This window comes from Antechinus flavipes, chromosome 3 (assembly GCF_016432865.1).
Source record: "Antechinus flavipes isolate AdamAnt ecotype Samford, QLD, Australia chromosome 3, AdamAnt_v2, whole genome shotgun sequence".
Classification (NCBI taxonomy): domain Eukaryota; kingdom Metazoa; phylum Chordata; class Mammalia; order Dasyuromorphia; family Dasyuridae; genus Antechinus; species Antechinus flavipes.
In genome coordinates this window covers 66,858,891-66,929,498 of record NC_067400.1, presented here as the reverse complement: position 1 = coordinate 66,929,498, position 70,608 = coordinate 66,858,891, and the positions used below count along the sequence as shown (strand labels likewise).

The window sequence follows — 70,608 nt, the reverse complement described above, 5'->3', positions numbered from 1 at the left end:
AAGTATCAGAGAGACAAAGAAAGAAAAAAATCACAGTCCTTGCTCAAAAGTAGAACATGTTGTAATGGGAGAGACAGCAATGCACAAAATTATACACAAAAGATAAACATGGTGTACATGGGAGGTGAGCTCAGAGAGAAGGGTATGGGTGGGGTGGAAAACTAGGAAGGTGTCCTGCAGAATGTGGGATTTGAGTTCAGAGACTGAACTCAAATCCCACATTCTGCAGGACACCTTCCTAGTTTCCTATCCAAGGAAAGTAATAAACAGAGAATAGTCTTTTAGGTTTAGGAGACAATTGATGGAAATGCATGGAGTCAGGAGAATACTAGAATTCTAATCCAGCTGTGGCCCTAGACAAATCACTTCATCCTGTTTGCCTCGGTTTCCTCATCTGTATAATGAGCTCGAGAAGGAAATGGCCAACCACTCCAGTATCTCTGCCAAGAAAGCCCCAAATGGGGTCAGGAAGAGTTGGACAAGACTGAATAGCAATAAGAAAAGAAGGCCAGTACCATTGAGTCATAGTATATGCTGAAGGATATGGATTGGAAGAAGACTGACTAAGTAGAAAGAAGAAGGTTGTGAAGACTTTAAAATGAAACAAAGGATTTTATATATGATCCTGGAGGCAATATATGTGTCTTTTCCCCTGCCTTGGCAAGGAGACCTGGGATTTCATTGGCATAGGAAAGGGAGGATGAGGAAAATCTCTCTACCAAAGTAGATCTGCAAGTGCTCTTCAATTTTATCATCTTAGAGAGTTGTTAAAGCTACTGAAAAACTAAATGATTTGTTCAGGGCCATTGTGTATCGGAGGGAAGTTTTGAACGTGGGTCTTTCTGGCTTCAAAACCAGCTATATCATCTGTACCAGGATGTCCCTTCCACATGTAAATAGAGAAATATAAATATAATAATAAAATCTGATGAGAAGGGAAGCAATACTCACCACTAAATAGGGTTCAGAAAGGTTACCTTTAGAAGGTGACTAGTGACCTCAGCCTTGAAGGAAACTAAGAACACCTAGGGATAAGGAAGGAATGCATTCCAGGCATGGAGGTAGGGAGTGAGGTATTCAGATAATGGGAAGTAGGCAGCTTTGGCCCGAACTGAGAGAACAAGAAGGGGCATGAGATAGAATCAACCAGGGAAATTCATCCAGATTTTAAATGGCGAGCTGAGTTTTAGTTTACTTTTGAACCATAGACAGCCTCAGATCCAGTCACTAGAACTTGGAGAAAACAAGGAAGGATAGCTCTTGATGAAACTTGACTTTTCTTCTTGACTGTTGAAATTTTTTTTTCCTATTGAGTTATGGAATAACTCTCTTAAATCTCTGGTTTCCTTTTTTTTCTGCCAGCTTCATGCATGCATGGGGTTACTTGGAGTTTTAATGAAGCTCAAGAGCTCTTCAAACCAGAAGTGAAGGAGACACAGCAGAGAGAACCTGATTATTAAGGCTGTGACTGTCTGATAGCAACTGCTTCCTGTCTCCAAGCAGGATGTGCATTTGGGATGATAGTGGCAGCTGTGAATACTTTCAAGGGGAAAATATTCTGTATGCTGCTGGAGAATTCCTTTGACTCAACAGCTAAAAGAACTTCTCTCTGGGGGCCAGTTTTTAATTAATTTATTTATTTTTATAAAGGGAAAGTGAATTTTGAGTGTTAAGACTCGAGGTGACTCAGCAGAGATTATACCAAGATTTTTATGGGGACGCATTATAGATAAAGTGTATACCTGACAGCTCTTTAATGGGATTCAAGATTTATCTGTGTGTAGAGAAGATAAATTGAGATTTTATGAGAGGCAGAATTCTCTGAAGACCCTTAGAACTGATTTCATCAAAGTACCATTCCTACTTCCTCCAGTCTGCTGTTTAAAGGGAATTGTTCAACTTTGACAAAATTACTCAGTATGTGGGAGAAAAATGTCTCAAGTATTGAGTGCCTCATTTTCTACCATTTTAATGCTGAAGTTCAAGAGCTCTCTCATTCTCTGTCTCAATTGTGCTCTCTCTCTCTCTCTCTCTCTCTCTCTCTCTCTCTCTCTCTCTCTCGCTTGCTCGCTCTCTTTCTTTCTGTCTCTCTGGCTCTCTCTCTTTCTCTCTTTCTGTCTCGCTTTTTCTCTCTCTCTTTCTGTCTCTCTCTCTCTTTCTCTTTCTCTCTGTCTCTGTCTCTCTCTCTCTTTTTCTGTCTCTCTGTCTCTGTCTCTGACTCTCTTTCTTTTTGTCTCTCTCACACATGCTCTTGCTGTATTTCTCTCTCTTCTGTTTCTGTCTCTCTTCTCTGTTTTTTTTTTTTCCCTCTGCTATGTGGCTCTTTTTCTCTCTGTCTCCCTTTTGCATTATCTCTTTCCTCTGTCTCTGAATCTCTGTTTTTCCTTCCTTCCTTCCTTCTTTCTTCTTTCTTTCTTCCTTTATTTTTCTTTTTCTCTCTTTTCTTCCTTTTTTCTTTTTTTCTGTTTTTCTATTTCTCTCCCTTTTTCATTCTCATTCTTTCATTTGTTCTTTCTCCAACAGTCTCCCCTGAACTGTTGCTGGGTGCTGACTTAAAGGCAGTGTGGAATAACAGAAAGAGACAAGCATAAGGGAGTTAATTCAAGTCCTCATGCTTATGTTATTTGGGCCAAATCACTTCCTTTGTCCTCAGTTTCTTTATCTATATAATTGGGATGGGGAACTCCTTCCATTTCTAAATGAATGATGAAATAAGACAGTTTCAGGGTGTGAAGATCTCTCTGTTGACTGTCTAGGCAGTACTGCTTTGGCTGGTTTCTTGAGAAACTGCAGTATGTTATAGTAGAAAGAGAACTGGTTTTAGAGTCAGAGTGGCAGGGTTCAAATGCTGCATCTGATGATCATTATCTTTGTAACCTTGGACAAGGCAGCTAGGTGGTTCAGTGGATGGAGCTCTGGACCTGGAGTGAGGAAGAGTGAATTCAAATCTGGCCTCAAACACTTACTGTGTGGCTCTGATCAAGTCATTTAACTGTTTTCTCAGTCTTCTCATCTATAAAAATGACTTGGACAAAAAAACGGTAAACCATTCCAGTGTCCTTGCTAAGAAAATCCCACATGGGATCACAAAGAATAGATTCCAACTAAATGACTGAACACAATTTCTCTGGGCTCAGTTTTCTTATCTTTAAAATGAGTGGGTTGGGGCACTTAGGTGGTTCAGTGGATAGAGTGTCAGTCCTAGAGTCAAGAGGACCTGAATTTAAATCTGGCCTTAGATTCTTAGTAACTGTGTGACCCTGGGCAAGGAAGGAAAGAAAAGAAAGAAAGAAAGAAAGAAAGAAAGAAAGAAAGAAAGAAAGAAAGAAAGAAAGAAAGAAAGAAAGAAAGAAAGAAAGAAAGAAAGAAAGAAAGAAAAGAAAAGAAAGAAAGAAAGAAAGAAGGAAGGAGGGAGGAAGGAAGGAAGGAAAGAAGGAAGGAGGGAAGGAGGGAGGAAGGAAGGAAGGAAAGAAGGAAGGAAGGAAGAGATAGAGAGAGATTGAAGAAAGGGACAGAGAAAAAGAGAAATAGTGAGTGAGTGAGGGGGAGAAAGAGAGAGAGACAGAGACAGAGAGAAGAAATACAAAAGAAAGAAAAGAAAAAAGAGAAGGGGGAGGAAGGAAGGAAAGGAAATAAAAGAAAGGGGGAAAAATTAGTAGGTTGGAGTAAATGGCCTCCGAGATCACTTCCAGCTGTAGAACTATGATCTGTGAAATCTTGCTGTCAGTAGGTGAATTGGGAGTGAGCCAGAATCATTCCCATCAAAAGATAGAGATTAAAGGGATAGAATTAGAAAGTATTTGTCCTTCTTGGCTTTTTTGTTCTTGCAGAAAGTTATTGATCACATCCAGAATTTATTTTTGTAGGGAAGAATTAAAGCCCCTGTATATCAGGGCTTTCACTTCCCAAATCTTAAAAAAAAAAAAAAAAAAATCTCTAAGGAAAGAGCATTTTCTGTCTTGCTCTTGTCCCCAAAGGAGCATGGATCCTATTGCCCCATCCATTTCTCTAATTCTTCCATCCTGCTTAGAGCAGAGACTGCCTAAATCTCATGGTGTGTAAAGTAGGCAATGGCAAATAGGATAAACACAATGGAGGTCTCATCTCATGCATCCTTCCTGGGAACAAGTGGCAAACAACAAAGGATCCTTATATCTATTTACTTGTGCTATTTTCTTAAAGTGTAAGTCTGGCTATGTAAATTCCTACTGGTTTATAAACCCAAATGGGTCCCTATTACCTCCAACATCAAATATAGAAACAAGAACAAAAAAATCCAACAATATGTTGTTTACGAGACACACTTGAAACAGAAAGATACATACAGAGTTGCAATAAAGTCTAGAGCAGAATCTATTATGCTTGAGTTGAAGTAAAAAAGGCAGGGGTAGCACCATGATCTCAGATATATCAAAGGCAAAAAGTAGACCTAATTAAAAGACATAACCAGGAAAATTGCATTATGCTTAAAGGTAATACAGACAATAAGTTATCTCCAAAAATTTACAGCAATTTTTTCTGATAAAGTCCTCACTTCTCAGATATATACTGAGTGTAGAACTGAATCAGATTTATAGAAATAAGAGTGATTCTCCAATTGATAAATAGTCAAAGGATATAAGTAGGTTGTTTTTAGAAGTCAAAGTTCTGTATAATCATATGAAAAATGCTCTAAATCACCATTAATTAGAGAAATGCAAATTAAAACAACTCTGAGGTACTGTCTTCTATCTATCAGAAATGACAAATGCTGGAGGAGATGATGAAAAAAATTGCACCCAGGGCCATCTCCAGTAATCCTAATCTATATTTGGCTACTGAACCCAAATGTCTCTGAAGGGGAAAGTGAGGCAGGTAACCTTGCCCAGCCCTTCCTACCTTAAATCCAATTCACTTGTATGTCACTGATGTCATGATCCTCTTCAAGAACAAAGGACAAATAACAACAACATTAATGAACTGCTGGTGAAATAGTGAACTGGTCCAACTTTTCAGGAGAACAATTTGTAACTATGTCCAAAAGATTACAAAACTGTACATACCCTTTGACTCATCAATACTACTACTAGGTCTGTATCCCAAAGAGATCAAAGGAAAAGGAAAAGGACTTATACATACAAAAATATTTACAGAAGTTTTATGAAATGATAGGAATATGGTTTTAAAAGCAAAGCAAAAGAAAGATGATGTGATGCTATACTTTGAGAACCCCAGAGATTCTACTAAAAAGCTATTAGAAATAATCTACAACTTTAGCAAAGTTGCAGGATACAAAATAAATCCATGTAAATCCTTAGCATTTTTATATATCACCAACAAACTCCACCAGCAAGAGATACAAAGAGAAATTCCATTTAAAATAACTGTCATTAGCATAAAATATTTGGGAATTTATCTGCCAAAGGAAAGTCAGGAATTATATGAGTAAAATTACAAAAATGACCAGCAGGATGAATACAGAGAGGCTTGGAGAGATTTACATGAACTGATACTAAGTGAAATGAGCAGAACCAGGAGATCATTATACACTTCAACAACAATACTATATGAGGACATATTCTGATGGAAGTGGATCTCTTCGACAATGAGAAGATCCAATTTAGTTCCAATTGATCAATGATGGACAGAATCAGTTACACCCAGAGAAAAACACTGAGAAATTAATGTGGACTACTTGTATTTTTGTTTTTCTTTCCAGATTATTTTTACTTTCTGAATCCGATTTTTCTTGTGCAACAAGAAAACTATACAAATCTGTACACATATATTGTATTTACGATATACTTTAACATATTTAACATGTATGAGACTGACTGACATCTAGGGGAGGGGGTGAAGGGAAGGAAGGGAAAAGTCAGAACAGAGGAGAGTGCAAGGGACAATGTTGAAAAATTACCCATGCATATGTTCTGTCAATAAAAAGCTATAATAATTAAAAAAAGAAAGAAAGAAAGAACGAAGGCTGGGAGCACATATTGAAGAATGCTAAATGACAAAATAATTAAGGTTGACTTTTTTCTATAGGAAATGATGAATCAGTAGATTTATGTTTATTGATTTATCAATAAATTTACTATTAATATAAAAAAGCAAAGCAAAACAAAATAAAACATGGCAAGACTTGTCTTCCAGTACAAAAATATTTATAGAAGTTTTATGAAATGATAGGGATATGATTTTAAAAGCAAAACAAAGCAAAACATGGCAAAACCTATATGAACTGATCCAAAGGGAAGTGAGAAGAACCAGGAGATTAATGCTGTAATGACTAATTGTGAAAGATCTGCCTATTTTGATCCAAGATAATCCAAATGACTCACAATGAAAAAGGGAGAAGCCAGGTGTTGCAGTAGACAAGAATATCAGATCTGACTCCAGAAACACCAAAGTTCAAATCTGACCTTAATAGCTGTATGACTCTGAATAAGTCACTTAACCCCTGCCTTTGTAATACTAGAGAAGGAAATGGAAAACCATTCCAGCATCTTTACCCAAAAAACTCCAATGGACAGTAAAGTCATGAAGAGTTGGAAATGAGTGAAAAACAACACTATGAAAAAATGCTAATCACCTCCAGAGAGAAAACTCACAAATTCTGAGTCCAAAAAAAAAAGTGCAATTTTCTCATTTTATTTTTCATGTTCTTTTAAAAATATGGCTAATATGGAAATGTTTGGCATGATTTCACATGTATAATTGATATCATATTGCTAGCCTTCTCAGTGGGTGGAGTGGGTGGGAGAGGATTTCAATCTCAAAATTTAAAAAAGAATGTTAAAAATAAATAATAAATTAAAATGTAAAACAACACATCAACAAAACCAAATATAAGCAGCTTTCCCCAAGCTCTTCTCCCTACCCTCAGATGCCTGTTTCTGTCCTCAAAGGCTACCTTCCATCTTGTCTAGTTATTTGTATGTATCAATTTGGGAATATGTTCTCTCCCCCATTAGAACAAAAGTTCCTTTAAAGCAAGGGTTATTCTTGTTGCTTCTTGTATCCTCAGTATTTAGCCCAGTGCCTGGCACATAGTAAACACTCAATAAAAATTTGTGGATTGATAGGTTGATTTTCCAGCCTGTTTGAAGAAACTAGGATAATTTTGGAATAAAGAAATAACTTCCTATATGCAAGTCCAGGCAAAGTACTTAGTATGTACAAAACCCTGTATTAGATGCTAGGTATGCAACATAAAAAAGTAACTTCCGTCCTTAAGGAGTTTATATCCTACTGAGTAGAATATAATATGTACGTACACATATATACAGAATACAACCCTAATGGGGAAAGGAGAGGTACAATCAAAGTTCTTCAAGCAAAGTTGAGGAAGGAGGGAACATTTGAGCTTTTTTCTTTCTCAGAAGTCTTTAGAGATGAGGTGATCTGAGTGAGCTTTGAATGGAAAAAAAGATATGAATATGCTAAAATGAGAAAAGAGCACATTAGCAAAGAACTAAAAACTAAAAGAGGTATCTATCAGTTGGAGATAGCTTAATGAATTTTGGTCTGCAAATGTAACAGAATGTTATTGTGCCATAAAAATAATGAATATGCCAGACTAAGAGAAATTTGGAGAGGCTTGTACTGATGAATTGATGTGGAGTGGAAATGAGCAAAACTGGGAGAATGGATTATATTAGAGCTTCTTAATCTTTTTTATGTTCTTTAACTCCTTTGGCCATCTGATGAAGCTTATGGAACTTTTTTCAGAATTATGTTTTTAAATGCATAGAATAAAATAGATAGAATTATAAGGGAAATCAATTTTGCTGAAATGAATATCAAAAACCACTTCACAGACCCCAGGTTAAGAACCCCTGAATTATATCATATCAAAAGATATAAGAATTCTCATAAATTTGGTGTCTACTCATGATTTCAGAAGAGTGACTCTTGGTAGAAAGATGGTAGACTAGAGATACAGAATGAAGCATACATTTTCACATGTGAACAATATATTTTGAACCATGTGCGATACCAAAGACTGGTGGTAAGATAATTTTTTTCTGGGTTTTCCATAGCTGTGGCTGCTAAAGAAGTGGTGTTCGATTGCCAGCATACCACCCATAAGAATTGCTTTTCTGGATGATGGTGTGGGAGGCTAAATTGATAGCAACATTGCTGGGAAACTTGACCAAATTGGATTAAAATGTAAATGAGAAATATTTAGTTAACTAAATAAAAATACAATAAAACATAATAATATCACATTTAAGGTTATATCAATAGGCAGCATACAGAAATTATTATGTATGGATTAGTGAACCCTGTTTCTATTTGAATTTAATACCACTGGTCTAGGGGATACTGCTATTCCCAGGGTTCTTAACTTATCTGCCCAATTGTTGCAGTTGGTCAGTAGTTGCTGTTTGTGGTAACAGGAAATTTAGGATGCTTTTCTACAACTGTGGTTCCCCTATGTGGCACAGTGAATATAGTACCAGGACTAAAGTCCACTTTTGTGAGTTCAAATCTGATTTGAGACACTTATGAGAATCCTCTTTACAATCTGTGACTAAAGGTCACACATCCAGAATTTGCTGGAGGACTTCCAAACAGGTGTTTGGAATTTACTACTTGCTCCACAGGGCAGAAGTAAAAACAATGGTAAATGAGAGATACATAGAAATGTAATAATAAAGATCAGGACTAGAGTTTAATAAATTAAAAAAGAGGGTCAGTAATCAAAGTTAAAGCTAAATTTCATTTGATCAAAAGAGAAAAATATGGAGACTTCACTCTATACCAGCCAATATTGTTTTGGACTATTTAAAATAACTAGGCAGTATAAGGTTGGAATATTACCATGGTATAGGAAATAATGAGTTGATGAATTAAAAAAAATATGGAAATACAAAAATATAGAAAAAATATGGAATTATTATGAAGGACGATGTCCACTTTCAGAGAAACAGGACAAACAAGCATAGTACAGTCCTATATAGATGCATATGAATGTATATGTGTATGATTACAGATATCTATGTATGTGTGTATCTGCACATTGTAATCTGGGGCAGGGGAGAAGAGGGGTAAAAAGTAAAAAATACATAGTAAAGCACAACAACAACAACAAAAAGTGTAAGGAAGCAAAGAAAAGATGAGCAGCTTGTAGTTTTTGTTATATAGAATTTTTGAAAATGAAATTTGTTGCTTTGTAGTTTGAAACTTCTTGTGTTCTGCTGTGCACATGACAAGATTTTTTTTCTTTTTTATTTTGTACTTAACTTTTAAATAAAAAAAAATTTAATGATCAAAGTTTCAATGAGGCAAATTTAAGCTTGACATAAGTCAAATTCTCCCTAAAAGCAAGATGAAACAGTGAATGTAGCGCTGAACCTGCATTTCAGTTATATAAACGTTCAATATTATTAATTTTTAATATGTTGACAATGATTTCAACATAATTTGTTTCTTTTGTCATTCTATTTTATTTTAAAACATATTTTATATGTTTTATTTTATTTTTTAAATTTTATCTTATTTTATTTTAAAACATCATTGGCCAGACTTCCAAAGGCATCAACATACAAAATAAGTCCTCCTGATCTATATCTGTGATCTTATAATCTGTTAAATACAGATGGACTTAGAAATCTCTTCCTCCTTTTAAATCTTAGACTCCTTTGAAATCTCTTCTAGATCTCCACTTTGAAATCCTATAGCCTATGAAATCGCTTCCAGATCTCATATTTTGTTACTGTGTAGTCTCTTATTTTTAAATGCTATATTCCCACGAAATCTCTTCCAGATCTAATATTCTGTGACTGAGTGGTCTCCTCCTATGTTTAAATCCTATATCCTTATGAAATCTCTTCCAGACTAGCATTCTGTGGCTGTATGGTCTCCTATTTTTAAGTACGATATCCTATGAAATCTTTTCTAGATCTAATATTCGGTGACTGTATTTCAAACGCTCGCAGCGTCCCGCCCAGAGGAGGGAAGAGCATCTTGGAGGACTCATCCTTAGCTTTTACAGCCCAACCATAGAGTTCTGTTGCTATCTAGCCCCACCTCTACGACCTTCATTTCCGGCCTGGGCGCAGAAAGCGCGCGTGCGCACGAGTTTCTTTCCTCTCCGAGCTCCGGCCCTACGGCTGTCGACATGGTAAGTTTCTCCTCCGCCCTAGGCCTCCCTCCATCCGCCCCAATCTACCCCACTCCTGGGCCCCTTCTGATCCAGAATATCCCCGTCCTCCTTCTCAGTCCCCTGCCTTACTAGCGTTACCCCAGCCCGGCCCTCTGCCGCCGCGGTGGCCTTTGCCCAGGGTTCGGGCCCAGGGAGCTGCGCGCGGCCTGCTCTGGCTGCGCGACTGCGCCTGCGCCCCCGGGAGGCGCCTACGCGGAGGCCCCTTCCCCGGCTGGGCTTGGGGGTTGCGGGAGGATGGGAACCGGTAACGGGCAGTGGGGAGGCCCAGGAGAGTGAAGGAGGAGGAAGGAAGCCCCGGCCTTAGTGCCCCCCCCGCTACGACCACGCTAGCCATAGGGCCGGTGTGCAGCCGGCCTGGAAGCACCCATTAGACGCCTGCTGTTTGCGAGGAGCTGAGTTAGGCGTTTCGGAGGACTGAGTGGAGTCAGGCAAGGCCTCTGACTGTCAGCCTCGGTTTCCTCATCTGGAAAGTGAGAAAGAAATGGCAAAACTGTTCCAGCTTATTTACGAAGAAAACCCTAATTGGGAACGGGAAGAGTTAGGCATGAGTGAAGGAAAAAAAGCGTGTGATAATGGCACCAACACCCCCTCCCCCCCTCCCAGTTGTTAGGATCAAATGAGATGATATTTGTAAAAAAGTTGGGCAGGGGTTGGAGGGGAAAGGGAGAAAATCCCCCTTTTCTAGGAGTTCGTGGGCTAGATCACGTGCAACCAATGTAAGGGAGATTGTATAAGTTAACTGAGTTGGTAACGGAGCGCTTAGAAAAAGTCTATTGCCAAATTCCTTCGAGTTTCGGCAGAATTCTTTTCCAGGTTCCTTTTGTACTCTGTGCTAATTTAATGTGTACAAAATGCATTGGACCCTCTGTAAGGGATGGCATTTGATTTCATCTGTATTTGTAAGTTCCTGGAGAGCAAGAACTGTTTTGTATCCTAGTACCAAGTCTAGCAGTTGGATAACAGTAATATTGATTATTGATTACATTACCTCTCTTCCTGTACAGAGTTCTGTCTTTGTAAGGGTTATCTGCGGTCATTGAGGTCGGATTAGGTCTTTACTGACTGACCCCCTCCATTCTTACTTTGGTCTGTATCATGCTTTGTTCTGTAATTGAAGTAATACCCAGCATTTATTATAATGCTTTAAAGTTTATAAAACTTACTATAAATACATTTGATTCTTAGGGCAAGGAGGTGCTATAATCTCCATTATATTGAAGAGATTGAGCCTGACAGATGAGGTGACCTGCCCAGAGTCTCTTCCATTTAAAGTGCTTGAAGCTGGCTTTGACCTCAGGGCTTCCTGACTTCAAATGCATCGTTTTATTTGCTGTGATACTTAGAAACCCTTTCCTGGTCAATTTGGTTCTCAACACCAGATGACAAGGAATTGTTGAATTTTCTTGATTTCATTTAGTTATAAACTTCTTGAAGACAGAAATGTTCATTTAAAAAGGTTCAGTGCTTAAATCTTCTTACAATTGTACCATCACAGGCTAAACGTACCAAGAAGGTCGGAATTGTTGGTAAATATGGAACACGTTACGGTGCGTCCCTCAGAAAAATGGTGAAGAAAATTGAAATTAGCCAGCATGCCAAGTATACCTGCTCCTTCTGTGGCAAGGTAAGGGATAGGGACTGATTTTAGAACTTCACTCATCACCCATAGTATTGTTTTCTGCCCTCTTGCTCCCTCCCTTTTTTTGTTTGTTTGTTTGTTTTAGTCATTAAAACTAACCTTTTAAAGTTAAATGCCTTCTTTGTGCCTCTCCTTGTACTAAGCCCTAGGGATAGAAAAAAAGACTAAACAGTCCTTGTCTTCAAGGGAGTTTGAATCCTTAAGTGGAGAAAATAAGAATTTGAGGTTCACTAATCACCTGGCTTTTTGATAAAAACCTTGATTAGAAGGGGAAGGGGAGGAGCACATAGGGCTGGAGTCCCTGAGCAAAGGTGATGAAATGGGAGATGGAACATGAAACATAAAGGGGAAAGAACAAATAGCCACTGTTGTTTTTTCCTACTATAGAACTCTTAGTTGTCAAGTGTGAAATGTGAGGCAGTTTACAAGTTTACCCTTCTAAAATTCCAGCTGTCCTTGTCTAATTGTGGCCTTAAGCAGTCTTAATAAAGATGCTCCCTGCCTAAAAGTTGTTGAAAGTGATTACATAAATATAACTGTTAGGAATGAAGCTAAATTTACAGTTATTAAAGGTTTAAGTGGAAAATGGCAAAAATTTTTGAAAGAAGTCATAATAAACTTTTGTTAACTAGAAGTTTTTAATACTTTGGGGAGAAGCATTCTAAAGGAGAGGATGTGATATTATTGCCCAGAACTGAGCATTACATCTGACAGTTTCTAGAGAGCTGAAACAATGAAGCTCCTTGTGTTCTGTAAGGATGCCTTTGGGTTAGTTCATGTGGGAAATGTCTTTTTTTATAGACCAAAATGAAGAGACGGGCCGTGGGTATCTGGCATTGTGGATCCTGTATGAAAACAGTAGCTGGTGGTGCATGGACCTACAAGTAAGTCAGTTGCCCAGGGTGGGTGGGTGCAAGGAGCAGAACTAAAAAGCTTAAGTCCAGTTCTGATGCCCACAGAAGTCATTTATGCCTACAATGTTCCATGACAGGTTATGATGCCAGCAGTCAGATAATGTTTTTCTGAGGTGGTACTCACAACTCAAAACACATACCTATACATATACAGGTATTGGTCCCTGCCAGGAAGGATGTTGCCTTTGTGAATGTAACGAGATAAATTGTGCAGAGCTATAGATGGAGAAGCTGTAGGACAATTTGCATGGGTCCGAATAGGGGGTTCCTTTGGAAATTGTTGGTATATTAAGCCTTTGTACAGGCTGTCTCTCATGTCTGCAGGGCACTTCCTCCCCCACCTCACCATGCAGGTTACATGAGACCCTTCTTGATTTCTGTACTTAGTCTGAAATTACCTTTATTTCCATAGAATATTGTTTGTATATATTTAAATGTGTACATGGTGTATTTCATGGAATATTAGCTCAACCCCAGTGAGTCAATTCTTATCACATCCAGATTTTGCTGGTGGTTTTGTTAACTTGTAAAACATTTCTGAAGATTCATCATTGATCATAATTTAATGATTTGGAGAAATTTGGAGAGGGACTCCATTTTTGAATGGAAAGGAAAAGAGGAAAGGTGCTCCCTCTACTGGTTACATTGCTTGGAAAAGAACACTAGAGATAAGTTTTATTCCTATTAAAGCAAAGTCCTAGATAAGTATGACATGTCATTTAAACTGCAAAATCTTAATTCTGACCATTTTTTAATTGGAAATAAAATTGCCAACTTATTACATACTTATGGAACGTTTGGTGGCTGAAGGAGCAGTATGACAAGTATCTTGAGGATGAGTAAATAACGAAGGTGAATTTGAGTTGTTTTAAAATATTTTCAGAAGGGCAGTTACTTAGGGTAGTGGATAGAGCACCAGCCTTGAAGTGAAGAGGACCCGAGTTCAAATCTGCCTCAGTCACTTAACACTTCCTAGGTGTGTGACCCTGGGCAAGTCTCTTAACCCCAATTGCCTCAGTGGAAAAAATATATTCAGAAACATTCGACATGTTTTTGTTTCTTTCCCAGATTAGAGTTGAAGCTGTCTAAGCTGTTAGCTGAGCCACAGTAAGGCTAATAGTGTATAAGAAATGAAGTCTTCCTTATTGAAGTGTTCAAAAAAAATTTTTTTTTCCAAATGAAAAAGTGATTGCTAATCCCATGAATAACAACTCTTGCTTCTTCCTCTTTTGTATGTAGACTTGTTTCCTGAGCTCTCTTCATTCCAATTTGCCATTCTCTATTCTGGACTAATAAATCAAGATGCCCAGGATTTTTTAAATTGTGCAGAAATTAGCAAAATTTGAGTTGCAAATGTGAAAGCTTTTTGTGACTGCTGAGCACTAGAAATTTTTTTAAACTCTGGGAATGGACCTGTCCCACTTCTGTACAATTCTCAGCATTCATATGTATTCAACACAGGAAGACATTTAGCCTTGGTCACTACAATAGGATCAAAATGCAAATGAATTGCATTTACAAGGTGCTGTTTAAAAAGTCAAAATTGGTATAATAAAGTGTTTTAAGGTAGGCTCTATCACAGTGCCATTTCATTGTTATCTCATAAAATTGGTGTGTCTCTTACTTTCTACTTTTCTACCTATTTTGCTTTTTTTTTTTTTTTTCCCTCTGCTGGCATCCAAATCATCAGAAACAGTAGTAATAGAGGCTGTATAGTCAAGCTTTTATTTTCTGCAAGATTTAAAGAAGAAGCCTCCCAGAATTGATTGTTTGTGAATGTAATTTTGCATGTCCCATTAGAAAATCCTAGAAGAAGTTTTAACATTAAGATGAAACTTAAGAAAGACAGAATTTCTTGCATTTGAAGAAATTTTTAGTTGGGATTTCATAATCTTTCTCGTGTTAAACAAGGAAAGTTGGAAAATCTTACTTTGTTGCTTTTCTTTCCAGTACCACCTCTGCAGTCACAGTCAAATCTGCCATCAGAAGATTGAAGGAATTGAAAGACCAGTAAAATCTTTATCAAATATCTGTAGCCCATACTCCAACAATAAATGGGTTAATTTATGGAATAACATTTGGTTTCTTTGATTCATAATTGGCTTGCAAACAGTTGGTCATACAGGATGTGTGTTTAAAAACTGGGCTAGAAGGTGGTGGGAATGAATGATTCTGTTTTCTCATGGAATTGGGAGGAATTGGAAAAAAAGGAAAAGTGTATACAGAGAACCATAATAAACATGCATTAGAAAGTTGGGTACTACAAAAACTACAATGATAATGTTTGTAAAGTGCTGTATAAATCTTAAGAGCTCCATTAACAGGATCTCAGTTGTAAACCCAATATTAGCATTCAATACCTAGTTTATCAGAATTCTTTGTAAGACATGAAGGAAACATTTTTCTTCAACAAATGAAAATACAGGTTTGGATCTTGAGGTCTTGCATATTCAAGGGGTCTTGATGAGCATGATTATAAAATTACAGCTTCATTTCAATATATTTGGTTTCCTTTATATAGTATGTATTTTATACTTTGAAAACCACTCCAAGGAGGAGTCTCTAGGCTTCATGCCAGTTGCCCCAAGGGGATCAAGAGGTAGTCTATGATAAAAGATTAAGAACCCCGAAAAACAAATACTTGCAATGTCATTAAGAAAATAATGAAACAAGTTTCCTGCTTTTTAGACTGTCACTTTCTAGGTGTACAAATAACAATACATTTGTAATTTTGTTTTGAATATAATTTGTGAGGCTTACTGCTGAATAGTTTTATATTCATTTGGGAAAATTAGAGGAAAAATAACGGGACATACAAATAAAAAAGATTCAGTCTTTGATGTGCCTGCTGAATTTTCACTTTGAAAAACAAGACTGCCACAGTATTGCAAATGGATGAATTCACTAAAAAGAATGTATTCAAATTCGGTTGATGTTCATTTTAATTCTGGGTAAAAACCAAATCATTTTCATAGGGATGCTTTGATAGCCTTTAGGAAGGGAATTGCGAACATTAACAGGAGCTAGCATGGATTTATCAAAAACTGGTTAAGCCACTAGACTGGCCTGATTTAACATTCTTCCTTTGGAAAGTTATAGTACACACCTAGAAAAAGGCTTTTGAGAAAGCCATGAACAAGGTGGAGATGGAGCCAGATTTTCTTAAGTTATTTGAACCTAGTAGATTGTGATTGATATGCATCAATTTATCTAGAACTTCTTAGGAGTGTTATGTCTCCAGGATCTGTCTGTCTGACCTTTTTGTGGTCAACATTTTCATTAGTGCCCAAAATTATAAAATACAGGGCTGGTAGTTTGTTGATGATCAATAACCATTGAGTATCTTCATTGCAATGTACAAATCATACTAACTCTTCCAAATTACAAATAAAACGGGTCCAGATATGACTTCCCTAAGCACCATTTATGCTGATACTCTACTCCCTTAATGAGAACCTTGCTTTCTTTTTATTTTTTATTTAGGATTTTTTTTTGAATATTTTTATTTTATTATTTTTTTAAAATAACTTTTTATTGATAGAACTCATGCCAGGGTAATTTTTTACAACATTATCCCTTGCATTCACTTCTGTTGCGATTTTTCCCCTCCCCCAGATGGCAAGCAATCCTTTACATGTTGAATAGGTTACAGTATATCCTGGATACAATATATGTGTGCAGAACAGAACAGTTTTCTTGTTGCACAGGGAGAATTGAATTCAGAAGGTATAAATCCAGGAAGAAAAACAAAAATGCAAGCAGTTTATATTCATCTCCCAGTGTTCTTTCTTTGGGTGTAGCTGCTTCTGCCCATCTTTGATCAATTGAAACTGAATTAGCTCTCTTTATAGAAGAGATCCACTTCCATCAGAATACATCCTCAAACAGTATCATTATTGAGGTATATAATGATATCCTGGTTCTGCTCATTTCACTTAGCATCAGCTCATGTAAGTCTCGCCAGTCCTCTCTGTATTCATCCTGCTGGTCATTCCTTACAGAACAATAATATTCCATAACAGAACCTTGCTTCCTTAACTGGAAAAAACCAGACCATCAAAGTGAATTCCCTGAGATTTCCGCAGTTTCCCACAATAAAACCAGTGTTCACACTCCCTATTCTGGTTGTCCATATTTTGCTGATATCGACCAATCCCTTTAATCCCAGATTGTGTTTCTTCCCTTTTGGGAGCTTGCTTTTCAATCACCTTCACATTTAGTCTCAACTATTGATGCTTACTTGCTTAGGATCCCTCCTTTGATTAGCTATCTCACTTAATTAGCAAAAAACCTCATTGCCTCCTATTTAACCCTTAAAGTCTGGATTCTATGTATAAACCCAATGTCCTCACACTTCAAGATAAGCAACTGATAAAGCAAATGGCCTTTTCTCAAACCATCATTCAGCAGCAGCTTTTGATGTCAATCCCTGTTCCTACTCTTGTACTCCATCTTCCTGGTTTCTCCTTGGTTTCTTCTTGGTTTCTTTGCACAATGCAAAGAATTCTGGACACGAGTCAGAGCATCTCAATTTGAATACTTTTAACTTTGTGATCTTGGGAAGTCATTGCTCAGCATTAGTTCTTGTAGTTGAAATAGATAAATTCTGAAGTCCTTCCAAGCTCTAAATCTTTGAGCTTATAAATGCTCTTATCTGTTTTCCTAGCTGCTCACCTGTTCCTCCATCTCTTGTGATTTATTACTCATATCACTTGTCATTGGCTTTCTACCTGTACACTTTTGGTACCTTAGTTCTCATGGGTTTAACTTGACTTTCATATGGTTATTATATATAAATCCCTTAAAATGCACAGATTACTCAAATATGCCCTTGTCTATTGTATGTTTTAAACAATGTTACGGAGATATCTTTAGTTTACAAATTCAAAACTTTCTCTCTGACCCTCTTCTCTTCCATATTCTCTATTATAGAAAGCACCACCATCTTATAGTCTTCCATTTTGTAACTTTAAGATTGTCTTCATCATCCTTCCTCCCACATGCCAAAAAATTGCCAAATGTTATTTCTACCTTCACATATCTTGAATGCAATCCCTTCCTCATTCACACAGTTATTACCTTAGTTCAGACCTTCCTCATTTCTGTTCTGGATTATTCCAATTATTTCTTAATTACTTTCCACTCTCAAGTCTCAGTCAAATTATCAACAAAGATTAAGTGCTTACTATGAACCCAGGCCTTCTTAATTCTTGAGAATACAAATAGAAATGTCCCTGCCCTCTGAGAACTAACATAATGACTCAAGGCATCATAAAAAAAAGGTGGGGAACTACATTCCCAGAGGTATGGTAGAAAAAGCCTAGAGAATCCACAGTACAATCTGAAAGGGAAGCTATATGTAGCTGGGGCATTCTCCCTAAAATGGAATTATGGAGTAAAAGCCAACTTTCATCAGCCATGTCCCGTTCATATACATGGGAATGTTCCTCAGGCTCCTTTCCTCTACACTTCTTTGGTAATCTCATTATCTTCATGGACTCAACTATCATCTCAATAAAGATGACTTCCACATTCACAAATGAAGCTCTCATCTCTGGCCTGCCAAAGGCATCTCAAACTCCATATGTAGTCATAGTTGGCATTTTACATCATTTCCAAGTTTGTAAAAAACCCCACGAGGTAGGTAGTGCTACATCAATACTGCCTTCATAGGTAGAGACCCATTGCGCCACCTAGCTGCATGAATCCAAAACAATTCATTACCTTTCTTACTAAGTGCATTTCTCTTCCCGACTTCCTTATTTCTAAGGTACTATCATTCTTCCAGTGTCATAGCTAAAGAGTCTTCTCTTCCTTCTACCTCATAGGTGCAAAATATAGTTGGTTGTGTTTCCCAGTATCTGTTATCTCCCTTCCTCTGCTTACATTACAACCATCCCAATTTAGGTTCTCCATTCTTACCTGGACTCCAGCAACCTCCCTATTGGTCTTCCTTCATCTTTGCTTCTCATGCTCCATATGTATGCTGAATTGTTATTCCTAAAGCACAATTCTGACTATCACTTAGCTGCTCAAGAAGCGTCAGTGGTTCCCTATTTGCAAAGAAGCACACATAGAGGAGTCTTGTTTGAAATTCAATCTGGTCCAGGACTGATTTCTGAGTCAAATATCAGGTATTTTCTCTGCATTGGTGTGGTGCTCCCCAGCTAGAAAAGCTGTGATGGCTCCTGGCCTTTCACAACACATGAGAAACAGTGGTCCTTGACCTGTCTGTCTGATAGTCTTCATACCTACAACATGATAAGCCACCTACTTTCACCATTATTATTGGTGCTGCATAAATATTAACAAGTAAACATATTTCTAATGATATAATAAATAAAAATATAACCAGTATTAATAAAAGTTATTGAAATTAATCTAAAATATTATATATGACACAAAGATGTTATCTTTAAAGTTCAAGAAATGTGTATGTCTTAGTTTAGGTCAAGCAATATGAGTTGAACATGACTGATAAAGCATGAACTCTGATAATGCTGTCTTGTGTAAGTCATCGGTAGCCCCTATACCTTAATAATTTTCCTCTTCTGAAAGTGCTGTGCTAGGTGCTGGGAAAAGCTGGCAAAAGATGATTCCTGCTCTCTCAGTCTAATAATGGAAGGAGAAAACAGGCAAGAATCTATGTATAAACAAAAATGAACAAGATAAAGTGGAAACAACAGAGAAAAGGCACAAGAATAAAGGGGGAATCAGGTGAGTAAATTACTGGGTCTTGAAGGAAGTTGGGAAAGTCAAGAGGTGGCGATGAGGAGGGATAAAGGACAGTCAGTGAAAAGCCCAGAGTGAGGATGTGGAATTTCTTGTTGAAAGAATACCAAGGAGCTCAGTATTACTGGATGGGAGAGTAAATGAGATGGGATTAGGGGAAAAATGAGGTATAAAAAAGAGAGGCGGGAAGGTGAGTAGGAGATAAAGGACTATGAAGACCAAAGGATTGTAGGTTTAATACATTGTGTGTGGGTGAAGAGTGGGGAGGGAGTAACACAATTCAGACCTGTGAAGTGGAAGACCACTTTGATAGCTGAATGGAGAAGGTTAGGAGAGACTTGGGCATTTATTGCAATAGTCCATATGTGCCTGGAAATTGCTTGAGGTCTCTCTAGTTTCCCTTAGAAAAAAACATAAAACCAACCCCCTGAGTAGAGACTGGAACTACAGAGTCCACAAAGAGATGGAATGAAACAATTTTCCAGCTTGAGATAGCTTGAAAAGACCTCAGGAAAGGTCAGTCTCATTGAAGTACAAGGGGGAACACAGCCCACCTCAAATAATGTCTAGGTAAGCCAGTGGAAGAATCTTAGCAATAGTGCAGATCAGCAAATGAAAAACCCTTAGTCCTAGTTCTGTTGAACAGAAGCTGAGCAGATCACTAGTGGAGCTTCCAGCCTAGGAAACCAGGCAACCACAGTCAGGATTAGTATGGGATGTTCCAGCACTGTGATCAAGTCACCAAAGACAAGAGTCCCTTGTGCTCAAAGCCAAAGCTCAAAGCAGCACAAGAATCTTGGGACAATGCCTCCCATGCCCCAGTACTCCCCCGTGGAACTAAACTAAAAGTAATGAAATTAGGGAGGAATGGGAGAGAAAGGAGCAAGAAACCAAAAAGAAAGAACCTTGACCATAGAAAGCTACTATGGTGATAGAGAAGACCAAAACACCAATTCAGAAGACAAAAAAAAGGCCTACATGTGAAATCTCAAAGGGGGATAAAAATTGATCTCAAATCCAAAGAGGCTTTTTCAAAGAGCACAGAAAGGATTTTAAAAATCAAATAAGAAATGAGAGATATGCCAGAGAAAGTCAACACCTTGGAAAAGGAAGGGAAAAAAAAATTAGCCAAATGGAAAAGAAGGTACAAAAGCTAGCTAAAGAAAATCCTACATTAAAAACGAACTAAGCAAATGGAAGCTAATGACACTGTGAGACATCAAAAATTAGTCAAACTAAAAAGAATGAAAAAAATAGAAGAAAATGTAAAACACCTCACTGGAAAAACAATCAACATGGAAAATAGATCCAGGAGATTCAATTTAAGAATTATTAGACTCTGAAAGCTACAAACAAAAAGAACATGGACAATATTTTTTCAAGAAATCATCAAAGAAAACTGCTTTAATATATCAGAACTAATCATTAAAAGAATCCATCAATTACCTCCTTGAAGAGATCCCACAAGAAAAACTCCAGGAAATATTGTAGCAAAATTACAAAACTATAAGATCAAGAAGAAAATACTACAATGTGCCAAAAAAAGAAACAAGTATCAAGGAACCACAGTCAGAATTACTCAAGATTTGGCAGCTTCTAAAATAAAAGATTAGAAGGCCTAGAATACCATATTCTGGAAAGTAAAGGAGTTTGGGTTACAACCAAGAATCAACTACCCAGCAAAACTGAGCTTAATTTTTCAGGGAAAAGATGGATCTTCAACAAAGTAGGGGACTTTCAGTTCTTTCTTTCTTTCTTTCTTTTTTAAGTTGAGGCAGTTGGGACTAAGTGACTTGCCCAGAGTCATACAGCTAGTAAGTTTTTAGTCATTTCTTATGAAAAGACCAGAACTATACAGAAAATTTGATCTTCAAACACTACTCAAGAGAAGCCCCCCCCCCCAAAAAAAAAGGAAACAGAAAAGGAAAAAAAAAACATATTGTTTGGCAATTAAATTGTTTATATCCCTACATGGTAAGATGATAGTTCTAACTCTTGAGAATTGTATCTTTTATTAGAGCAGTTAGAAGGGATATATATATATATATATATATGTAGACAGAGAGTGTAGACATAAATTGACTTTGATGCAATGATATTTTTTGGAAAGACATTAAGGAGTAGAAAAAGGATTATACTGGGAGATGAGGAAAGGGGAGGTAAAATGGAGTAAATTAAGTCATAGGAAGAGGCATACCAAAATCTATTACAATACAGGAAAAGAAGGGAGGAGGATAAGCATTGTCATCAGATTTGGCTCAAAGAGGGAATAACATTCACACCCAGTTGGGTATAGAAATGTATTTTATCCTATAGGGAAGTAAGAGGAGAAAGGGGAAGGGAGGGCAGGAACTGTAGGAGAAAAGGATAAGAAAAGGGAGAAGTGGTGATAGAAGAGAGGCAGGTTGATGAGGTAATCAAAAACAAAACTCTGGAGAGGAGGGAGAGGGTGAAAAGAGAAAAGAAGTTAAAATGGGAGAAAGTTGAACAGAGGGAAATACATAGCTGGTAATAATAACTGTGAATGTAAATGAGATGAACTCTCCCACAAAATGAAAGTGAATAATGGAATGGATTAAAAACCAGAATCCTACAATATATGGTTTACAAGAAACACATTTGAAACAGAGAGATACACACAGAGTGAGGTAAGAGGCAGCAGAATACATTGCTTTATTGCCCTTTGGGTATAGTTCCAAATGAAGCATGCTATTTTCACCTCTTTTTCTTTCTCATAGTTTTTCCTTTTTATTCTGATTTTTCTTTCCCACCATAACTCATATGGAAATATGTTAAAAATGAGTGTACCTGTGTTTTAAATAATAATCTATGTGTGAAGTGAGAAAAGCCTGTATTAAAGTGGTGACAGTGTCAGAGGAGAGAAGGAAGTATATGCAAAAGATATTATAAAGATAAAATCAACAAGCCTTGGCAACATTGGATTTGGGAACTGGGAGAAATTGAAGAGTGAAAGATGACACTTGGGAGACTGGACAGGTGATGATACAATATTAGGAAAGTTAGGAAGAGGTAAATGTTTAGAGAATTCAATTTTGAATATATCTGTGGTAATCCAGTTCAAAATATCTAATAAGCAGCTGGAGAGGAGAATCTAGAAGTCAACACAGAGATTATGACTAGGCAAGTAGACTTGAAAATCAGTATAGATATATTGGAATTCATAGGGTGATAGTGAAATAGTATAAATCAAGAAGAGAAGACTCAGAACAGAATCCTTTGGGATACTTAGACTTAGCAGATATGATGTGTATGATAGCATAGCAAAGGAAATAAAGGAGTGATTAGATAGTTATAAGGAATACTCAGAAGAGAAGAGAGTTTCAAGAAGAGTGTTATCTATAGTGTCAAAGGCTGCAAAGATGAAAAAGGATGAAATCTGAGAAAAGGCTATTAGATTTGCCTAATTAAAATATCTTTAGAAAAAGCAGTTTTGAATAATGAATTTGGAAGCCATACAGCAGAGAACAAATTGGTGGGAGAAAAGAAATAGAGGTATCTCTAATAGAAGGCTTTCTCAAGAAGTTTTATCACAGAAGGGAAGAGATATATGAGAGAATAGCTACCAGGGATAAATGGCTCAAATAAGATTATTTTGACGATGAAGAAGTTTTTGTAGGCAGGAAGGAAGCAGCTAGTGGAAGGGGAAAGTGAAGTGAGAGAGCAGGAATAATAGACAAAGGATTTGTTAGAGAATTTGGATTGTGCCTTATGGATGCGTTTTTCTTGGCAAGGTGAAAGACCATCTCTTCATGTGAGATGGGGTGACAGTAGAAATAGTAGCAAAGGCATTGGGATGATATGAAATGAGCAGAAGACCAGAAGAGGGAACTCATGGTAAATGTCTTCAACTTTTCAGTAAGGTAAGAACTGAAAGATTAGGGAGAGGGGGAACTATGGGAGGTTTGGCAACGGATGAAAAAAGTTAGAAGAATAACCATGGTGTGTGGGAGAGTGAATTGATTAGGGAGGTACAAAGTGAGAAGCCAGTAGTAGTTATGCAACATAAATTTGTAGTGGGGTCCAGTTGGCATGGTTTTATTTGTTTGATGAGTTCCCTATGTATTCATATCAATCTCTTTAGATAGTTTTTTTCCTCTTCCTCAGAACTATCTTTGTGTCCTCAGACTTTCATTCTTTAAAAAAAAACTTATTTATTTTATTCTAAATTTAATAAATAAAACAAGCATTTTCTTAATATAGAATAGGAAAAAAAGATTATTGCACATGAAACTGCAACTTGCTTTTCCTTTTAAATGTCATATGTCATATATAAATGTCATACATATACTGAAAGAATATTAAAATTAAAATAGTATTAACTATATTTATAGTTATGTTAAATGTGTATTTAAATATCCAATTAAGTTAATAGGTAACATCATTTTCTCTTTTTTTCTTTTCCTCTCCTTCTTCCCCTTAGAGAGGCTACCATTAGACACAAAAATATATATGTAAAATCATTTTATCCATACTTTTATTTACCAGTTCTTTCTCTGAATAGAGAGAGGATTTTCCTTCATATGTCTTTTGCAGTTGATTTGGGTATTTATAACAGTCAAAATGAGTTACTTGCTTAAAGTCATTCTTTTAATGGTAACATTGTATACAATGTTCTCTTGGTTCTGCTTCTTTTGCATTATTTGGTGCAAGTCTATACATATTTTTCTAATCTCATCATTTCTTATCATGCATGAAAAATTTCACTCTTGAATGGCACCTTTAGAATTTTAATGCATAGGATCCTACCTACTATTTCTCAGAATAATTTAAAAGATGCTCTCCCTAAATTGTCAATTATACTCCTTTTGATTTTACTCTCCTGTGCAGAAAGGCTTCAATAAAGATAACATAGGACTACAAAGCATGAAGAGGCCATGAACTGTACTGATGGAGAGAATATCTAAAATGACAATTTAAATCAATTATTTAATTAATTAATACAATGACTAGGTCTTCTCTAAAAAATACAAGCTAACATTTACATGATACCTCCTATGTGCCAGCACTTTACAAATATTATCTCACTTAATCCTCACAACATTCTTGAGGCAAACAGGGCTTAAAAAGCTATAAGTGTCTGAGACTGGAATTGAATTCACTTTTCCCTGATTCCAAGGTCCAGGGCTCTATTCCCTTGCTCCACCTACACAGACTACAATCCCTATGTTTAGTTATAGGGGTCCTCAAACTTTTTAAATAGGGGGCCAGTTCACTGTCCTCAGACTGTTGGAGGGCCGGACTGTAGTGAAAACAAAAACTTTGTTTTGTGGGCCTTTAAATTAAGAAACTTCAAAGCCCTGGGTGAGGGGGATAACCGACCTCAGCTGCTGCATCTGGCCCGCGGGCCGTAGTTTGAGGACCCCTAAGTAGATGGTTTTTGAAGAGTTAAAATATTAAATTTAAAATTAAATAAAAGTTAAAATACTAAGAAGAGTAGAAATATTGATTCTTCATGGTCAATGGCGAGCCTCTCAGAGCTTAACTAGGCTGATCTGGAGGCAAAAGACACACAGTTCATTGCTGGGTTTGCATGAAAACCTTTTCTAACGTTAAAGGACAACCAGTGGATATATTCTATCGTTATAGTTTTACCCATGTGCCATGTTGCTTCCAAGTAAGACTTTAATGGAGACTAAGCATATATAAGGTATTCAAAAGAGGGTTAGATACGAAAGACATGAAAACAGTCTTCATCATGTCATCATAATGGGAAATATATTGGGCAAATATACATCTTGCTGGCTTTGGCCTTCCCTAATGTTGTGTTGGAGGAGATCCAGTGCAAAGTCCAGGATTCCCTGTGGATAGACATGTCCTTCTGATACTCCTGTTTATACCTGACATCGTTCAGATTGCATCAAGCCTCCTGATATTAGATTGCATTAAGCCTTAAGATATTGCAGAGCCTCCTTCAAAGGAGCTTGTCCTGTCTTTCCATATAGGGAAGATGAAGTGTATGAAGGATATCTATTGCTGGATTTCAATAAACAATCTAAATAGACATCCCACAGAGCTTGTCCAACAGTGTGTCTATCTGGAACAGACAATACATACAAACAGTGAACTGGGTCCAGAGTTGGACAGGAAGAATAGAGTGAGCTGGACTACTTTCAGGAAATTGTAGAGCTCTTTTATTGACCCATGCTTCCCATGGAAGCAAAGGCTCATCTTTTCAACACTAACATTTTGTTATTATTGCTATATAATAGCAAGAAATAAAACATCACTATCTTCAATGAAATAAAAATGAATATCATACAGAAAGTGTAGAGAGGCGTATAGTAGTTAGGAGCAAGCTACAGTCTGTAATCAAGGAGGAAACACAGGAATAGAGGAATCATCAAGGAATTGTATGGCAGGAAGATAAGATCAGCTGGTCAAATAAAGACTTGAGATTGAAGTATGATATGTGAACTGCTAGAGTATTACTACTGGTACTCCTGAAATATTGTAAGAAAGCAAAGAGGGCATCAGGCACATTAGGTGGATCCCTTGTGGCAAATTTTTGGAAGACTATGGATGAAAGTTTCAAACATAAATCAATTGCAATTTGTATGAATAGAGAATTTCTAAAATTATGAGATCACAGATCTAATTACCTGCTTAAGTATAGAGTACAATTATCATTGTTTTTGTGGCAGAAATAATATGACATACAATAACAAAACAGAGGTGAACCAAAAGTTCTATGCTCCTAAACTGCCTATAGAATGCAGAACACTGTGATGGGGACATATCTAAAGAGGGCACCTACCTTCAAGCACCTTATAGTCTAGTAAGTAGCTAAATTAGTCAAAATTAAGCAACTACTATATTCCAGTCACTGTGATAAATACTGGGGATTTAAAAAGATACCATTCCAGGAGCTCTTCATTTAGTGGGGAAGGCAATGAGCAAACACATATATACAAATAAGCTATTTTCCTTGTGAATAAGAAATAATTGAGAGGAAATAATAAATAAGAATGTTTGAGAAAGGCTCACTGTAGAAGGTGGGAATTTGATTGAGACTTAAAAAAAGGCATGAAAGTCAGCAGGCTGGGATGAAGAAAGAGGGAATTCTAGGCACTGAGGAGCCCCAGAAATGCCCAGAGCTGAGATAGTGTCTTGTTTATGAAACAACCAGGAGACTAATATCACTGGATTAAAGAGTATGTGTGGAGGAGGAAGCTATGAAAAATTTGGAAATGTAGGAGGGGGCTATAAGTGCATTAGAGTTACAGATCAAAATACTATAGTGAAAGCTGAAGGGGAAAAGTTATCAATGAACTTGGGGTTCTGGGGGGTGGTGCGGGGAGAAGAGATAGCATTTGAGTTGAGTCTTAAAGAAAGCTTTTTCATAAGGAAAGGTAGGGAGAGGAGTAATCCCAAGATACAAAATAGCATAGAGGCACTGAAATGGGTCAGTGTTCTCATCATTGCTTTACAATCTCAAAACATGTCTGCCGAATGAATGATTTAGAATAAATGAGTTTCCTCAAGGAGACGTGGAAACAGAAGCAAATGATTTTAAAGATCATTTATTGAAAGCTCCTATGTGCAGGATATTGTATTGAACACTAGAGGGTGATGCAAAACAGGAAAAAGAAAGAAACATGACTCCGTGAATCTGGTTTACCGCGACGGAGTCTTAGTTTTAGGAAGTGACCAAAAATGCTCGCGTTGGTTCGACAAGGCCTGACGGTTAATGTTCTGATTTAATAGATGCGTACTGTATTTCTCTTATTTGATATACATTTAATAAAGGTTGTTGAGGCAAGAAAGGGCATAGTTCTGAACCGGGGGCGGAAGATAATGTTTCTGGAAAGGGGTCCAAAAAAGGGCAGAATAAAAGACAAGAGCGGGACATCAATTGGAAGGAGCGGCCAGTTAAAATATTGAACTCTGGGGTAATGCATGACTTCTGGTCACCTTAAGTCAATAATGTCATAAACAGAACCAGAGGGACCAATCCCCTTTGCTAACAGAGCACGGCCCCCTGGGGATGTGGGTGAGACGACTAATCGATTTTGGCGGGGTGCTATCGCAATGGCGCCATCCCAACCACGCTATCACTAGAAGGAACCAATGAGAAAGAAGTTGTCATCTCAGGTGAGTAGGTGGGTAAACTTTGGATTAGTCAGTTATTTATGTATAGGGGCCCCCCAAACTACAAAGTCTCTGTTAAGCCCCTAGAGATAAAGGCATGAGATCAAAGGTCATCGGTATTTCATTTAGTATGATAGGGAGAGACCTTTCACTCAATTCTAGCGGCTCTGTTAGATCATTATTAAGTTAGCAAGTGGACTTAGAAATGATATTCAGGTCTAACTGGCATGCAGATATCAGATCCAATATAATTGTGCAGATATCTTTCACATTTTAAGAACCTTTCTAATGAAAACAATGGCTGTATATGACAGCTTTCTTTTGTAATCTCTTTGCAAATCTCTCTGCAAAGAGCTATGACTAAACTGGTAATCAAGGGACGATTGATTTAGGTTTGCAAAATGCCTTGAAGTTCTATCACCCCATCATTTAAGGAAACTGAGACGCCTACGTGACTTTTTCAAGATCACGTAGGGAATGCAGAGTCAAAGTTCCCGTGCTCTTTCTGCTTCATTACATTAATTTGGGGTCTGAGGCCTCACAGCAGTTCTTGGTAGCTATAAAACTCGGGAAAAATCTTTTACTGTCTCTGAGATTCAATTTCTTTATTTTTAAAACAGAAGTGATAATGTTTATACTATCTACTTCACTGGATTGTTTCAAAGAAAGCACTTTATAAATTGCAAAGTTTAGGTCAAGGGAGCTCATTATTATTACAGCTTATTAATATCGATACAAACTGCTTTCCATTTTTCAGTGTGTTTCATGTTCAGTATTTTCTAATATGTCGATTGTGTGGAAATCAAGAACAAATACACAATAAGCTTAAGAGAGAGACGGGAATAAACCATGATTTGTGCCTTTTCAATCTAGAGATTTGAGACTATCATAGAATTTAAGGTATTTATAATGAATTTGGAAGAAAACTAAAAAGTTAATTTATGGCTTAGTGAATTAACAGATTTCTATAACTTGGAAGTTGCTAATATTTCTAATTGATTGACTTAAAGATATTTGAAAGTTGCAGAATGGAGATTCAAAATAATTAAAATTGTCATGTGTGAATTAAAACAAAACCTGTTTTGTTTTTTCTGGGTTTGTACTAAAAGAAACTTTTTTGAAAATACAAGACGATTCAGTGGATTGGAAGCTTTTAACTCAACAAACAAATATTAAGTATTTGCTACAATTTAGATGTTACACTAAGCTCTGGAGATACAAATTCAAATACTGCCCTCAGGAAGCTTCTTTCTAATTCAAGAGACAAATCTTTTCACTCTTTCAACTCCTACATCTGTTTTTGCTAAGTGTTGTTGATTCTACCTATTCAGCATATCTCCTATAGAAGAGTTAGGAATAAAGTACTGGACTTGGAGTGAGTGAAACAAGTTCAAATCTTGCATCAGACATTTAATAGGTATGTAATCTAAGTAAATTTCTGACCTCTGACCTCTGTGACTCTATTTCCTTATCTGTAAGATGATAATGATAATAATAATAATAATAATCACCTATTTTGCAGGGTTGCTGTGGGAATAATCTAGGGTCATATTTGCAAAGCACTTTGCAAAACTTATAGAAATGCTCGTTTTTCATTTTTGAAGCTGATCAATGACATTACAGAGTAATCTTGACTTATGGGTAAATTGGATTTAAGTGAGGCAGAGTTGCCCAAAATCTTCAGCTTCACTTTCAGAATCATCGAAGTCTAGCGGGAAGATAAAAAGTAAGACAAAGGGCTATGGCCCGGGATGCAATGGATAACCTTGCTGTCTTCTATGTCTGACCAAGCTCTAAGTGCTCCACCGCGCCTGCTTCAGCTACTTTCATGGCCATTGGAACAGATTGTTTCCATCTAACCAATTCCACCAGGGAAGTCTTCACATGTTTGGGGAAGAGACCCCCTTAACCCCGCGACGGGTTATCCTCCATCTGGTTTAACCCGTCTGGCGCGCCCCCATTTTTTTAACCGCGGTCCGCCGCGCTGCGTGTGTTATACCTTCTTGGAGCCACAGGTGAAAGTGGACATCAAAGGGGGCGTGATCAGCTCTGAAAAGGGCTCCACAGGCCTCCAGGGCTATCTAAACATTAGATATTTATTATATCTCAAGGCCATCTCCAATCATCCTGATTTTGAAGTCAAAGGGCCTACATGCAAGTACTACCACTTATGCTCGTGGATTTAGAGGAAGGGGATTTAACATTCTTTTTCATCTTGCACAAGTCCCCAATGTTGTAAATTCTTCAAAACAATGTTTCAGACAAATTCTTTAATCACTTACTACTTTTCCAGTCTGATATTTCTTTACACTTAAACTCCGTTATTCTGGAATATTGGCTTGGGAATTGGCGTTCCTTGAATAAGGCTCTCTTGCTGACTGTGCCTGTCTTTTCCTGTTGGTGGCCTGGGGTTTTAGCTAAAATCCATCTTCCACAAGAAGTCTTTTCCCGACTCCTTTTAAGAGCAGCATCGGAGATTAACTCTCATTTGCCTTGTAGATGTCTTTCATATACATAGTTGTGTTTTGTTTTTGTCTCCCCTATTAGAATGTGCATTCCTTGCGGACAAAGGCTGTTGTGTTTTTGTTTTTGTTTTTGCCATTCTTTGTGTCTCTAGCATTTAGCCTAGTGCCTGACACATAATAATTGCTAAGTAAATGTTTGATTTCTTGACTTTTTAACATCTAAATATAACTTAGGTTGACTCTGTCTCTACTCTTTGAACTTTAAGAATCAAGTATGTTATTTCACGGGCCTCTCTTCTCTGGCACCCTTAGGGGTATTGTTTAGAACTTTCACTGGCTACCTTCCCATTCGATTTTAGAAATCCAGTGATTAGCACCCCAATTCTATTTAACAGTTTAACAATGGATTAGCATTTGCAAAGGAACTTTTACTTCAGGAATATAACAAGAATAAGCATTTAAACATTTTCTCCAGTACCTTGGTTGTTTAATCACCCCCACACCACCTGGGTCTTTGGTAGGGAAGGAGGATTAAGCTTAATTTAATTCCTACGTAGCATTAATCTAAACAAGTTCGAATTTAAAATTCCACTGGGCTCCCTTGGGTTTCCTTTGCACTCCTCTGGTTTCTTAGGTCTGCTAGGCTCGCTTCAACAACTAGCTTGGAGTCTTTAAGGTCCCTGTGACTTCATCTTCTCGGTCAGGGGCTCCACTCTGCATCTAAAACTGAAAAGGACAAACAAAACAAGACCAAAATCCTCATTTCTTTCTTAAAAGTCACAATGCTTAAATTCAGGTCTTTCCCTGCCACTCCCACTACTGTGAAAGAATGAATCCTTCACCCTGAGATTGGAATGTAGGAGAGTAACTAAGTTGATGGAAAAACGCTGTTTCCAAACACAAGGGTACGCTAACACAAAATATACACACGTGCACACTGATTTTTCTGTCTCTCAGCAGATCCCAGTATCTCATCTGAATGCCTCCATTTTAGGTGATTTGGGCATTCACTATCCTCCTGTTACACAAATAAATAAATGTTCTATATACATACACACACATATGCACACATAGATATAAATATAGATAGATATTTAGATGTTTATATATAATTATATAAAACTATATGCAACTATATATACATGTGTGTATATATTTTTAACTAGGTGCTATGTGTGTACACATATTTACAAGTGCATATATTTATGTATGTGGTTATATATGAACATAACCTCTCTTGTTCTCTTTTACTATATTTCTGTCTCTCTTTTAAACGCACATAAAGATACTTTTTGCTGTGTTCTTTTCCTTCATCCCTGTCTCACATGATGATATGGTCTTATTCCTTCCCAACACTAACCCCTCTACTTGTTGAAGCAATTTCATTTCATCCCAGCTGCTCTAACAAATTGTTGGCTCTATCATCCCCACTCTTTCATTTATTTTCCTTTTTTTTCCCCCTGCAATTGGAGTTAAGTGACTTGCCCAGAGACACACAGATAGGAAGTATTATGTGTCAGGCCAGATTTTGTACTCAGTTCCTCCTGACTTCAGGGCTGCTCTATCCACTGCACCCAGTCTATCTATCGATCAATCTGCTCCCTTTTTCACTTATTTTCAATCTCTTCTCCCTTTTCTTAGTGCTTACTAACATACCCATGTCTCCCCCATCTTTTCATCCTTTTATTGCCATTATCATCTTAGATCTTTTCATCCACAGTGGGTGTCTACACACTTTCTCTTCACTAGTTCCTTTCTTCATTTGTTACAATCTTACTTTCATTGTTATCATTCCATTCAAACTTCTCTCTCCAATAATCCTAATGATCTCTTAGCTGCCAAATCAAATGGCTTCTTCTCAATCTTCATTCTCTTTGACTTCTCTGCAGCCTTGATCACTTTTTCCAACTTGAGACTCCCTTCTATTTAAATTTTCATGACTCCACTCTCACCTGGCTTTTTCTCCTACCTATCTGACTGTTCCTTTTCTGTCTCTTTTATTGTATCTTCCTCCATCTTCTTACTTTATTTCTCTTCTTTCACTTATTTGGTGTGTTCGGGGAAAACTAGAAACATTGTTGTGAAGGCTTTCCAAGACTTTTTCAGAGACGCTTATCCATCTTTGGTGTCCACTTTTACCCAACTCTCACCTGGGATTCTGAAAAGGTGAGGGAACTGACGTTGGTGAGTTAGGGGTATGTGTCTATATCAAGACTTCTCCTGGTGGAATGGATGAATGAGAACAATATCTTTTAACAGCCATGAAGGTGACTGAAGCAGGTGCTAGGAAGAGCTTATAACCTGATCAGACATAAAAGAAGCCAACGTCATCCACTGCAATCTCAAGCCAATGCCAGCCATCTTGCTTTTGTCCTTTCACTGGACTTTAATGGCTCTGGAAGAAAGAGTGAAGCTGATGACTTTGTATAGTTCTTATTTAAAATCGTTGGTCTTCTTTGAAAATGAAGGATGAGCAACAGCAGCAACAACAATAGAGCTCTCTATTGTACATCAACACTACCCATTATCTCAACTGTAAAATGCCTTCTAGGGAATGGAACTTTCCTGCTTCTTGACTTGTATCACTTCTTGCAGCCATCTGATTTTTTCTCACAAATAACCATGGACCTCAGAAAGTTGTTTCAATATAATGAGATTCTTATATACACTGATGCTGTGCTATCTGGAGAAAGTCCTAAGCTTTTAGCTTCATCTGTAGTTGAGCTCTGTGAATTTTCATTTAATAGCTGTGACTTAGAATTACCATGGCTTCAAGTATCATGTGGCCTTTGGAACATAACTTCTGTGTTCACATTAGTGTTCACTCCATGGTAGTATAGGCAAAATTCATTGTTGGTTAGTGTTGCCATCCACCTCTTGGCACTGGTGAAAATATGTTAGTGAATTGTTTGCAGACCATGCCGGGAACTTTGCTTCATCTTTGTTTCATCTACATAGTCTTTGAACTTTTCATTGACAAATCACTTCCGAGCCAAGAACTTCAGTTTGTGTATGAGGTGCCAGATTTCACCATCACCATTCCTCTGTTGGTAAATACCATCAGTTATATATAGTGACTTTTATTATCCTTTTGAATTTTCCAGGCTAGCATCTATATATAGAAAAAAAAAAAAAAAAAGACTTATTTGTTTTCTTGTAGGTTAGCACTGGTACGTGTTAGCTAAGAATGTGTCCCTGAGGTGTTGAGGGGAAGATTGTGTACTTTGTTAAGGCTTTATCTTTGAAATAAACATTCCTTTGTAAGAGCTAATTAATGTTAAGTAGTTAAATGGAACTGGGATTCTACTCACTAGTTAGTGCCTAAAGTGGAGTGAGAGCAGAAGCCCAACGACCTTAGAGAAGAAACAAACCACAAACCCTCAGTATATCGTAGAACCTGGAACAAAGGATGTATCTGGTCTGACTTTGGGAGAGTTGTCCAGAACGTATGCGCCATATTGCTAAGAATTCTTTTCCAAACCTCTATTTATAGTTCTTCTTGGTGATTTTTAGAATGTTGCATCAAGAGACTTCTGCTTGTATTTCCGCCCATAATATGACAACATATTGAAATCAAATCAGCTTCATTTTTTCAATAAATTAATCCATAATGATATATAAAATATCAAGTATTAGAAATGCAGTTCTATGTGATTGATAATAACAATGAATCAATGGCTGCATGCGGTTATTATATAGCAAATAGAAAATTAGCAACATTAATTAGTGACAATACAAAATGACATGCAGAGAATAATGGGAAAATAGTTGTGATTAATATATACCAATTATTAGATACCACTCATATATGTACACATTCTCATAAAAATACCTACTTAGTGCATTAATCACCAACATTAACAAGAAATAATTTATAATAAAATCAACCTATAACTACAATAGCAAAATTTTGGAAGGGGGACACACACCCGTGGAAGACTAAAATAACAACAACAACAGAATTATAATCAGATTTAAAGAAATCAGAACTGGGAAAATATAATTTCAATGAATTACAAGAAAATAAAGCTTTTTTTAATTAAGCAAATTTTAAAAATGAGAAAGATTAAAAAGAAAGCAAATTCTTCCAAAATCTGCAAGAAAACTTGGATTAAAATTAGTTCAAAATCCAAAGACAACAAAGAAAAAGAAATCATTCATGAGTGTGTCTCTGAAGCAAATCTGCTTAAAAAGCAAACTGAATGATAATAAAAGGAAGAATGTAAAATATAATTAAAAAATTTTTAAACCATGAGAATCTTTTTTTTTAAATTCTAAACATATATTCATACATGGAAGCCCCTGATGATAGGGATGGGAGGGGTGAGTGAGAGAGGTGTGCCATCCATGAAAAACAGGGGCCCTGAGGGGATGACTCCTCGATATTAAGCAATGTTAGCAACAAACTCATGGACTTTGATGTCAAAGGACCTTTAGGAAAAAAAATTCACCAATCTACCACCTTTTATGGCTCTTAACTGGTTTTCTTAAAATTTATCTAACTTGTTTGAAAAGAAAAAAAATCTGGAGTGTGACCTGAATATATACACACATATATACATACCTAATATACTTTTAATCAGCTCTACATCCATTCAAATTCTTCTCGAGGGGGAAAAAAACACCTTTTCAAAGGCTTTGGTTTCTCTTTTCTCAATCTTGCTCTGAATATGTCATAATCATCCAAATTTATGTTATATAGCCAACTATATTTCTTGCTAATAGTTTCAGTTTAGAAGCAAGATTGAACAGTTAAAGGAATAATGTTTTCAAATAACTAAACTGCTTTGGCTTCCATTGAGAGGAGGAAAATGTCTTCTCCCCACACCCATTCTCAAATTGGGTTAGAGGGGAAATAGAATAGGTAGACAAAAAAGCAGTTTCCTTGGTTCAAGAATGAAGTGAAGGAAAAAACCAATGTTTTGTAGGTTTTTGTGTCTTACCAACCATACAGTCTTCTGGTCTGTCCACTTTTACTTATTCCCATTTTTGGTCACACTGCCTCAGCTTTGCTCTGTTCTCCCTCATGCCTGGTCAGCACCTCAGGTCCAGTCCAGTTCAGTCTTCCTCATTCCTACTGTTCTCTTCTCCTTCCTGCTCCCACAAATTGGCAAGCAGGGAGAAGGCCTGGCCAACATGGATGCCAGCCAATATGGACTCTTTCTCCATTCTCAGGCTACCTACCAGTGGAAGTCCTTTCAAGGTAAAAAACCACAGAAACATGCTTGTCCAATGACAGGTAGAAACTTTTGACCCATCAAGTCTCCATGGTAAAGGTTGTGGGGTGATACTTGCCTAGACAGGGGTGAGAACTTTAAACAAATGGCAGGCGTGAGAATGGAACGAATTTTCCTCCGAGTCATTGAACTGGTGAGAAATAGGCATGACCTAATCAGTACTATTTAAAACTACTTTTTTCCTCCTAATATTTAATCCACAACAATCCGATAAACTTTTATAAAGTGTCTACTATGTGCTAAGCACTGGGGATACAAAACAAAAAGGCAAATAAAAATCTCTACCCTCAAGGAACATGCAATCTAATGGAAAGGCAACATTCAAACAAGTATATATAAAGCAAATTATACACAGGGTAAATAAGTAACAGAGGAAAGACACTGGAAATAAGGGAGAATGGGGCTTCCTTGAGGAGACGGGATTTTAGTTGGAATTTAAACAAAGTCAGAGAGGTCACTAAATGGTTCCTGTTTAGAAGAGTACATGTTGGGAATCGTCCATCAAAAAGGACGGAGGGATAGAGTAATCAATGTCTGAGCTAAATTAGGTGCCTAATGAGGAAATCTTTCCCTTTTCAGGGGCCCAAAGGACTAACACTGCTCAATCTTCCACATGCAGAGTTAGGGCCCGCGTCATAGGTGCGTGTGAAAAGCAAAGAGTAGCACATCTCTAATTAGAAAACTGATGATCACATCCTGGGCACGCTGCCCAGGCAGGTGGCGTGGATTTTCATCACTAGAAGGATTGAGGTGAGCTTTGTCAAAAGTTTCTATTTCCCTTCTTCCCAGTGTTATGCCAACGCTAAATCTACACTGAAGTAAGGCAAATGACGATTCACATAGTCATGTCTGTGCAGAGTCAGAGCAGATCCAAAAATGTAGCAGATGGGTTCTTGAAAAGTTATTTATTTATTTTTTATTTTTTTTTATTAAGCTCACCATACTGACCAAAGACAAAATGGAAAGAGAAGAACGTAATGAATGAGAATCACACCGACCTTCTCTTTCCATTAGTGTGGCTCAACTTTATCAAAATCTTATTTCCAGAAGTTAGAAGCATCTGCAAGAATTGAGGAATTCTGAAAGGTCTGTCTATTCAGTTAGTTTTGTCTTTAGCAACGTGGTGATCAGGGTAGAGAGGTTCGCTACCCCAGAGGTTCTCACAATGTGCTCCAGAGAATCCTTTAAGAGGGTTTACAAATTCAAACTTAATTTTTATTTCTAATATAACCCACATAAACAAAATCACTTTGATAGGGCCTCAATAATTAATAGTTATAAAAACACTGAGAACAAACGTTTGAGAACCACTGCTCTATTTTACCCATGCTTACTTACCACATGGTAAGCTGTAAATGCTAGTTGTTATCGCTGGATCTGTGTTAGGGACCATTACATTGGGTTGGATCTTTGATTTCTCAGAGTGAAAGTGGTCCTAGAAATAATACACCCCCCAAAATTTATATATGATTTGTGATTTACTTGGAACAGAGAATTGGATAAGGGATTGGGTTCCCTCGATCAGGCTTGGTTTATATTTTGCGATTTATATTCTTAGTTGTCTAGAATGTTGAGCTGTTAAGTTACTTGCCCAATGTCCTGCAGTAGGGCTCACGAATCCAAGGCAGTTCCTGAAGTCAGGTCTTTTTAATTCTATGGCCAGTTTTTTTTAATCCACATTACACTGCTGCTGCGTCTCAAAAGATGATTTAATTAAAAAAAAAAAAAAGCAAATAGAATTGTGTGGGATGAAAGCTTTTCCATAAATGGCTAGTACTCTGGAAACAAAAGTTTTCATTTCTAGGAAAATAAAGAAATTGACAGAGATTTTGAGAACTTCATTTAGTAGGGGACCTCAGCTACAAACAGATCCAATACAAGCATTTTGTTAGCATGAGAAAAGGAATCAGTGAGGCTACAAAACAGAAGTCGGCAAGAATAGCCCAGATGAAGACAGAAAGGCATGGAAGGATGCGTACAAAAGGCTGTGCCAGGAAATGAGGGTAGGCCTGTGTAAAGACTGCAAAGAATTCAGAAGATTTTGTTTCAAAGAGGCAGAAAGTTGGCCCCCAGGCTTCTCTTGTGTCAGCAGAAGCCCCGATGTCTGACTCTGTTGCTTGGGTATTAGAAATGCTTTGTTGTTGCCGAAAGGGCTTGGAATCAGATGTGAGATGAGGGCAACATTTGCCCAGTTGGGGCTGGGATAATTTGGGAATCGTTATATTAGTAGTGGACAACGGGGGAAAACCAGTGTCAGATTATAAACTGGGGGAGTACAGCAGCCTATTATATCCAGCTAGGATAGGAAGGAAGGTTTTACTCAGCGTTTATTTATTTATGTATTTTTTTCCTGGTAAATTTATTTATTTATTTTTTTAACACACTTGCTTTATAAATCATGTTGGGAGAGAAAAACCAGAACAAAAGGGAAAAACCATGGGAAAGAGAGAGAAAAAAAAGAAGTGAGCATAGCATGTGTTGATTTACATTTAATCTCCTTAGATTTTTTTTTTGTTGTTGTTGTTGTTTTCTAGATACAAATGACATTTTCTGTCCAAAGTCTATTACGATTGCTTTGGATCACTAAACCATTGAGAAGAAGCAAATCTTTCATACTTGATCACCACACAATCTTGCTGTTACTAGGTACAACGTATTCCTGGTTCTGCTTGTTTTGCTCAGAATCAATCCATGTAAATCTTTTCAGGCTTTTCTAAATTCAGTTGTAACAAGCATTTATTAAACACCTACTATATACCAAGCACTATCCTATTGGCTTTACAAATATTGTCTAATTTGATCTTCATAACAATCCTGAAAGGTGGGTGTCGTTATTATTCTCATTTCACAGTTGAGGAAAGTGAGACAGACTCTAACCAAGTGGCACAGTAAGTCTCTGAGGCCAAATTTGAACTCAAGTCTTGTTGACTCTCTTGCTCACTGTTTTATCCACTGCACACTGAGCTATGCTTCTACATTACCTTTATATTTTCTATTGTTATGGTGTCTTGCTCTTAAACGACTCTTTTTATGCTTGTTGCTGGAGAAGACAATGGGCAATATGGAATCAATCATGCATGGTCATTTCTGCAAATGAGAAGACAAGTCTTGGTTTGGGACACCAGAGGGAGCACTCGATGTTAAGATTTCCATTGGCAGACAAGGTGAGGAAACAAACAAACAAACCTGCTAAGTAGGTCCTCCTTCTGGGGCTCCCAACCCACTAAAGGTACTCTGTCCCTTTAGGATGGGTCTTGAGTCCCCAAGACCATTCCCCTGTTGCCTTTCTTTCTAGAGAATTTTATGCTCCATACCCTATCTGATCCTCTTTTACCAACAATGAGTGAGCCATTACCTAAGGGGAATTTCTACTAATGTGTAACTCCAAAAATAGGTCAACATTTTTGTCAATTCCCCATAAAACATTTCCATTTTAATTGGATAATCTGCCTCTAGTCTGTCTTTTTTAATCCATCTTTCACACAAGCTACCTGAGTCATCTTAATGAAAAGATTTGTTTTAATGTTTCTTTCTACCTCCAGACCTCCAATGGTCCAGGAGATTACTGGAAAAATCATGATATACTGGGGAAAATGGTAGATTTATAATCAGAGGATCTGAGATCTGAGTTCAAACCCCAACTATGTCACTTATTGTGACTTATGTCTCTCTAGGTTTCAGTTTGAGTGACAGTGTTCAACAAGAAGTCAAGAACTTATTATTGTTGCATTATTTCAGTCATTTCAGACTTTATTTGGCATTTTCTTGGCAAAAATGCTGAAACGATTAGCCATTTCCTTCTGCAACTCCTTTTACAGTTGAGGAAATTGAGGCACACAGAGTTAAGTGACTTGTCCAGAGTCACACAACTAATAAATATCTGAGGCCAGATTTGAGTTCAGGAAGATGACTTCCTAACTTTGGATCTGGACTCTACTCTATCTACTATACCAACTAAGTTTTAGTGTTGCCCCAGATACTTTATTGTGTGAGCAAGTTACTTAATCTCTGTGACTCAGTTTTCTCATCTGTCAATAGGAGAGCTGCACTTGATAACTTTCCAGCCCTAAATCTGTTTTTCCTCATTAGGAAAATGTGAGAGGTTATTTGTGATCCCAAGAACTAAGCCCAATCAACTTCCAACTGCCCTCTCAACATGTTGCCATTGCTGATATTTCCCATCCTTGGAATGAATTCCTCAGCCTATTCATTGAAATTCTTTCTGCTTAAGGTCCAAACTTGGTTGATTTTCCTGGTCTTCACTGGGTCAGTCACCTCTTTCTCTTCTTTCCCCTCCACTTCCACTTCTGACATCATGCCAGTGGCTGTCTGCCAGAGAGGAGACTGCTTTTCCAAGGTCCAACTAGAAAGTCCCCCCTCCCTCAGCCTGGACCCTAAGGTTGAGGCAGTGAGAAAAGGGGTATCATATAGCTGGGAGTTGTTAAGTTCAGATGAAAAAGGTAGGGCTTTGGAGTTTGACTTCCAAATATTGCTCACCACACAGCTGGGATACTTGTAGAAAAAAAAAAGTTTCCCTGTTTTTGTCATTGCCTAGGGCCCCCCAAGGGCATTCAGCTGCTCTTGCCTTTCTTGGGCTCTTGAAGGGCCAAAATCTAGCTAGTTTTTTCTCCTCAGCCAAAGGCAGGATAGGGAGGATGTGGATGGATGAAACCCACAGGTAAGTCTCCTTTCAGTCATACTCAGCACCTACCCCCCAGTTTCTAACAAGAAGCAAAGTGAAGGAGTTTATATTTGGCACCCTCACATTGCCCCTGCCTCATCCTTGCCTGGAGGCTCCAGACAGAAAGCATTCCTCCTCCTGTAGCCACCCTTTGTCCCTTGCTTCCTTCCCTGGGGGCCATGCAGTTGGGAAGTTTTAATATGTTAAGATGAATGAAATTCTTTGGGATGTGGGGCTGAAAAGGGCCACACAGAGCAACCTCATAACCTTGGCCTCCCAAGTCCATGGGGGACAGCAGGGGGTTTCTGTCCCCCTGACCACTGGCTCTTTGGTGAGCTTTCTTAATCCAAATACAAAAATCTGTTGGCAAGAACTCAGGAAGCTTTTTGCTTTAATGGCACATTTCTCACCCAGCGAGGGACAGCAATCTTCAAGTAATGAAGTTGGAGCTGACTTCAAGGACTTGGGGGTGGGAAGGGAGGAAGAGGGGAGGTGGGGAGCAGAATGGTCACTGTGCTAATTTAGCCTCTTTCTCTTTTCTCTTGGAAAGGAAAGCACTTCTTAAACGTGCATTATACAGGCAAGTTATTATCGCTATATATAACATGTCAACAATTTTTTTAAAAATCTGTTTTTAAGGCCCTGGGGACAAAAAGATAAAATAAAACAATCTCTGCCCTCAAGGAATTACAGACTGTTGTGATAATGGATCAAAGCCTTGGGGAAAGGGCACTGGGTTTAGAAGTCACAAGAGCTGTGGGTAAGGTTTACTCAAACTCTCAGCACTTGGGTCATTTAACTTTCTTAGCTCTCAGATTTCGAAACTGTACAAATGGGGATGGGGAATAGTTGGAAAAGTGGTTGGATCTTGAAGTGACTTGGGTGGCAGGGGGTAGAGGTAGAATTTTCCTAAATGGCACCTAAAAAGTAGAGTTTACTAATCCATGTTAGACTCATAAAGGGTTGAAGATGTGTTAGGAAGCCTGACTGTGGGTATATTTGATTGTGTCAGAACACAAGTCCCACAATTGGGTATTTAAGCAAGGGTGAGGATTCATCTGTTTTCCTATCCTCAGATAGGTGACTTCTTAGGGACGGCCCAAGATATCTTTTAAAGTGGTCTTAATTTCAGTTTATATTTGGGGAGCCACATGTTAAACATTTTCCACTTACAACCCCTTTTCTCCTGAAAAAGGTAAATAAATATATAAAATAGGTATACAAATCATTTATTGAAAATAAATCAATATTTTGCAACCTTCACATTCAGTTATAAGATCCCATATGAGGCGATGAACCACAGTTTAAGAAGCTGGGGATTACAGATGACAATTCTATAAATTTACAAGAGGGAATTATGGGCTGAGCTTTTCTAGAAGACAGAATTCAGGCTGTTTCAAAACTATAATAGTTGATATTTATAATTTACTCTACATGCTTTATCTTAAGTACTTAGTAGCTAGAGTATCAGACTTGGAGTTAGGCAGACCTGAATTCAAATCCTGCCTCAGACCTTTGCTAGGGGTGTGACTCTGAGCAAGTCATTTATCATTTATAAAATGATAAACGATGAATGATAATAGCACCTACATCAAAAGGTTATTTGTAAGGGTTCAATGAAGTGTATCAAGTATATCAAGTATTTTATAAACTTTAAAGCTCTATATAAATGTGTTTTATATATATATGTGTATATATATGTATATATATATATATAGTAAATTGTACCAATTACATATTTATATAAATATAAAATTACACAATTTGGCATTCATATAAGTGCTAATTTCTTCTTATTTGTTGTTTTCAGTCATGTCTGATGTTTATGACTTCTTTGGGGGATTTTCTTGGCAAAGATACTGGAATGGTTTGCCATTTCCTTTTCCAGCTCAATTTACAGATGAAGAAACTGAAATTGATTTGCTCAAGGTCACATAGTAAGTGTCTGAGGTCAGATTTGAACTCAGGTATTCTTGATCCCAAGGCTGGCATGCTATTGCACCTCTTAGTTCCAGTTCCTTCCTCCTTCCCCTTTCCCTTCCCTTCCATTTTTCTCTTCCCTTCTCGTTTTCTTGCTTCATTTTATTTGATTCCCAGAACAACCTTATGAACTGAGAATTATAGGTATTTTCATACACATTTTACTGATGAAGAAATTGAAGCTTAGAGAGATTAAGTAAGTGATTTACTCATGTTCACATAGCTAGAAAGTTACATAGGCAGGATTGGATCCTTGGTTTTTCTCCTCATGCTTTCTATGCTATTTTTCTCTTTCATTTCATGGCTAAGTTGATTCAATGCTTATGCAAGGAAGTAAGGCCATGGGCAAAGATATAAAAAGAAGGACCAAAGGTTTTGTGGTGATGATGATGGTGACGATAACAATAATAATGATAGCCAAGAGCAGTATGAAGACTCTGAATCAATAGGGAAATTGATAGTAAAAAATATTTACACATCTTTTGTATGTGTCAAAGGCCAAAATGCTTTTGTAACGGGGTACAAAGGTTAGAGAATATTTGTCTCTCTTCTCTAAAAGTTTTTTTTTAATTAGTCTGTTTCTAAAAGTCTAGTTTCCTGGTTGCTTAGCACCAGCAGATTTCTACTCCAAGCTCCCTTATCCAAGCTACCTTTTATTTATTAGTTCTTGAAAGAAACACAATCCAATGGCAGAAGTTGCATTGAAAAAGTCAGTGAAAGAGACTTGAGACTAAACCTAGCAAACAGTATATGAGCTTCTCAGATTCAAGAATAGACAAGTTGGTTGAACATAATGGAATTTATATGATCATAGAATCATAGATTTGGATGATTCTTTTCACAAATGAGGAAATAGAGGCCCAAAGAGGTTAAATGAATTTTCCAGGAGAACTTTGAGTCTTTCATTTCCATACCAAAAGGAATTAAATAATATTTATTATCCAAATTATTACAAAATAAAATATTATCAGCAATATTAATAATTACTTTTAATAACATCACTATTATACATAATATCATTTTGGATAATAATTACTATAATTTTGATAACTATTACTAAAATTTTATTTATATGTATATATTTATAACATTTACTATGATTATTATAATTTTTAGTTAAAACTTATAAAGTACTTTCCTCATAGCTATCCTATGAGGTAGGTTACAAATTTATTATCATCTCCATTTTACAAATAAATGTACTTCTTATCTCCATGCCTTAGAAATGGAGGGAGTGGACTAGATGGTCTAGGAACCTTCAGCTCCAACATTCTAAGATTCACTCTGGTAAAACTGGTCTTCTTGCTGTTCCTCATGAGCAACACTCCATTTTGAATCTATGCCTTTACAGTAGTGGCTCCCACTGTTGGAATCTATGCCTTCCTCACCTTTGACTCTCAAAATACCTAGTTTTCTTCAAGGCTCAGATGAAACACCACCTCCATAAAGGCTTTCCTGATATCTGTCTCTCCTCACCCAAGTACTCGTGCTTTCACCTCTAAATTACCTTGTATCCACTTCATAGCTATTTGTATGTATAGATGCTGTTTCCCTTGGCCAGACTGTGAGCTTCTCAAGGTCAAGAACTATTTTACATGTGCTTTTGTGTTTTCAAGGCACATAATTTTAGAAAAACCAAAAGCTCATTGATTTGATTGACATTCTGTGATTCCATCGTCATCAAGGGACTCTCAAGCTCAGATTTTACTAGTGGGTCACATGGTAAATTACGATAATCTCTGAACACTGCAGAAAAAAGGCTTCATATCTCTCTTTGAGATGCCCAGCCCCAAAGGAAGGTGGTGCAACTTCTTTTTTTAACTGAGGTCCAAAAGAAACAGGGTCCAAAGAGCTAAAGTGATTTTTCCCTCAAGTCCCATGAGTCCTTAGTAAGCAACTAAGACAAATAGATGAAGGAAAAGAGAGCCTTAGAATCAAGATGACTTCAGTTCAAAGTTCCCTCAGAAGATTTATGTAGCTGTGTGACCCTAAGCAAATTATTTAATTTCTCTGCCTCAGTTCACTGTTCTGTAAAATGGAGATAGTAATAACAACTACCTCAGAGAGTTGTTATAATGATTAAATGAGGTAACATATGAAATACTTTCTGGGTCTTATAAGTGATATATGGACATTATTATCAATGTTATGAATTATCCCTTGAGCCATCCAGCTACCCATCTCATAATATATGTATTTATGACATATATAATATATGCTTATATAATATATATCAATTGAATGTACTAGAGCAGTCTTATCAGTAAGTATAACTTTTAGTGAGATTCATTGTCTCAAATTATCCATATATACATATGAATATATATGTTACACCATATATATGTATATATATACATAGAGATATTTTGTATCAAGACAAAATTTGAGACAAAGGGTGCCTCAGTAACATTTCACTCACTCATAAGACTACTCTAATATGCTCTTTTGGGGATCAGTGGAGGTTTGAAGATCTACAATGGGTCTATACAGATAAATTATATTTCATCTTTAAGTCTGTAACAGTTTAGAGGGAAAAAAAAAGTTTATGAAGCAATTTCTTTCTACATAACCACCCTGTAAGACTGGTTGTATGAGTCTCGTTTTTCTTACTTTATGGGTCAGCAGACAAAGTTTCTGAAAAGGCGTGGGCAAGGCCACACAGCTTATTGATTAGGAGGAATTAGAAATCAGGTCTTCTGATTTTCGGTCCAGTGACCCTTTTATGATGCAAGACTGACCAACATTTGGGATAGGAAAGGGAATCTGCTAAAACATCACCTTATCTATTGGGAAATTTGCTGTGGCCCAGGCAAGTGGTTCACTCATGTTTCTGGTCTAACCTGTGTCTGAGAAATGCCAGGCTTTCTCTTTTTTTCTCCTACAACAACAAACGACTGCTCAACAGCTGCCCACAGTAAGGTTTACTCAATAATTCCACCCAAAAGCTTTTAAGCAGTCCTTATCTGTGTATGACATTGTGCAGAGTCAGCCCAGCAGATGTAGCCAAGACCGATAACATTGGCAGGGACAGGCATAAAAGGACCTGGAAACAACAGGACACACATTGAGCAAGTACATGAATTAATTAAATGGATAAATAAATGAATGATGTCCTGACATCATTTGCAGGCCAAGGGGTAAGTGCCTGGCTGATTAAATAGCTCCATGTCTCCTGGGCTCACTAAGACACGTGACCTTTAAGGTGGGAGGCTGACACTTGGCTTCCTATAGCTTCACATCCTGTGAAATAGCAGAATCAGACCTTTTGTCTTGCTTTTCTACACTCCCCTTGGGCCTCTAAAAAATGGCCTCTGTAGCTCTGTTGTCTTTTAAGTAGCCATCTGGCTGCAAACAGCTTTGACTTATGTTCACATATACGTGTGTTTCCCTGAATGTGACTCCTATCCATTCCCTTCACCTCTGCTCTGCTCCCCTTATCAACCTTTAAATGAAAATGATAACTAAATGAAATCCTTTGCTCTTTCCTTCAAAACAAAGGCCTATTGCAAAACCACCTAGGGCCTCCACTACCCTAGTTCACTCTCTATATTGCCTTCAATCTCTTCTTGAATGACTTTTGAAGAATCCCTCCCCATCTCTTTCGCTTAATCTAATCTGGGAGTCATTGGGCAGCCATAGAAGGCTGTTTTGTGCTGAATCTTGGCCTTCATTTTCTTAGTAATTTATGAGGTCCTTATGCAGGGCTGATTTGAGCCACTGAGGGATAGAAGGAACTGCAGCCCCTTTCATAATTGGGGGCATGCTATATCCGGGCTTCTGGACTTAGCCACAGATCAGTAACTCCCTTATCTAGTATCACTTCTATGTTTAGATTCACCAGCAGACTCCAGCAAAGATGATGGAACGTCAATACTATTGGCTCCAATGGAAGATAAAGCCATTGATCCTTCTCCAATATCCATAAAATGCTGTCAGGCAGTCTCTCCAGTCAATATGTCTACAATTGACTCTAAAACTAAATATAGAAGTAAAAACTAAACCCTGTTCAATTTCATCTTGTAGGTTTCCACCCAGCATTCTAGCCCTGTCAAAATAATTTCAAATCCTAATTCTGACAGATGCCATATTAGGTGTCCCTCCCAGCTTTGTCTCATCTGCAGATTTGATAAGCTTTATTTTCTTGTTCTTCATCTAAGTAATTAATAAAAATGTCCCTGAACAGGTTTGGGAGGGTGGAGGGTTAAGGAGAGAGTCTTTCAATATACCATTAGAGACATTTCTCCTAATTGGCCCCAAACCATTGATTAAATTCTGTGATCTGTTTACTTTTTTTCTTTGGGGAATTGATTCATTTGGTTAACCAGCCAGTTTCCTGAGGTAGAAAAGAGGTATGGAAGTCAGGGTCCCTTGGACCCATTTCCTGTGATATACTCCTGTTTGATGCTCTTTGAAGTTAGTTCCCCAAGGGCTAATTTCTTGCTCTTCACTGTCACAAAGTTTTGATTAAGAATGTGTTTGAATTGCTTCATTAGGCTCAAAGCAACAGAAACATTCAAAGTTATCCCTAGGAGGAAAAAGATAGATAGCCAATCTTGGTGCCCTTTGTTACTCTTTTAGCTTAGCTGTCCTTGCTTCAGGACAAATGTGCCCACATATATATCTCTAGGGAATTTGAGTATGATCTGTGTAAATCTTTTGGGAGTGAGAAAAATTGAGAGCTTGTGTGATGCTATGCTATGCAAAGTTCACTTTGATGCAAAGGATAGATTTGAAGAAGATTATGAAAGAAAGGTAGGAAGAAGGGGAGAAAGACAAAAAGAAGGGAAGGAGAGAGACAGAGACAGACCAGACAAATACAGAGATGCAGAGACAGAAACACAGAGAAGGAGAGAGGGAGGGAAGAAGGGAGAAGAAATGGAATTCCATGAAATAGAAACTAAGTAGGATGAAGAAAAGAATAGAGAATTTAGTAAAAAAAAAAATTATCCTTATGCTTGTTTTCTATTTGTATCTGATTCCTTAGATCTTGTTGACTGAGATCTGTTAGTCATTCCCTATCTTTTTGTAAATGGGGAAGCATTTATTCATATGGTTAGTATATGGTCCAGTGTCAGCTTTAATTTTTACTTTAAATTTTAGATCAGATAGTACATGGCATGGATATGATGTTGGAATCAATATGCTGGGGAAATGTTAGCTATAATATATTCTCTATAAAACATTAGGAGAAATTTTATTCACAGGGTCCCCCAAATTCCACTCTCCTCTATACCTTTTCTTTGCATTTATCTGGTACTACATTGTCTGCATTAGGTAGTTACCTATGGGCTCTTTTAAAGCCATTCCCTTCCTACATCATGTTTGCATATATATATATAGAGAGAGAGAGAGAGAGATAGCTAGATAGATTAATCGATAGATAAATATCAATATAGCTATCTATATATATCTTATTATTGATTACCTTAAGTTCAGAGACTCCGACCCTTGGCATCTTTTATGGTCTCATGCTTCCCAGTAAAATATCTTTTACAACGTTGAACTCAACAAAGCTTGTTGGATGAGTAATATAATGAAATCATGAATTAATAATTTGCAGAGGAAAGCTTGTTAGTTATTTTAAACACACTCACCTTTTAGATAGATAATTTCCAAAAAGTAAAATTTTTTTGAAGAACTCATACCAGCTTAAGGGAAAAGATTAGCCTTACTGTGATACTACCCCTAGAATGGCTTGGTTAAACAAAGAGATTTGATGGATGAGCAGCCCCTTCCCTCTTTCCAGCTTTGCTTGTCCTTGTCTGCAAAACTGCTTCAACATGTTTCCCAGCACTCCCTGCCCTGGGAGCCCCTGGCGGTTTCAGAACTGAACATGATAAGGCAAAAAACACATGAATTGACTGAACCTGCTAATGAAGCTAAAGTGACTTTATGTAAATCCCTTTCCGTAAATCTCTTGCTGATCTTTCTGGACTTGCTATGGCTTGTTTGCCTCCTGTTCCATTCTGTCTTTGTTGTGGGCATCAGCCCTTGGTGGTTTTGTCTTTGGAATCCCATTGGAAACCCAAAAAGTCCAAGGAGAACTGGAGGTAGAGAAAGTTAACTCCCAAAAGTGGTGACTGCTGCCAAACTCAAATTGGAAAACCCAAACTCAGCGGTCAAAACTGTATTGTTGAAGGTGATGGTTGAGATTTTTTTTTTCCTTAAAAGGAATCTAAGTTAAAGATGAGAAGAAATAAATCTTTTTTTTTTTTTTTTTACAGGTCTAGCTTCACTTTCTCTCCCCATTTGAATAACAAGAAAACTTTTGTGACCCAAAAGCTTAGTTTTCCTCTTCTCACAGTATCTTTTCCAAGACTTGAGCAGAATATTAAGGGTAATAACTTGCAAAAGCCTTCTGTACTGATAGTCTTATGACTCTGGCCTTCAAATGACTTCAACTCTCTCTTTTTTCTTTTCTTTTTTGCAGGCAATCAAGGCTAATAAGTGACTGACACTTCTGACTACTGTGCCACCTAGCTGCCCCCTCTTTTTTTGTTTCCTAAAAGAGATTGACATGGTCCAGAAGAGATCATGTATAATTGTGGAAAGAAGAAGGGATCTGAAATAAAAAAAAAATACATCCGATCCATTTACTACCTGAAAGACCTTAAACTTAAACTCACTTAAATTCTCTTGAGTCAAAGCCAAAAAAGACTTCAAATATTGGCCAGGTGAGGAATTCTGGGTTCATCACTTAGGGATCATTGATAACAAATTCTGAGAAGCTCCTCACCTGAGGTTGACCCTCAGGTAATGAATTTTGTTCACAACACCATCTACTAAAATAGTCATAAAATTTATGAAATTGCATTCTTGAGGGAGCATCAGCATTAGTAAAGCTACAAATTTTGGAACAATGAAGAGAATATGAAGTTATGTCAGGGTTTCTTAACTGTGTGTGTGTGTGTGTGTGTGTGTATGTGTACACACGCACATGTGATAGAATTTTTTCCCTTTGACAGTCTGATGAAACCTTACTCAAAAATGTTTTTAGAACTGCATAAATAAAATAAATAGAATTGAATAGGAAACAAATTATATTGAAATAGTTATCAATTTTTTTTTCTTAAGGTCTTCTTGTACTTAAGAGAGTTCTCTCTTCAGAGAAACCTTGAGCTAGGTCCTATAGGAAGATTTTTTAAAAGTTCTTATCTTGCCCTCATGAAGTTTAAAATCTAAGAGAGGCACAAAATGCATACACAGATACAACTGTAATTAAGGAATACTTTGTAACCCCTCTCCCCTTAAAATGGGCAGAGGTGGAAACCTAAAGGAAGAGAAAAAGATTAGAACTTTTGCTTTGGGGAATGAGATAAGGAATTAATAAGAACAGACAAGAATTATCAAACAGCAACAAAAGTTTGAAAGTATGAATTTATAGTGGATGAAATCAATAAGATTTCATGATTTCTTCTTGTGAAGGATTCTCCAGATTGGTTCAGGGATAGCAAGCATTTCTAAGATAATACCAGAGAATTATAAAGAGAGAGCATGAGATAAAGATGGGAGGCAAGAAAAGCCAGACCAGGGAATAGAAATTTTCAGGTACTGGAGATTACAATGAAAATGAAAATATAGTGATCATATACCCCAATGATCCATGATATAAGGGCACCAGAAACTTGCAAATCTTTTTCTTCCCCATTGTGGTAGAAAAAAGACATGGGTACATGGTGTTTTTAGTCTTCAAAACTGAAAGATGCACCTTCTAGATTGAGCAGCCATGAGAAGTTTGAAGGAGGTGAGAGGATGTGACCAGGCTGCTTTACCAACATTAAGAAGTTCCAGGGTAAAACTCGGAGATGGGAGAGTCATAACATCTTGTAGTACCAGCCAAGTGATTTAGAGCTCTAGGACTGTGGATGAGGATGAAGGGAGAGAGAGAGAGTAGAAACAAAAGGCTATGTAAGCTACAAAAGAGGAGGGCAGAGGATGCTGCAAGAGTTTCAGTGCCAGGGAGAACTGGGCAGAAGGCAGGGATTTTCAATAATTGGTGTTTTGAATTTTCAGGCACTGAATCTCCTGAGGGGAGAGACATGGAGTTCAAAGGAAGGAATATAACTTTTGTTTTATTTAAAGGATGAGAGTTATGGAATATTATTGTTCTGTAAGAAATGATCAGCAGGATGAATACAGAGAGGCTTGGAGAGACTTAAATGAACTGATGCTAAGTGAAATGAGCAGAACCAGGAGATCATTATACACTTCAACAACGATGTTGTATGAGGATGTATTCTGATGGAACTCGATTTCTTTGACAAAGAAACCTAACTGAGTTTCAATTGATAAATGATGGACAGAAGCAGCTACATCCAAAGAAAGAACACTGGGAAATGAATGTGAACTATTTGCATTTTTGTTTTTCTTCCCGGGTTATTTTTACCTTCTGAATCCAATTCTCCCTGTGCAACAAGAGAACTGTTTGGTTCTGAAAACGTATATTGTATCTAGGATATACTGCAACATATTTAACATATATAGGACTGCTTGCCATCTGGGGGAGGGGGTGGAGGGAGGAAGGGGAAAAATCGGAACAGAAGCAAGTGCAAGGGATAATGTTATAAAAAAAAAATTACCCTGGCATGGATTCTTCAATAAAAAGGTATTATAAAATAAACAAACAAATAAATAAATATTTTTTTAAATTACAAAAATAAATAAATAAAGGATGAGATATGATCACCCTTCTTTGTTTCTTACATGCCTTGTACTTGATGTTTCTGTAGTTTGAGTGCTCTTAGAAAGCTTGGAGCCCTTTGAAAGATGAGTCAACTTCTAATGTTCTCCAGGGAGACTTCTTGTTGGGTACAAAAAACAACCCAGAGAGATTATTATTTAAAAGAGGCTTCCAAGAATGAGCCTGAAGTCAGGATCTGAGTATTCTGATTACAAGAGTAAAGATCAAGTTTAGAGTGAATGAGGAATAGTGACAGGTGCAAAGATGTCAGTTATATCATTGATCTTAAAGAGGACAATTTCAAAGTCTGGTGTCTTAGAGGTGAAGCAGGTCCATGACATGATGAGGCTTAAGTGATGAATTGTGTGGCTCTGTAGCTTAAGTAGGGTGGAAAATAATATTGGAGTTGAGGAAGCTGAGGAATTATGTGGCCAAAGTCATTAAAATGAATGTTTATGTACCTGTGGATGAAGGTAGATGATAATATGAAAGGAAAGCTCTTGAGTCAGATGCCAAAACTGAGAAATGGGGAACTTGGTGATTAAGCAACAAGGAAGAGGTAGAGGTGGTACAAACTGATTGTCTTGAAGAAAAGATATTATGGATAAGTAATGGTAAAAGGAAAATAGTGGATTTAGGAAAATTCCAACTCTCCTCATGGCAGGTGTGACTTAGATATATTAGAAGAGAGGCCTCTATTGGAAAGGGTTGAAAGGAATATAGCATTCATAGATTAAAGCCAGATTTCTTCTTAATTAGGCAGCAGAATGTATGTGGATGGAAAAATTCAAGAGTAAGCAGAGTTTGTTAGAAATCGAGGGGCATGTCATAAAAGAGGGAAAAGGACCCACATGTGCAAAAATGTTTGTAGCAGCTCTTTTTGTGGAGACAAAGAATTGAAAGTGAGTAGATGCCCATCAATTGGGGAATGGTTGAACAAGTTATGGTATATGAAAGTTATGGAATATTATTATTCTATAAAATGAGGAAAAGGCTAATTTTAAAAAGACCTGGGAAGATTTACATGAACTGATGCTGAGTGAAAGAAGAAGAACCAGGAAAACATTATATACAGCAACAGCAAGTTTGTGGGATGATCAACTATGACAGACTTGGTTCTTTCATCAGTTCAGTGATCTAAGGCAATCCCAATAATCTTTAGATGGAAACCGCCATCCACATTCAGAAAGAGAATTATGGAAACTGAATATAAATCAACTAATGCTATGTTCATTTCCCCCCGCTCTTTTGTTTTTTTCCTCTCATGGTTTATCCCTTTTATTCTGATTTTCTCTCGCAACATGATTCATAAGGAACAATGTGGAAAAAATGAATGTGCATGAGTAACTAAGAAAAAAATGTTTCTAATAAAAATTATTTTGAAAAAGAAATGAGCCTCAAAAATAAAGGGTAGAGAAGGGGCAGACAGAGCTGGAGTAGGTCTGGGAGAAATTGACTTTGGTTTCAACATGGAAAAGAGAACACAGGAAGATGTAGAAAATATAAGTTGGCCACTTTCTACTTATGCATCATCAGGAAAATCAGTTAGACTTTCTAGACCTCTGTTTCTTCGTCTGCAAAATGAGGCTATTAGATTGGAATACTTCTACCCTTTACCAATCTCAATTTATGATAGGAAGCATTACTGAATAATCAAGACTGTTTTATCACAATAATTGTAGGTGACTTGGAGTGGCAATTTAGTAGTGGGTGAGTTGATCAGTAGGTAGGAAGCTCTCTAGTTTTATTGTATGAAGTGGGGAAACTGAGGCATAGAGAGGTGAAGCAATTTGTTCTGTTCTGCAAAACTAACTAAGATATGACCTTGAAATAAGAACTCCCAACCTCCAAGGTAGTCTTCCCCTTAATCTGACTCACTTCTCCTTGTATCTCACAATGATAAATAGAATGCAGAGGCTAAGACAGAAAGGCAAGGATGAAAGAATGGAAAGGGTTAGGGAAATCACAATGCTTGCTTTTATCCTCCATCTTATGCGGTTCTAGCTTGCCCACTTGAGGTATTTTATTTTCTTTACTTAAAGTGCTTTCTCTTTTCCAAGAATGCTGCCATATTTTACTTTACACTGAATGTCTTGTCTGCTCCTGATAATCATTTGTTATGACACAGGAGAAATGTCATTTAGAAGCAATGCACAGAAGCTTGGTAAGGTAGAAAAATGAGCATTTCATAGCTGGTCTTAGCGTTGCTCCTCCATTTGACTGAGTGAGGGAAATTTGCAGTTTGAAAGCAATCAAGCCTTTAATATTAATGTAAGTGAAGATGCATATGTCTCAAAGGGTGTGCCAGGTGTAGCATATTGACTTATGGCATTGTAATGTAATTTCCTCTTGGTTTTTATTTCCTCTGACTAACATTTTGCAGATGGTATACCCTGTTTATTGGAAAAAAAGGTACGGAAACAATAAAAAAAAGAAATACAAGTTTGGATATCAGCTGAGTTGAAACCCTATACTTGAGATCTGATGGGAAAAGCAGGCTGCCTCATTTGTTACAGTCAGCCCTCCTTCTATGTTCATGCAAAAGCTACCTTCTCAGCTCCTGTCCTCCCAGTGGCTCCTGAATTTCCCTCTCTCCAAAGCCTGGTTCCATGCAACATTCACACCATCACCCTGTCCTCCTTTCATCATTGGCCCTGTTGCCTGTCTAACTGGAACAATCATTTCCTTCATCTTCCTCTGTACTCCTCCATCCCCATTCACTGGGTCTCCAAAGGCTCTTTACTATCCCATTGGCCCAACATTTGATGTAATTCAGTCTTTATAATCTTGTCTCTGCTGTCCCTACTCCTTCTGTCCTAGCCAGTTTTGCCCATTCTACACCCACTGAGATCTCTTTGGCTGCCCTTTCCACCAGGCAAATCAACTCTGCTTTCCTACTGAATGGGACCCATATTTCTCCTCCTTTGTGTTCTAGGACCCATATTTACCACCTCTACACAGAGACAGCTAAGTGGTACTGTGGATAGGATGTTAGAAGATCTGAATTCACATCCAGACTTAGACTCTAGGCAAATCACTTAATCTTTTCCTACCTCAGTTTTCTCATTTGTAAAATGGGAATGATAATAGCACCTACCTCTTAAAGTTGTTGTGTGGATCAGAGATACTGTGCTTAGCACAGGGCCTGACATATAGGCAATATATAAATGCTGGATATTGTTATTATCATCTATTTCAGCATTGTTATAAGGTTAAAATGAGATAATATTTGTAAAGTTTTTTTTTAGAAATCCCAAAGTGCTATATAAATATTAGCTATTATTAATAATAATAATAAAAACTCACATTTAATACACATAGTACTTTAAAGTGTGTGTTGTATGTGTATATGGGTGTGTATGTGTATGTACACACATATATATATAAAAGCCTTCCTTAGAACTTGTAGGAGTGCAAGTAGATCTATAAAATTTCATTTATATAAAGAACTCAAGTTTGAGGCTCTTCTTTGACCAATGCAGGTCAGCATCTTTTCTGTCGCCTCAGAGAGCTGCCTAGAACCCTGAGGAATCCTATGTCAGAGAGATTCTATATGAACTCAAGACCTTTTGGTTTCTGGGAATTTATTATTCCAACTCCAAGACCAAAACCTTTTCCGATTAAATGGGTTGGAATCTTTGAAAGTGAGATCTTGCATTTTCCAAATTCTAGAACCCACTCTCCTATGTTCTAGAATTGTGACTCTTAATTATTAATCACGGATGGTTCTGAGGCAAGTCAAGGAGACTCCTCACTCCGAACACAAGTTAAAAATGAAGCTTTTTGTGTCTAAACTCATTGAACAGACTACTTAATCTAACCCAATCAAGTGTTCCCCCTCCCTCTTCTTTTGCTAATGATTAATTCCCTTGGACTCTTTAGACAGCTGGGATCCACGAGGCGCCCAAGAGCCTAGAAGGGAGTGATTGACCTGGTTACTGACCCATCAAAATGCTTTGTATCATCAGAGGTTCCTCCTCAGGGCTCAGCTCCATTTCATGTGAGAAAGTGAATTCCTCTGGCCATCACTGTTGACTCTCAAGCCAGGTGGAAAAATTGGTTTGGACACTGATATCTCCTTTTACAGAAGACTGGAGTAGAAATACTCTATGGACTGGAAAAGATTCTAATCATGATGAGTTTTTGTTTGTTTTTATAAAAAATTCCTGCTGGTGATCTTTCACAGCCATGAGCTCCTTAGGGCAGAGCTTCAGGAAAGTCTGTTACTGTCATGGTTGGGGGAGGTGTCAGAATTCCAACTCTCAAGCAGGCTGCTCCTCAGTCTGAGGGAGTTGGTTTAAGTAGTCCAGAAAGACTGGGGCATTTTACATGGAAAAGGACAAAATTCCATCCCATTATGCAGGGCACCTTTCCTTTCCAAATTACACCATGGTTGATATCTTTCCCATTCTTCCTTCCCCAACAATGAAGAGTCTATTGATCCCTACTATATTGATTGAGGGTTTATTAGGCATCGGCTGGGGGTCATATGTCCAGACAGATACAGTGCTATAAAGTATATACAGATACAGATAGAGTGCTAAGGTTGGAGTCAGGAAAACCTGAGACCAAAGCTGTGAGACCCTGGACAAGTCACTAACAATGCAGTTTGTCTCAGTTTTTTCATTTGTAAAATGAGTTGAAGACAGAAATAGCAAATCATTCCAATATCTTTGCAAAAAAAAAATCCAAAGTGGGTCACAAAGAATCAGACTACTGAATATTACCGAACAACAATAATGGGTTAAATACTTTACTAGACCCTGGAGGTACAAAGGCAAAAGGAGACAGTACCTGCTCTCAAGCAGTGTCTGTTCTACACTCTTTGTAGGGGGAAAGAAAATAGAGGCCATGGAAAAACAAGTGCACTAATGCACTTTGAATTGGTTCAGCTATTCTGGAAAACAATTTGGAACTACCTTCCCTTTGCTCCTCACCCCACTCCACCAATCCAATTATGAAATGTACTTATCCTTTGAGCCAGTGTTGCCATGGCTTTGAAAGACTTGAGAAAACTGATTGATGCAATAACCTACTCCCATTCTTGAGCATAGATATAAGCCTTTGTTTTTGCAAAAGAAGAAAAAGATGCTTTCAGAGACTTGAAGGAAATTTGTAACCTTATGTCTTTTTTTCTCTAAATTGGAAACCAGAAGACCGAGCTCTCTTCTAAGCTCTCATCAAACTCTTATCTCTCATCCAGGAGAAGAGCATTAAGTAATCAAGTTCCACTAATGAGGAGAACCTATCAAATGGTCTCTTAGCCTTAGGTTACAATTATATAATTTAATAATATATTATATTAATAATGAACAATAATTAAATAATAATATGGCAAACTATAAATAAGAGGAACATGCAGTTTAATGGACAATCAATCCTCTTTTATTTTGTTCCATTATGTCTTTGGAAATGGCCATATGATTTGATGTTGCTAAATTCAGAATATAAATAGATGAATTTTTAAAACTTGTATTGTTGTACCTCTAAGATATCTCCCACCTCTATCTATGATCTATGATTTTAATACAAATAAACTTTGGCTAGGGAGACATAACAAATGGAGGGATTAGAAAAGACCTCTTGAGATTTTTTTTTTGAAAGGAACCAGCAATTCCAAGATTTGGAGGTGAGGAAAGAAAGCATTCTAGGACAGAGGACATCATGTGCAAAGTCATGCAGACTAGAGATATCTGCGGAAAAGCAAGCAGTCCAGTTTGGATAGAGTATAGAGTACATGAGGAGGAGTAATATGCAATCATCCCAGAAAAGTAAGTTGGAGCCAGGTTGGGAAAGACTTTAAATGTCAACCTGGATTCTTGTCAGAGAAGGGATGGACTAGAGGTGCAGAATGAGATATATATTTTCAGGCATGACCAACTGTTCATTTATTTTGCTTCATCATAATTGTACTAAGGGAAGGCCCTGGTTTTTTGATGAGGAGTTGATTGTAGATAATGATAGAGATGAGGGGGGAAATTCAGAATAAATAAAATATTAAAAATATAGTTAAAAATAGAATTAGAAGGAAACATAATGAAAGCAATCTTATTATTACTGTGTTAAATTAAAAATGCACTTCAAAAATTCCAAACTGAACATAATGAATTCATGGTTTCAAATATACTTCTCTGCTTTGTTCTTTGTATATTGAAATGTATTACTTGTGGGTGATGGGTTAAATGAATAATAATGAAAAAGAACACTTTTAACACAGTTTAAAGCCGACTAATTTGGCAATAGGGAGCAGTCAAAGCTTCTTGAGGAGAGAAACAGCATGGTCAGACCTGAATTTTAGGAATGTTAATTTGATGGCTATTTGAAGGATAGGCTAAAAAGATGAAAGGCTGGATCTAGGGAAAAGTCATCACAGCTATTCTCCATCTTCTACTAAGGGCATCATCAAAAACACAAATATTATTCTTTTTTTTACTATATTACATTTCCCTAAATCTAGAATAATATGCAGTTCAGATTGTAAGGTATTTTAGATGAAAACAGGCTTAGAGAGATAAACTGAATCGGAAGTGGTGAAATTATGCCTGAAGCCCAGGTTTTCCTCCCATTTCATAACATGTCCCTACTTTCTTCACATTTTCCTACCCATATCACACTTCCTCTTCATTAACCTTTTGTTACTCTAGAGTTGCTTTTCACATCTAGCTTCCATTTGACATATTAGTGATTAAGATCATTTTTGCATGGAGCAATCTCAAATTACAAACCAGGGAGAGGGAGAATGGATCTAGCAATAAGAGCTGAGCAATAAGAGACATAGACCATGTTGGACTCAGTCTTCCTCCTTCTATGTCTCTACAAATGTTAGAGTATTCTCTTCTTTCAGTTTCTCTCCTTCACAAAGGAATTTACAAAGTCTCAGAGTTGAAAAGTACCTCAGCAGCAATCTAGTTCTACCCAACATGATTCTACCTTACCATCTTTCCTACAGGTGGTTATTCAATCACTCCCTAAATACTTCTAGTGATTGAAAACTCACTACTTCTTGATGCAGAGAAAGTAATATGTAGAGATTAATTCTTAAAAGTGCTGTGATTGAAAAATTATACTTGGATAATGGGAAAATGGAGTATTTCTTAACTGGTCTTATATTTGTCTTTCCTTGACTCAGGATTTCCTTCTTTATAAGTTATAGCGTTTGTCCCACATTTGCTCATCATTTACTTTAGAAGGATTTCAGTCATCTTCTAAATGTGGGGTTCTTCTCCTGAAGTCCATGAGCATATGTAAAGCTCTTTGCAAACCCTAAAGTACTAAATAAATGCTAGTTATTATTACTATTATTATTATGTTGTGATAATCATATGTCAATATAATTTAATTTTTTTTGTTATCCTATTATTTGACTTTATGTAGTTGAAATCATTGTCATGTTACTGCATCATGAGCTTGGCCAGACTTCCAAAGGAATCGATTACAGGAGATTTGCTTCTCTTTGGAGTTCTTTAAAAGCAATGACTGTGCTTTTTTCTTTCTGTCTCTTCATAATCCTAACTCAGGGTGGGATATCCAGTAGACATTGGAGAAAAATTTATTGATTTCAATTTCTCCTGTGAACATATTTCTTGATTATGATTTTAAGAAATTTGCTTTATTTAGATCAAGACATAACTGGACCAGTGAAGATAAGCAGATTTTTTTTTTACTACATTTAGGGAAATTTTTTTCTAACAATAAGCAAAGTAGAATGGACTTCCTTGAAAGTTTATGAGTTTCCAATCACTTGAAGTCTTCAATAGGAAGTAATAGCAATCAAGACTACTTGTCATATCTATGATATAAGGATAATTACCTGTTGTGTCTTGTGCTAGTAGTCAGGATGATGACTTGTCAAGAATATGACAGAGGGGATTTTTGCTTGGGTGTAGGGCCCCAGGGATCTTTTCCAATTCTGAGAATCTTTGATTCTGTGATTCTTTCTCTAGATCATAGAACTAGAAAATCACTTAAGAGAACATTCTAGCTGAATCCTAGCATTTCTTTATAGTACTTAAAAAATTATATGTAAAGATAGTATTATTATTATTATTATTATTATTATTTTGCTGAGGCAATTGGGGTCGAATGACCTGCCCAGAGTCACACAGCTAGGAAGTGTTAAGTGTCTGAGGTCAGATTTGAATTCAGGTCTTCCTGACTTCAGGGCTGGTGCTCTATCTACTACATCACCTAGCTGCCTTTGTAAAGATAATTTTTGACATTCATTTTTTTAATTAAAGCTTTTTATTTTCAAAACATATGCATGGATAATTTTTCAACATTAACCCTTGTAAAACTTTGTGTTTCAATTTCTCTATCTTCCCCCTTCCTCCCCTAGATGGCAAGTAATCCAATATATGTTAAACATGGTAGAAATATATGTTTTAACATTAATTTTTACAAAACGTTGGGTTCCAAATTTTTCTCCTTCCCTCTCCCCTCCCCTCTTCTTAAAACCATAAGAAGTTTGATATGTTATATATGAGCAATCATGTAAACATATTTACATATTAATTAATTTCTGAATCTATCATTCAGAAAAGTGAGTCCTAGAAAGGGAAGTAATTTATTCAGTACACACAGGTTTTGAGTGGCAAAATATGTTCTCAAAGTCAGGTTCTCTTACTCAAAAGCCAGAACTATATTCCGTTGTATCACTCAACCTGCTATATATTGAATGGTGATTCTAGGAGTAAAAATTCTTGTTTGTAATAAGAGTTCTTTTCCCAAAATCAAACTGCCTTCCATTATTACTGAATATTAGTTTACATAGCATCCATTAGTCATTTTACTCGTGTTATCACCCTTACCCCTTAACCCTAATGATAACTTCTTAGCCCCCGGACTAGATCAAAGATCCTTTCTATCGTGCTTCAAAAATCTTTATTAGAATGACATATTGAATCTAACTTTCTTTTCTTGTCTCTTGCTAGTCCATAAGATGACCTGTGAATTTCTCTAGGACTTCTTTGTTTATTCATCCATCACTTAGAATCTCAAACTCAAAATGTTTTCAATCCCCGTAGCCTACCAGGAGTGCTTTTTTTCTATAATTTCAATGACTTGTGGAACCTCACATTCTCTGGAGGGATCAGAGGGAAGGTTTATACTAGATTCTCCCTCATTCTTAATAGTAATTTATTTCCCCCCAAATATATGTAAAGATAGTTTTCAACATTCAACATTTGTAAGACTTTGTGTTTCAAATTTTTCTCCCTCTCTTACCTCCCTCCTCTCCAAAGCAGTAAGTAATCTGATATAAGTTAAATATGTGTAATCCTTTTAAATATATTTCCATATTTGTCATATTGGGCAAGAAAAATCAAGAGAAAGAAAGAGCAAACAAAAAAACAGACAAAAAAGGTGAAAATAGTATGTTTTGATCTACATTCAATCTCCATAGTTCTCTCTCTACAGGCAGATGGCACTTTCTATGCCAAGTGGAATTGCCTTGAATCCATCTCATTGTTGAGAAGAGCCAAGTTTATCACATAATCTTGTTATTACTGTGTACAATGTTCTCCTGATTCTGCTCACTTCATTTAGCATCACTTCATATAAGATTTTCTAGGCTTCATGGAAGTGGATCTCTTTTATAAAGAGAGCTAATTCAGTTTCAATTGATCAAGGATGGACAGAAGCAGCTCCACCCAAAGAAAGAACACTGGGAAATGAATATAAACTGCTTGCATTTCTGTTTTTCTTCTCAGGTTATTTATACCTTCTGAATCCAATTCTCCCTGTGCAACAAAAGAACTGTTCAGTTCTGCACACATATATTGTATCTAGGATATACTGTAAACTATTTAACATGTAAAGGACTGCTTGCAATCTGGGGGAGGGGGTGGAAGGAGGGAGGGGAAAAATTGGAACAGAAGTGAGTGCAAGGGATAATGTTGTAAAAAAAATTACCCTGGCATGGGTTCTGTCAATAAAAAGTTATTTAAAAAAAAAGAAAAGAAAATGATCAATGGAAAAAAAAAAGATTTTTTAGGCTTCTCTGAAATCAGCCTGCTCATCATTTCTTATAGAACAATAATATTCCATTACAATCATATACCCTAACTTGTTCAGCCTTTCCTCAATTGATAGGCATCCACTCAATTTCCATTTCTCTGTAGAATAAAATTTTAACCTTTTTTGTGTCCTGGACCCCTTTAGCAATCTGTTGAAGCCCCTTTCTCAGATATATAATATAGGAAAGTACAAGTTCATGAAAAAAAATTTACTGTCCAAGTTCATGGGCCTCCTGAAATCTGATCTGTTTACAGAACCCAAGATAGAAACTTCTCTTCTAAGAGTTTCTATGACACTACTATGGTCTCTGCTCTACCTCCTAATTTCAGGTGCCATCTTCATTCAGCAAAAAGCCTTTCTGGTTTCACCATAATTTTACTCTCTTTCTACTGTTGATTATCTGCATTTTGTTCTATCTATAGCTTCTTTGCACATAACTACTTGCACGTTGCCTTTACTATTAGACTGAGTTTCACCAGAGCAGGGATTGTTTTTCCTTTCTTTGTATTCCTGTCCTTTTAGCCCAGTGTAGGCACTTCATAAATGTTTTTTTGATGGACTGACAAAAGGTGAAGGTTCTTGACATGACACTAGAACAAACATCATAATGCTTGCTGATTGATTCGGCTTTAAATTCTACTCACGTAGCTTTGACAGGTCTGTGTCTGCTTTTTTGGGGTTTTGTTTTGTTTTATTTTAAACTATATGCCTAATTCATGTCATTCCACACCCAGCTCATTTGCACACACAGATAGAAGCTTCATAGAGGTTTCTGATTTTGATGATGATGAGTGCTATTAGAAGGGTATTTTCCATTTGGCTTCACCTCCTCATTTGCCTAGAATTTAGCTCTGAGTTTCTTCCAGGCCCTGGCCCTGAGAGCCTGTGCTTGCTCACTCACTCAAATTTATGATTGCTTTAAATATTTTGGACTGTCGGCATGCCAACACGGGGACCCACGCTAAGGAAAGAAAGAGAGGAATTCTCTAATGCTCAGGGTCCTGCCCAAATGCCTGGAATGTGCCAGGGGCAGGGGAGGTGCTGAGAAAGTGCCAGGATGGGTTATTCTAAACTGCTTTTTCACCTGGCTCTGGAAGCAAGAAATGTTGGCAGGAGTCAAGAAAATGAACGGCTATGGAGTCCCTGGGGCCTGGGGCAGGGGTGTTCTGGGAAATACTGGAGGAAACCCATGGAAGCTCGTGGGCAGAGGTTACAGTAGTTCCAAGTGGCACCGACTATGACCTAAAATGGTGAAAACCTCCCTCCCCTCCAGAGAATGACTAGAAACAAAATGCTCTTGAGTTTTGAAAACCAAATAGAAGGAAATATGTACCACAAGTTCTATCCAGACTGATTGAGAAAGTCATTGGAATCAGAGGATTGGAAAGGACCTTTGACATCCAAACCAATCCAAATCAGAGAGGGAAAGTAAGTAGATTAAAATTGCACAGTCTGTTAGCAGAACTCAGGCTAGATCCCAGGTTTCTTGGCCCTCTCATTTTTTTTGGCTCTTTCCATTAACTGAAACTGTCTCTGAAGCCTGAGGGTATGATTCAGTTACAGTTTTCAGGAGAAGGGTAATGAGCTGCTTATTCTTTAGGGAAACTAAGGACAGGACAAGGGAGGATTGCTGTCCCAGAACACAGATACATTTCATTCCTTGGAGGTAACCTAGTACAGAATAGATCTCTCTGTCTGGCTAGATGAGGGCTAGGATAACCCTAGATCAGGATTAACTAGGGGTCCACAGATCTCCTTAGGCATTCATGGATGGATACCAAAGGGTCTGTGAATTTAGATGAGGAAAAAATGTCATCTTTGGTTTTTTTAATAGTGTGATGTCTTTTATTGTTTACCTCTAAAACATTCTTCTATGAAAAGGTCCCTAAATATCACCAGATTGAAAAAAAGGTTCATGCTACAAAAAGTTAAGAACTCTTGCCTTAGAGGACCATTGGTCTAAGGATTGGTTTTTGAAAACCAATAGCCCAAAGGAGGAGAATTGTCAGTAGGGAAAGAAAAGGGGACAAAAATTCCTGGCTATCTTTGACTCCCTGGCCAGCTGGATTCAGCCATCTGTTGTAGAAAATCAGCCACATGTGGTTGCAAAAGACAAGGGATGGATGTGTCCAGGAGAAGAATTCAGTCAATACAGATGGTGCTACAAGCTATTCTGGCAATAGGGCAGGTCAGGCTGCCCCTTGGGAAGAACCATTCTCTTTTGGCCTCCTCCAGACCTTTTGGCTTAAGGTTCCATGTTTCACAAATTTCTTCCCACGTAATCTGGGAATAGGAAGGAATTTCACCCTCGTCACTCACAGAAATGCACTATGTCTAGAGCCCGATGTATCCTGCCCACAAGTAGGGATGATGAGACTTTAATTTGTCCCACTGTCCAGATGACAGCTCATGCTGACAATAGACATTGTTGGTTGTAGACAAAACCTCCAAAGAATTATAAATTACAGGATATAATAGGGGCACATTGGGAGAGTCTCAGAACGATTTTCAGTATAGAATAGCCTTAACTGGTGGAGGGCTTTTCTCATGAGATTACCACTAACAAAGAATCAAATCAAATCAACATATGTTTATCGAATAGTTACTACTAGGAAGTATTGGTTTGAGGAAAATAAGTCTGTGTGTGGAGGAAGGTCAAAGATAGGATTCAAAGAAGTATCAGATAGATTTCTCAGTTGAGACATAGGTATAAGTACAAATTACGATACTGTCCAAACCAACAATATAAGAAATGATGTGATTATTTGCCAAATGGCAGAACATGAATATTTGCAAGATGTACACTATTGGAATCAAATCAAAGGAGGGACAGACTACTGAGGACGGAAAAGACTTCTTAAAGATAGAAAGACTTGAATCAGTCCTTTAAGCATGGGGATGATTTGGGTAGAAAGAAATGAAGCAAGGAAGCATTTCAGAATGAGAAAATTGAATGAGCAAAAGTCTAAATAGCAGTGGGAAAGAACAAAGCCTATTCAGAGGCCATTAGTTGAAATTATCTGACTGGAGCAGTGTGTTTGGGCAGACAGGCAATAGAAAATAAAGGAGAGGTACTTTGGGGCCAAAATAGGGGGCTTTTTTTGCCAACTGAAAGAGTTTGGAATTAGGTCTTGAGGAAGTCTTTGAAGGTTTTTAAAAAGGAGAACAGAAGTCTGGCTTTGAGTGTGGTTTGGTGAAGGAAAACACTAGAGGCAGAGAAATCAGATAATTGCAGCAGTCCAGACAAGGAAATAAAGCCTTCAATAAACAGATGTTGTTGGAATTAGGGTAATACTTGTGATGGTAGAAAGAAAATAAGCATCAACATCTATTTTATGTCTACTATATGCCAGGTACTGTACTAAGTGCTTTACAAATATTATTTCAGTAGAGAACTTCACAACAACTTTGGGAGCTATTATTATTCTTATTTTACAGATGAGAAAATTAAGGCAAATAGAGGGTTAAGCCACCTCCCCTGAAGTAACAAATTCCAATTTAAAATTTAGTTCTTCCTGATTTCAAACTTAGCACTCTACCCATGCTACCACTCACTTATCTCTAAGCAAAGTTTTAGAGAGAAATTAAAAATGGATAATTGCTAGAATTTTGGCAATCTATAGTTGGGGAGGGTCAGGCAGAGAAGAAAGAATCCAAAAGGACTCAAAGATTTTTAAGTTTAAGTGATGAATATCACGAATATTAATAAGTCAGGAGGGATAATTACTTTGGGGGAAGGTGGGAAAATAAGTTTTGTTTTAGAGGTGTTGAGTTTAAATTGACAGGGGAACTTGGAGCAGGAATGCTCAGTAGGCAACAGGAAATGGAAGACTGATCTTAGACTTAGAAATTACTGAGCTGGGGCTAGAGATTATAAATTAGCTAGAGGAGAAGCCATAGAAGAGGTATCATGTGATATCATGGAAGATAAAAGAAGAGAAAGCTTCAAGAGAGTTAAATACATCACAGCCATATGTGTATAGACACACACTTGTCTTGCATTGCACATGTAATGTAATGCCTCGGTAGCAGATTGATCCCAACAAATGGAAACGTATACTTTTTCCTCTTCCATTTCCCCCTTTTACATTTGGTTGCTTTATGTGATTTTTCTGTGTCACTGGGAAAGATTTTTGATATGAGGGGCAATCTGAATGACATGTTGGAGCAAGAAATGAGGCTGTTGAGAGTAGGAAGAGTGAACAGAGTAATGTCTGAAATTGAAGGGTCTGGGGGAAAAAAAAGACTGTTGAGAGTTAATGAAAAATGGATTAAATAAGAACATCTGTGAAAAAAAGATCAAGCATCAGATTAAAAAAAATCAGTTTGAGTATAAAAGAAAAAAGATGACAGTCAAGAAGGATTTGGATCAAACTACAGCTTCTACAACCCCCTCTCCTCCATCCTTGATCCCCACCTTTCCTTCAGGCTCCTTAGTCTTCCTTAAATTATGTTATGGCTCAGATACTGAGATATGAAAGATTCTTCATCAATGCTATGCTCATGACCAAAGGTTGGAAATGTGCTCTGATGTACGGATGTATGACATGGGCGTGCATTGTTAGATACACATGCCAGAATTGTATGCAAACATATCTGGGTTTTTTGTACAGTCCTATCACTGCGTATTACCTTTTGGCCCAAGGCCTTAGGCCATGTTGAGCCAAGAGGTCAGCTTTTCTCGGCACCAGAGCCTCCTTGAAGTCAATCCAAATCTCAAATCCAGTATATCTTTGCATTTGGCCCTAGGGCTTTCACCTTTCATCACTTTCTCAACCTCCCTGATTGATCAATCCCAGCTGGAAACTCTGTGCTTCCTGAACTTCCTCAGTTCCAGAGTCAGCTTGGCTCCATGGATTCAGGGATCAATTGTATCTGATCATTAATTATTTTCTTTCCGTCTTCTAGTATTATTAGTGTAACTACTTGCTTAATTTGGGGATCAACTCCTTTCTTGTCTTCCTGCATTGCCTCTGGACAAATCAGATCAAAAGAGTGAATTTTCTAGGATGTATTTCCAAGGGAAAAGAAAATATACAAATTTAAATACACACTCAAAATAAGATAAATCCAAGTATGAATGAAAGAAAGCTACCCAGCTTCATAGTGAACTTATTTTTTTAAAACATGTGCAATTCTTCTATACATATTTCTATAATTATTGTGCTGCACAAGAAAAGTCAGAACAAAAAGGGAAAAAAAGAGAAAGAAAACAAAATGCAAGCAAATAACAACAAAAAAAGGTGAAAATACTATGTTGTGATCCACACTCAGTTCCACAATCATCTCTTTGGGTATAGATGTCTCTCTTCATCACAAGATCATTAGAACTGACCTGAATCATCTCATTTTTGAAAGGAGCCACGTCCGTCAGAATTGATCATTGTATAATCTTGTTGCCATGTACAATGATGTCCTGGTCCTGCTCATTTCACTCAGCATCAGTTCATGTAAAAATCTCTCTAGTCCTTTCTGAACTCATCCTGCTGGTCATTTCTTACAGAACAATAATATTCCATGACATTCATATATCATAATTTATTCAGCCATTCTCCAGTTGATGGGCATTCACACAGTTTCCAGTTTCTGGCCACTACAAAGAGGGCTGCCACAGACATTCGTGCACATACAGGTCCCTTTCTCTCCTTTAAGATCTCTTTGGGACATAAGCCCAGTAGAGTCACTGCTAGGTCAAAGGGTGTGATAGCCCTTTGGGGCATGTTCCAAATTGCTCTCCTGAATGGTTAAATCATGAACCTATTCTGCTAAAGGCAATTCCTCAGACCTAGCTTGAGCATTATTTTTTTATGGTCCAGATTTTTATGCATAGATGAAAATGACTTTTCTTGGTCTAGAACACGCCCTCTGACATGAGATTCATCTGGGTACTCCGACCCATTCTCACCGATATGTTCCACCTCTCTATCAAGTAGAAAACTACCTGATGGAATAATGGAATTTAGTGCTTCACCTCCTATTCCTATAGAACCCCTAAATAATGGACACCTTCCCTTCCTCTGCCCAAAGTGGGAGAAAGACCAAAACAGAATTATCATATACAATTAATATATTACCATCATCATCATTCACATTTACATAGTACCCACTATAAATGCTTTACAAATATTTTATTTTCACAACAACTATGGGAGATAGGTGCTATTATTATCTGTTTTACATGTGAGGAAACCAAGGTAAACAGAGGGTAAAAGACTTGCTAAAATCAGCACAATCCAACCTCACATATGAGTCATCTCTAAAGCTCACAAATGGCAGTATTCTTTCCTGTATCTTCTTCTATTCTCATCCTTCCCTGTGTGGTCTACCTAACCTAACCCCATCCATTGTAGTTCTTGGGGGTTAAGCATTTCTGATGAACTTTGCCAAGAAGAAGCTCATCCCACGGTGAAGAGTGAGAAAAGGCACGAGGATTCCATGGGACATGATTGGGACTGAACTAAACCATCACCTTTTCTCCCATCAATCTAAGAAGGTTTAGTGGAATAGAACTTTTCACAAAAGTTGTTCAACTGATGGAAATAAGATGGATAGATGGGCATTGTAGACAGGGTTTTCTGGACATTTGAAGTAGCTTAAGGGGAAGTGTGGAGGGGAGAAGAGATAAACCAGGTGAAAGGGGAAAAAGACAAAATTTGCTGCAGGGAAGCAAGAGAGGACAAGGATACCATTCCTTTCTGTGCTAGGTCATGGGGGCGCTCCATCCCACTTTCTTTTGGTCACTCTTCATTTCCATACAGTGGGGCTGCAGTGCAGGTTGATGTGATATCCTGGCTCAGAATCCTCAAGGTTTTCTACCTTCCTCTGCTTCGCCCCACCTCCATGCCAGTGTGCAGACAAAACCCCAAAACAACTGCTTAGAAAATATTCAATTGAAATTCCTCCTACGTTGTCTATTTCTGTCTCGATAAGGCCTTGGCATGCCATGGGTGGCTAAATATATTTGTTGCTTCCACTCTAATGCCAATCTAGATCTTTAAATATTTCCAAATACATTGTTCCAGCTTTCTCTGCAGAAGGAATCTTTGCAACTCAAGACCTTCTGTGACCTAGAAGGAAAAAAATTAGAAGTAAAGGGATTCATTTCTCTAGAGTGAAGTTTGCTGAACAGAGGAGCTTTCTAACAGAGATAAAAACTAGTTTGATAATGCAGTAAGATTAACATTGCCTTTGAAGTGCAGCATGCAAAAAAGTATTTTCTAGATTGGGATATCCAAGGCATTAAGAGGCAGGGAGGTAGCATATTAGACAATGTGTTGGATTTAGATTCAAGAAAATCTGGGTTTGAATTTAGCCATAAAAACTTACAAGTAGCTAGTGCAGTGGATAGAGTACTGGACTCGGAATCAGGAACACTAATCTTCATGAGTTCAAATTTGGTCTCACACTAAGTAGTGACCTGGATAAATCACTTAATCCTGCTTGCCTCAGTTTCCTCATTTGTAAAGTGGGTTAGAGAAGGAAAGGGCAAGCCATTCCAAGGTTTTTGCCAAGAAAACCCAAATGAAGAATGTCACGGGGTCACTTAATAGCTATGTGACTCGGGGCAAGTCACTTAATTGTGTTCAACCTCAGTTTTCTAATGTGATGAATTGGTATAATAATAGCACCCATTTCTCAGGGTTGCTACAGAAAAATGTGAAAGGATATTTGTAAAATGTTTTCAAAATAGTTTGAAAATTTTAAAGTACTATTTTAATGCTAACTAGCTATCTCCACTAACCCCAAAAGCTTCTGAGAATTGTAGATATGGTATAGGACTGCTTGCCATCTAGGGGAGGGGTGGAGGAAGGGAGGGGAAAAATCGGAACAGAAGCGAGTGCAAGGGATAATGTTGTAAAAAAAAAATTACCCTGGCATGGATTCTGTCAATATAAAGTTATTATAAAATTAAAAAAAAAAGAATTGTAGATATGGGGAAGAGAGGAGCTGGAGAAGAGAGAAGGATAAAGATGTTGGAGTTGGGAGATTTATGTGCTTTTGACTTGAGCACAAGATGAAGATTATACTTGAAATCTAGCAATAGTAAATCTAGAATCTTTGAATCAACAGCTTGAGCATTCCCCCACCCCCATATGATTTTTATGCTGGATTTGGTACCTGAATTTAATTCATTAAACATTTATTAATTACTATGTGCCAGGTACATAGCTAAGTGCTGGGGATATAAAAAGAAGCAAAAACCAGCCCCTGCTTTCAAGAGCTTACATTTTAATAGGAGGGGCCAACATTCAAACACATATATACAAATCAAGCCATGGATAGGATAAGTGAGGAATAATTAAGAGGAATTGGGAAAAATTAAGGAATTCACATTTTTTGTTGTTGTCCTTTTTCCTCCTGACTTATTAAGTGGAGAAATGTTCACTTGGTAGCTTCAGATGAACTAGCATAAAAATGCTACCTTCCTTCCTATCTTCTTTCTTTCCTTCCTTCTTTTTTTTCCTTCCTTCTTTCCTTCCTTCTTTTTTTCCTTCCTTCTTTCCTTCCTTCTTTTTTCCTTCCTTCCTTCCTTTCTTCTTCCTTCCTTCCTTCCTTCCTTCCTTCCTTCCTTCCTTCCTTCCTTCCTTCCTTCCTTCTTTTTTTCCTTCCTTTCTTCTTTCCTTCCTTGGCAATGGGATAGGTAACTTGCCTGGGGTCACACAGCTTGTACATTTCTGAGGATGGATTTGAACTTATGTTCTCCTTTCTATAGGCCAGTGTTCTATCCATATACTACCTAGATGACCCAGATCCTTTGATTTCAAGCCGAATGGACTTACATGAACTGATGCTAAGTGAAAGAGCAGAACCAGGAGATCATTATATACCTCAACAACAATACTGTATGAGGATGTATTCTGATGGAAGTGGATTTCTTCGACAAAGAGATCTAACTCAGATTTCAAGCCAATGATTCCCCTCCTCCATATACACAATATACAAAGAAGAAGAATGAAGGGATGGAAAACTTACAGGTGATTCTGGTCCTATTTACTGAGGCTAGTGCCCACATTAGAGGAAGATGAGAGTTTCCAGTTTCCTGGATCTTTTAGGTTAGTGAATCTTCAAGTAATTGCTAAAGACCTTCCTTTCAGCATTTTAAATATTTCAACCTCAGCCTTATAGCTACAACATCATTTTATGTCCCAACACTTCCATTTATAGGATGATGGTGAATATTCTCTTCATATCACAGATGGGGACACTGAGGCCAAGGGAAATTAAATTCTTTGCCCAAGATCACAGAGTCAAATCCAGGACTGGAATCCAGATTCTACAATCTGTTCCTCAAACTTCTCACTAATTAGAAGTACTTCAAGATTTCGACCTTCCATCTATTTTGTTAGAGTAAATTTCCATCATTTCCATCATTCTAACTGATCAGAATTCCTTAAGCTAGTACTTTGTGCAGATTAGATTGATTAGGCATTCAGATCTCATATTCCTATTTGATGTATATGCAGACCAGATTGTGGGAAATGCATCTTTTAAGGGCAGTCAAACAAGGAGTGGATGATCAAAAGTATGTGGAAGGGTCTTCAATGGATAGTCCTTCTTTTTTTTTTAATTTAATTTTATTTAATAATAACTTTATATTGACAGAATCCATGCCAGGGTAATTTTTTTTACAACATTATCCCTTGCACTCGCTTATGTTTCGATTTTTCCCCTCCCTCCCTCCACCCTCTCCCCAAGATGACAAGTAGTCCTATATATGTTAGATATGTTGCAGTATTGGATAGTCCTTCTAACAGATCCTTCAGAACACAGGGATTGTGTGACAGGGTATTATACTGGGTATTGTCACTTGTCATGAAGCAAGGTATAAGCAAGACTTTCTGGCCATAACCTTCACTATCTTTTCTACTGTTTCTTGTGCTCAGGCTAAGGCTGGCAATGTGCTATATAGCTTCTTTCCAATCATCGGATATCTCTTCACTTTTCTTTGAACAACTCAAAGTTTCGATCCTTAAGAGATGGTTTTATTCTATGATCCTCAGCCCTAG

General features: G+C 37.4%; 1 protein-coding gene and 2 long non-coding RNA genes across 3 annotated transcripts; 2 read left to right on the top strand and 1 right to left on the bottom strand.

Annotated features, from left to right (window-relative positions):
• The first annotated feature begins 9,979 nt into the window (after positions 1 to 9,979).
• RPL37A (ribosomal protein L37a) lies at positions 9,980 to 14,780 on the top strand. The gene is made up of 4 exons (XM_051983577.1): positions 9,980 to 10,108; positions 11,646 to 11,774; positions 12,591 to 12,673; positions 14,654 to 14,780. The coding sequence occupies exons 1-4, from the start codon at positions 10,106 to 10,108 to the stop codon at positions 14,715 to 14,717; spliced, it is 279 nt and encodes a 92-aa protein (XP_051839537.1). The 5' UTR covers positions 9,980 to 10,105; the 3' UTR covers positions 14,718 to 14,780.
• Positions 14,781 to 26,960: 12,180 nt separating this feature from the next.
• LOC127553127 (uncharacterized) lies at positions 26,961 to 33,989 on the bottom strand. The gene is made up of 2 exons (XR_007951668.1): positions 31,979 to 33,989; positions 26,961 to 30,735 (listed from the first exon to the last, which is right to left on the bottom strand). It is a non-coding gene; the product is annotated as an uncharacterized LOC127553127 (long non-coding RNA).
• Positions 33,990 to 47,998: 14,009 nt separating this feature from the next.
• On the top strand, positions 47,999 to 50,571 carry LOC127557760 (uncharacterized). Its single transcript, XR_007952621.1, has 3 exons — positions 47,999 to 48,244; positions 48,338 to 48,581; positions 49,921 to 50,571. It is a non-coding gene; the product is annotated as an uncharacterized LOC127557760 (long non-coding RNA).
• The last annotated feature ends 20,037 nt before the right edge of the window (positions 50,572 to 70,608 follow it).

Excerpts from the sequence above, each read along its gene's own strand:
- RPL37A (XM_051983577.1), top strand. Across the intron at positions 11,775-12,590 it reads CCTGCTCCTTCTGTGGCAAG|ACCAAAATGAAGAGACGGGC; the intron begins GTAAGGGATAGG and ends CTTTTTTTATAG. Across the intron at positions 12,674-14,653 it reads GGTGGTGCATGGACCTACAA|TACCACCTCTGCAGTCACAG; the intron begins GTAAGTCAGTTG and ends TTTTCTTTCCAG.